The 70644-nt window shown below is 46.8% G+C and overlaps 2 protein-coding genes and 2 long non-coding RNA genes across 15 annotated transcripts in view; 3 read left to right on the top strand and 1 right to left on the bottom strand.

Annotated features, from left to right (window-relative positions):
* The window catches only part of BCAS3 (BCAS3 microtubule associated cell migration factor), a 489647-nt gene extending 467064 nt beyond the window's left edge, over positions 1-22583 (top strand). For 4 of the 9 annotated variants that reach the window (XM_074974373.1, XM_074974376.1, XM_074974372.1 and 1 more), the window contains one exon: positions 21674-22583. In XM_074974373.1, coding sequence (XP_074830474.1) covers positions 21674-21822 — 149 coding nt within the window. In that variant the 3' untranslated portion in view covers positions 21823-22583. The remainder of the gene's footprint in view (positions 1-21673) is intronic. The other 5 variants (XM_074974378.1, XM_074974377.1, XM_074974379.1 and 2 more) reach the window with 5 other exon arrangements.
* An 8567-nt stretch (positions 22584-31150) lies between these two features.
* Positions 31151-50326, bottom strand: LOC142000191 (uncharacterized). Of its 2 annotated transcripts, none has more exons than XR_012642187.1 (3): positions 50081-50326; positions 34737-34922; positions 31151-34205 (listed from the first exon to the last, which is right to left on the bottom strand). It is a non-coding gene; the product is annotated as an uncharacterized LOC142000191 (long non-coding RNA). The 2 variants fall into 2 exon arrangements; XR_012642188.1 differs by lacking the exon at positions 50081-50326 and adding an exon at positions 37628-37680.
* On the top strand, positions 45218-51514 carry LOC142000190 (uncharacterized). Of its 3 annotated transcripts, XR_012642186.1 has the most exons (4): positions 45218-46026; positions 47177-47273; positions 50893-50987; positions 51158-51514. It is a non-coding gene; the product is annotated as an uncharacterized LOC142000190 (long non-coding RNA). The 3 variants fall into 3 exon arrangements; XR_012642184.1 differs by lacking the exon at positions 50893-50987; XR_012642185.1 differs by lacking the exons at positions 50893-50987; positions 51158-51514 and adding an exon at positions 47360-47935.
* A 113-nt stretch (positions 51515-51627) lies between these two features.
* On the top strand, positions 51628-66665 carry TBX2 (T-box transcription factor 2). The gene is made up of 7 exons (XM_074974246.1): positions 51628-52102; positions 53530-53797; positions 57396-57542; positions 59464-59540; positions 59816-59985; positions 61883-62442; positions 65002-66665. Exons 1-7 carry the CDS (start codon positions 51738-51740, stop codon positions 65446-65448), a joined length of 2034 nt encoding a protein of 677 aa, XP_074830347.1. The 5' UTR covers positions 51628-51737; the 3' UTR covers positions 65449-66665.
* Positions 66666-70644: the final 3979 nt, after the last annotated feature.

Raw genomic sequence — 70644 nt, 5'->3', positions numbered from 1 at the left:
TGATTTTTTTTTTTTAAGTCAAATTTAGGATTCTGCTGTTCAGAGCGGAGAGGTCACAAGGCCCTAATGCGTTTAGCATTGACTGCCCTCTCTTGTAGTGCGTCTATTAGTCAGTAATTTGATTTGTACCTATTCATTTGCAGTCCCTGCAGGAGCTCTGAGCTGGCCCCAAGTATAATTGGTGCTGTCTCTATTTTTACATCATTAGATTAGCCCCGACTCCTGGCCACTTGTTGTCTGCGCTTGTCTGTCCATTTATACAACCTAATGTAACACAAAATTCATTACTGATCACATTACTTTCAACTCTGAAGCCAGCCTTGTGATAAACATTTTGTTAACCCTTTCTTGCCAGTGTGCTGGTTTAGAGGACAAATGCACTTTCTCTAGGCAGGAAAATCAATATAATAATAAAACAAAGTGGAATCACATTTCTAGATTTGTCATTCCTCTAGGAGAAAGAAATGGAAAAAATGTAAGAGGTGATTAAATGATTACTGTATCCATGCATCACCCGCTAGCATATGTGAAATAAGCCCAGTGGCATCCTTCCTGTCATAATATGAAGAAGTGGCACGCTATAGGGCCAGCACTTAATTTGAAACTTAATTTCTTACTCATTGTTCTCCAAGTGTTTTAGGTCTTCTGTGCAGACTATAATCAAGTTATGACATTATTGGAACTGGACATTTTCCTTCCATTGCTTTGTCTCAGAGCAGTTAGCAGGAAAACAATTGACTTTCTCCTTAGAGATTTGTTGTTGTTGTTCAAATGATTAAGTAGATTAATTCTCTTACCGCAATACATTGGTGTTCCATATGAAATTCTGAACAACCCTTCTTTCTAGTGTGGCTTCGTTCATGTTTGTCTGTCCTATACACTCTTATCCTTTTAAAGCAGTAGCCTTTTGGATCGCTGCGGCTTTTGCCATTGATTTCAATGGGAATGGAAGCAGGCCATTGGAGGGATTTGTTTGGGCCTAACCCTTCAAGGAGCTGAACATCCTTTTGGCTTCTATTCTTGGGGGCGCTCAGTACCTTGCAGTGTCAATCCCTCAAGATGGCATTTGCTACTTAATGAAATAAATGTCGGTACCCGCAAAATCGATTGATTTTAACAAGTTTCTAAAGTCATTTTGTAATTGCATTGCGTGGTTTGGAACACTGTCCGTTTGGCTTTTTTACATGTTTATTCCTTTATTAAATCTTCCTTTTAAAAGATAAAGACAAAGCTCTAGAGAGTCTACGACAGGGAACAGTCCTGCACTGGCCAGGGGGTAGAAGACTGGGTAGCCTAGTAGGACTCCTCCATCTCTAACGCCTGTAATTCTGAGGTTCTTTTTAGTGGCGCTTGCAGATATTTGTATGTAGGCTGCAGCTTGGGGTCTGAGTATTTCTGGGTAGGGGTAAATGGCTCCCACCATCCAGCATTTGAGACAGATTGATGTTTTACAGACGCTTGGTGAGCCAAATCCTGCTCTGACTGGTGGTATGGTAGCAGAGCGAGGATGAAGGCATGTGCACAGATCCGGCAGGCCAGGGCTGCATTCCATAAGATGGGTGCATGTGTACTTTGCAGGTTTCAACACCCTGTGCATCCACCATCTGGTGGCTAGCACTTGCTGCTGCTAGCATCACGGTCCAGTGCACCGGGTGTCAGAAGACCTGGGTTCCAATTTCAGATGTGCTACAGACTTGCTTTGTGACTTTGGGCAAACAGCTGTGCCTCAGTGTCCCCATCTGCAGAATGGGGATAATAATACCCACTTAGTAAAGTCCTTTGAGAGCAATGGATGAAATGTGGTACATAAGTACTACAGGACTAATTCACTACTCCAGTTTTACGCCAGTGTAAATACACAGAACTCATTACATCAGCATAAAACTGGAGTCCAGCAGTGAGGAATCAAGCTGAAAGTATTCCTTGGTATTAACAATAGCCCACTTGGGGACGGGAGGCACAGGCTAGTGTGCTATCTTAGCACAGGCCTGTGCTTTATGGAGGGATCCTGCCCTCTTGCTTGAACAGTGTAAAGAGGATCCCAGAGCCCTCTCACTACCTCCTTAGACACCAGCTCAAGGTCTTTGAGCCTAAAAGGGCAAATCACTTGCACGGATTCACAAAGTCCCCAGCGTAGCAGGACTGAATGTGGTTCTGCTGCATAGGGGGCAGGTCACAAAGAGGCCACACCAGGAGACTGTACATCCCCTCTATGCTGCAGAGCACTGCTGCAGACTTAAGGGAAGGGTGATATTAGCAAGTGAGTCCAGATCACGCCGATCCCCTGGCCAAAGCCCTTGCGTAGTGAGTGTGTAGCAGGCCACCATTGTTGTTACAGTCTGGCTGGTAGGAGAGGAAGGATGGTCCAGCAGTTAGGGTGGTACCTGCACCTCAGTTCCCTGCTCCACCTTGGGCAAGTCGTTTAGTCCCTCTGGGTATGTCTACCTTGCAATTAAACACCTGTGGCTGGCCCATGTCAGCTGACTCAGGCTTGCGGGTCTTGGGCTGAGGGGCCGTTAAATTGCAGTGTAGACTTTCAGGCTCAGGCTGGACCCCGAGCTCTGGAACCCTCCCCCTACTCGCGGGGTCCCAGAGCTTCACCTCCAGCCCAAGCCCCAAAGTCTCCACCACAGTTAAACAGCCCCTTAGCCAGAGTCCCGCAAGCCTGAGTCAACTGACATGGGCCACCTGCAGTTTTTAATTGCAGTGTAGACATACCCTCTGCGCCTCACCTCCCCATCTGTAAATTGGGTATAATAGCCCTGCTCTTCTTCACAGGGTGTTATGGGGATAAATATGTTAAAGATTGTGAGGCATGAATAGGGGGAGGTCCAATAAGTATTTTAGATAGATGGGTGGATGCTGAAGTAGTGATTGTAGAATGGGGTGCAGGGACTGGCCAGATTCCCGGTTAGTGAGGGGGAAAGGATTCCATCTTCAGGCATCTATCTTTCTATCCATCCATATACACCCTATCTATCTATCTATCTATCTATCTATCTATCTATCTATCTATCTATCTATCTATCTAATCATCTCAGTGTTTTATACTGTTGCCCATCACTATAGTATCTGAGCACCTTCCATTAATGTAGATTCCCAGCACACATTTTCTTCATGCTTTGAAAATCGGTCCCTTTGCTTAATTTGAAACAATGTGCTAGCGGTAGCTAAATCCCCATTCTGGCCTCTGTGTAGCATCTACGCCAGCCTCTGGTCATTAATGTACTGTTCTCTGTAACGTGAAAGGAAAAGACCCAAAGTTATTGAAAAACCCTCATAAAGTATGCATTGTGCTCATTAGGGGAAACAGGAGAGAAGGAAATAGAAGGGAAACCATTTAAGCAATGCATTGTTAAGCAGGAGAGCTTTTAAACGAACACTTCTTATTAGAAAGATACAATAAAGTATGAGTCACATTAAACAACAAAATACACATTAACATGGCAAAATCCCTGTCAATAAATGGAAGGTCAAAGACCAAAACAGTTAAAATGCACCAGTCTGGGCCAACCTCTTGGCCCTGTGGTTTTTGTTTCACACAGCCACAGAGGCTCGTATTCCGCTGCTGCATCCAGTCCCTTGCTCCTCAGACCGGCAGCTACCGGGACTGTTGTGGCAGCAGCTCAGTTCCTGAGATAACGGAAGTACTGCACATTTAGGAACAGCATTGATGGGCAACTCTAAAGTGCCATCTGAGCCTCCTGTGCCAAAGGAGGGCAGCATCAGTCTGTGGCATGGAGGGAAATAGCGGGACATTCCATAGAAGACCCCACTTTCCATTCATAGGTGCACAGACCCTTTTCTACTACGGTTTCATAGAGTTTGCTGCCTGACTATTAATTAGGACACCGGTCATTTCCCTAATATGTTTCTCGAAAAGGCTATCAGATAAATAATAACCTGAACTTTCTGAAGATCTGGACTTGCTATCCAAGCCTGGCATTTAATCATAGTGTCTAAGGAACCTCACGGCCTTGGGCCCACAGCCCCACTCTGATGACCCATATTTGTTCACTCCGTCCCGGCACACTGGCTCAGCAGGCATAGCTAGCAGCGATACCGTCGTTGTACCAGTTCGAGGGGAACTAATCAGGAGGAGAGTGGAAAGTGGCAAGGGAAGTAAGGAAGGATCAACCGCCAAATGAGGACAGAGACAACGGGGAGGAAAGAAGAAAGTGATTCATCTTAATGGAAGGCCTTATTGTAGATCAGCTGATTCAGCCCTTGCCTATTACTTCAGCTACTTCCTAACGCTTGGAATTGTCTTTTCTAGCGGCAACACTTCTGTCTGTAACCAGCAGGAGGTGATGTCTCTAAGTCAAATCCTGGGAGATGCTAAGCTCCCCTGGAAGTCAAAGAGTGTTGCAGTCATGGTATGGAAATATTATCCTTCCCTCCATTCCTACCCTCTGCCATGTATAATAAATAAAACAATAGACTTTTATTCATTAACATTTATGGGGAAATGTTAATATTAAACTGTAAGTGAAAAGCCATATCTTATTGAATTCTTCTGCTGTGTTATTGAGAGTCTAATTGCATTTTGCATTTAAATAAAAACCAGATGACTTTCAGGACACTCAGGCTGGCATTCTGTAAGTGAGAATTTATCTTGCGATCTAGGTAAACAATGTCTCATCATTTAACAGTTATTATAAATAATGGGGTTTTAAGCACTTTGCTGGGAGTTCATATTGGCTCCACACGGGTTGCAGTAAGAGAGAGAGAATTCAGTGACATCTTGCAGGCATCCGGTCAGAAGAGATTATATCCTGATCTCTCTTCTCATGTTGTAGCATTTTTCATCCTACTCTGTTTATAGTTGCTAAATGTTTTATGCTACTATCCTTAGACAAAAATAATGCAGATATAATTTTGCAGGCACTATTCTTTGCAAATGGAAAAATCTGCCAAGCCAAAGTGACACTCGGCCAAAAATAGAATTTGTTTAGGTCTATAGCATAATTCCATACAGGTGTTTTAGAGGGAATCATCAAACGAAATGTTCTTTTTAAAAGTTGGTTAGCTCAGAGATCTTCAAGTTTTTTGCCAAGGGTTAAAGGGGCACCAGGATAAAATAGATCTGTTTTTTAAAATAATCTTGACCTTTTTTGCTTGCACCTCCTTAAATTACACCAAATTCCATGATGATACAAGGAATAGATTAGAGAGAGATTAAAACCTTTTAACAAAATTTAAAACCTAAATGACTTCCCCCCCATTTCTGCTCTTTATTTCCTTTTTACACTTCATCTTAAACAATGAAAATAGACAAGTCTGTTTTTCTTTTGTGGCTAGCCAACTCTTAATGTTTCACTTTATGGTTCTCATACATTAGCAGGATTTTGATTCATCAACATTCAGTTACCAGTGGTACTTTTTCCTCGTAAATTGCAAAATCTTCCTCTTTACCATGTCACTTTTCATATTGTGTCCCCCAATAGAGAGGGAATTGGTTTTCCCCTGCTGATAGAACTAGGTAGGACAGTGGAGGGACACTTTAAAACAATCATTCACAGCTGTTAGATAAGGAGAGTAGGGGTGAAATCATGCCCCTTTGAAGTTAATGGGAGTTTTGCCATTTACCTCAGTGAGGACAAGATTTCATCCTGTGGGCCTGATCCAAAGCCCTTTGAATTTAATGAAAAGACTCCCATTGACTGCAGTGGGCTTTGTATGAGGCCTAGGTTTGTATCCATGCATCTCTACCAATATTAATCCTAATTGGTGCCTTCTTGTCAGTGCTGCTTTATAGGCTGACCAGCAAGGAGAGTAATACTACAGCAGTTTCAGTTCTGGGAAATTTAGAGAAGGCTCCCTCAGCATTCATAGTTCAGTGTGTGGGATGTCCCAAAACCTCTTAATCAAAGGCATATGATTTCCAGCAAATATAGTAGCCATGTGAATCTAACACAGCATCTAGAATTGGCTAGACTGGTTATTTTAGAACATCTACGGAAATTCTATTAATGCCATTGGCATAGGCAGCATTTGGAAACACATGCTTGTTAGAAATGTCTCTTTCCACCCAGGAAGTTGTTTGTAGTATTTTGCCTCAAAAGGCACGTGAGTCCTTCTCCCCGGAGCACTCCCATAGTAAATGGTTTATTGGCATTTCCATTGTTCAATAAGCGTTTTCAAGATCTGCCCAATAGTTGAACTTTGACTGTTACGTTGAAGACTATACTGTGGTCTTTAAAGGGCCTGCTGGGGTCGGACACTGCACCTACAGCCGTTCCTGTCGGTGTTTTGTCTGGAAAAACTCCAGGCAGGAAGAATGTGCCCAGGGGGCCACTAAAGGAGAGGACACAGAATTAGCAACTGCTTCCACCCATTGCAAAGACGTGTGCTCCCTCAGCTCGGCCCACATGCTCCAGCGTGGCATGTGGTGTGGGGACGGGTATGAAAAGACTTCAATGGGAGCTATAAAAGCTGAGCACATTACAGAACTCTTGTCCAGAGGAGACTAAAATGTGGGTGACTTCTTTAGAGAGAGAGATAAAGGCAGTCTGCTAGTCAGCGTGAGATAATGGAAAGCTGCTGAGCCCTCATGCCTACCTCAGAATCCAGATGTGGCCTTCTCCCATGTGCTGAATAGGAAGTCCCACAGAGTCTCTCCCTAAATGCTCCTCATTCCCCCAGTGCTGTCCCAAATCAGACCACAAAACACACCCCACAGCTTCCCCTTTCCACTGCCAGAACACCTTGTGCATGCCTTAGCCTGGTGAGGGAGATCTTCCCATAGAGTCCCTTGTTCACGGAGAAGAATTCCCTGGTCTTACATGAACTCTTCTAGACTTCACGCAAGAGCTACGTGCTTGTTCGTCTGTGGTACATTCACACATTTGGCAACGTTTTAAAATGTGGAACTTAAAAAAAAAAAAAAAAAAGCCTAATGTGTAAAAATCTATTATTTTTAAATGATTTAATGATTTTTAAAATAAGATTTTCTAATTAAAATGGATCCTTATTTTAAGCAGTTGATAGCTGCTGTCTGCTTTCATGAGAGCAAATACGAATATGCTACACAGATGCATCTGAGTTAACTGAGGGCCCAATTGTGCCTTCACCCATAGCTTCCATCAGAGCACCTGTGCACACATATTTCCAAGGTCAGTTTGGTACTGTACGGGTAAGACATTCTGCAACAAATAAGAAAAAGATAGGGCCTGATTCTGGTTTTAAAAGTGTCTTGAGCCCTCTTTTAGTTAGTGCCTAAAAATAACGGAATCCACAGGGTGTTTGTTTGTTTTGGCAGGCACAATCAAACAGTTAAACTAATTAAATAGTTTATTGTGGGTGCAATTATTTGTGGGTCAGCAAAAATTAAAGGGCATTTCTGAAAATCAGGCCAAGGTTGAAAAACTCAGCTGCTTAAAGCAACGTCATCAACTTTAATTTGTAAAAACTGACTAATTTGAAAAATGGTGAGATCCTGGTGGATCACAAGTGTTCACCCCTCTTCTGCCATTCCCCCCCTCCCAACCTCAATGACTCATCTTCGCTTTCTAGCAATGGGGAAACTTGTTTGGACAAAGTATTCATACACTCCACCTTTCCAGCCCTCTCTGCTTCTGGGCCCCTCTTTAGAACCAATCTCAAACAGAGTCCCATTTGAGGTGTTTGTGAAATATTTGGATACACATTTGGGGTTTTCTGACCCTCCAGTTCCTGGGTGGGACTGGAACTAGGATGGTGGACATACAATTAAAAAAAAAAAAAAAAAAAAAAAGCCTCCTCTCGTGAGATTTCTAGCTTCATTTTTTAGATACAAGAGGCTCAGATAGTTTAATAAGCATCTGGGACCAGATCCTCAGCTGGTGTGAATTGCTGTGACTCCATTGACTTCAAGAACTATTCTGAGTCTCGCCAGATTATCATCTGGCCTCCAAACTTTTATCTGCTTCTCCAAACCAAAGCCACACACTGAATAATTTGAGCTTTCACCATCAGGGCATCCTTCTCCCTCAGGAGAAGGGCACAGAGTCCTTCTGTAGCTCTCCTTACAAAAGGGTCACTGTGTCATAGGTTATTAGAATCTATACCAGGATGATTTTGGTCTGCAGTACTCCAAAATGAATTGCAGCGATGAGGGACTCAACAGTACTGTTTTTGGCAGAGGTACACACTTTTACGTACCCCTCCTCCCACACACACACAGAGAGAAAACAAAACTGTAACAGCACAAAATGTGTCCATTTCCTGAGTTATTCAGTACCTTCTTTTTCTAAATTAGGATAGTTAGGGGATCCAATCATAACGAGGGGTGAAGCAAGTTTTAGACATAAAAGAAATTGTGATGGTTTTGAGGTTTAGGCATGTCTGAAATCTCTCGTTCAGCGTATCAGTGAAATGATGCCCAGACTGTGAGGTAATCACCATATTTATTATGTTGACATTCAGGAAGCTTTTCCATGATCAGATTGTTTCCTAGGACTGTTGAGTTGGGGATGGAAAAGCAGACAATGCTCATCTTCTTGAGCTGCTGTGATCAGATGAAAATAAGATGTGCCGTAGTATTGCTGGGGGACGCAGGGTCCCAGTCCCACAAGGGGCTGAGTACTTTCAGCTCCTGTTGACGTTAGTGGGAATTGAGGGTGCCCTGCGCTTTTCAGGATCAGGATCATACTGAATAGACATGCTTTGGGCCTCAATGCTTTGACAAAGCCCTGGCTGGGATGATTTAGTGGGGGATTGGTCCTGCTTTGAGCAGGGGGATGGACTAGATGACCTCCTGAGGTCCATTCCAACCCTGATATTCTATGATTCAAGCCTGTATATTTCCTCCAAAACTTTTGGGCAGGACCAGGCAACCTGGAGCTCTGTTTCCAGCAAAGTGGCGGAACAAAATTTAACAGCATGGAGTTGTTAAGGGTTTGAACCATACAAAATAATATTTGAATTTGAATTTCCTTGGCAGAGGGGTCTCTAATGAGCAATCAGAGGCACTCCCACAACCCTAGGAACAAGAGACCAGAACTAGGGATTTTAATATAATGTTTTCTCTGTACATGCTTTTGGTCTCAAATACACAGATGGGCTGCTTGTGTAATTGAAGATAAAAGATAATTCTGCTTAAATACATGAAAAACATATATGCACACTGGCTTGCAGCAGGAAAACATATATTAAATATGAGAAGGTACATTGTAGATCTCAAGATTTGAAAGCAAATGAAACCAGTTGGGAGACTGAAGAGTAAACTTTTAGTAGCAACATATTGTGACTTTGAAGTTCAGGGTTGTTTTTTTCCCTCCTCTTAAATCAAAACAATTACATCTGCTTCTTCATTTACAGGGGGTGGGGGAAGAGCACACACTTTTGGAAATCTTGCATGAACAGTTAGTACATTTCACACTGTGTACTTTGGCTACAGAAATATGTTTTCTATAACTTTTAGATTGTTCTTTTAGCTTTTGAAACTTCACATACTAGCTAAAATGAGCAACTTGTCTTTTGAAAGTGCCATTTAAGTAGCAAAACGTCTTAAACCTCTTTATAAAAATATACAGCTGTATGAAATTTGAGATTATTTTTTAAAGCATTACAATCATCGTGAAAGTGCCTATCATGAAGAATATTGTCTCTCTAAATGCTTAGATCCTTTATCTGGTGCACTTTTAACCTTCCATAAAATGTTCAGAGTTGAGCCTGGCTGTATGCCAAAGATTTGGGTATCTTACTGTTTATGTACATAGTTGTTGGGAGTGTTTGGGGTTTTTCTTTTTAAAGAAAACACAGCAAGCTCAATAGTTTTTGAAGACAAAATGCTTTAAAGGTGCACACATGAAAATGTTTTATTCTAGTCTCAACCATCTCATCTTGCTTGAAGTCAGTCCAGACATTTATGTAAATTCAGATGCCCTCTTAATTTTTGTAAGTGTTATTCATTTGGCATTTTAGCATTGAAATAATGCACTACCGAGTAATTGCACAATCTCAGTTGACTTTTGATGTTCAAAAGACTCTGTCTTCAGCCCTTGGGGTACGTGTTGTCTTCGATATCTCCTCCTCCAAGTTGGTAGACCCTACCACCCTTTTTTCCTGACACGCCAGCTTTCATCTCCAATGCGTTACATTGTAGAGAATTCTATGTGGATTCAGCCTTAGAGTCGTTGTAAGATAATTTGACTGTCATGAATATTTTGCATAGGCCACTGATTTCCAATTTCATAGGCAGTGTTTGCATGTCTTTTCTACTCTGAAAATGTAATGTAGCCCCTTCTCTTGGGTCTCAGCATCTTTCCTGTTGGAATGGTGTGAAATAAATTCATACAGCGATTGATTTTCAATATTAAAATATCATATCTCTGCATTTCCTCTTTTCAAAGTTGTCTAAGGTCTGTTTACTCAAACGGCTGATAAAAAAAATTGCTACAATTCTTAGTGCTTCTGGGAACTTCAAATTTGTCACAACCCACTGGAGCTTCTTTGAATCAGAAATTAACAGTCAGACTATGGTTCTGCTGCTCCCAAAGCACAGCCCCTACAACTTGAGCTCACGGAGAATCTTCGTTAGCTTTGATCAGGCCTCTGACACACATCTAAGCAATTCTTATGTTGTCCAACAGAGGGCAGTTGTGCACCTATATGCTACCCAATTCATTGCGGTGAAGAAAAATTTTAACACCTGAGAAGGACACCAAGTTTAACTACGATCAAACTTTGTAATCTGATGGGAAACATCCTTCCATTTGCTTAATTGCTGATAAATTTAAGACAAAGTAGCTCTTTTTATGAATGGGTCTGAAAAAATGGTGTGCCCCCAACTGGCTGTGTAGCAGCTGTATGAACACGGAAATGAGACAAACCCTCTAATTTCCAGATAGAGGAGACATACATGCCATTAAAAACAGCAACGTAGAGCTGGCGATGTGAGCAGCTGGAGGAGCTCGCTTCCCAAGTGTGTACCTCGTGTCTTGGACAGGATCCTACTTGGGGCAGTGACATGTCTATTTTTAGCACACTAGCTCAGTCAGAGCTAGTGCCAGTATGTTTCATTGAGATGGAAATTGCACCTCCAGCTTGAGGTGTAGACATCCCCTTCAAGTATATATCCCTGTAAATGAGAGCAGACTTTGGTCTTTGGAGCTTCATGAAAGTTCTCATGTGTGAACATGTCCTGTTCAGTTGAGTAACTGTAGCAACATTACAATAAAAATGCTTTACTAATCCTTGTGTTAGGAAGAATCATGTAGTTCATAAACATCTGCAAAAGCAGATCCTCAAGACTTCCGCTGTGTTAATATACGTTGCCTTTTACCCTTCATTGCACATGGGACCCTTTTGGACACGAATCCAGATGGCAGAATCTTCATAATTACTATTTATTATTTGTAATAAAGAGTGCTTAGAATTCAGATATTGGAGACCGATTGTGGCAGACACTGTACAAACATGCATTAAAACAGTCCCTGCCCCAAAGATTTTACAATCTAGGTTAATAACAAGAAGATATAGAGCATCCCTACTGCCTAATACTTGGATATTCTAAGCAAGAAAATATATACAGTGCCCTGATTCTGAATAATGTAGCTGCAGGGGGGACTATTTGCTTTTCTTCAAAACAAAAGAAAGTTGCTTTGATTGTTAAATGAAGTTCTAATTTTTGCTTCTGAACTGTTCTTCCAAAAGTAGCTCGTGTCCCCAGTGAAGTGTCATCTAACCCGGCCTTTTTAAAGAGAGACATCTTATTTCTCTTGTCCTATGGTATGATCAAATACCAGTTTTGCATCCTAGTTTCACAAAAAGGCAGAGAGTAGATTCTAGTGCTTCTAAGCACTTCCAATTTAAATTTGGATTGTAAAGGACCCTGTGAAATAATCCCAGTGAATGACAGAAATGGAACTCAGAGCTTCAAACATTAGTTGCTAATATGCCATACCGCTTCCTTGATTCCTAGCTGTTCATGGAGGAATTCCTAATGAATCTTCAGAAGTCTGATAGACTTTCCAATGTGCACTAATTCTTGCACTTCCTTCCCTTCCCCCACAACTCAGACCCTTGCTGGAGACCTTGTTCCTTTAAAAATACCGTCTGTATAACTCAAAAATGTTCAGCCCAGAAAAAGAAAAAGGGAACTTGACATTAGTTGAGCTTGAAAGGTTTGGTGCTGTGAAAAGTGACTGACGTGTGAAAAGAAGCTACAATTAGTTCTTTCCCCAAGCACTCTTCCATTCAGTCCAGGGTCACTCCTTCAGCAAGCTGAGGGCTTGAGTGTAATGTGTTGTGACAGTTTGAGTTGATGAAGAATAATTCTAGTATTCAGAGTTGCTGCTGCTTCCCCACTACCCTGACACATCAGGCTGGCTGTCATTGTATCATTTATCCAGGCTGCATCTCTGCCATGCTGTACAGGGGTTTGTGCCATTCTCAGTAGGTAGAGTAAAGGGTCAGCTCTTCCAGCAAATGATTTTTAAGGATATTTTGAAACTGTGCTTAACAGCCTGCTGTAGGGGAAGTCAAACAGAGAGAAAGGAAAAACCATTAGAAGAAATAATGCACTAGAGATGAGATTTTTGAGTAGACATAAAGGAGATACCATGGCTTCAAGTGGACCACTACAGAGAGAGCACAAATAAGAAAGGCAGCATAATTTATGAGTGTTCCGGGCAAAAGAGGGCTATATAGATTTTCTTTAGGCATTGAATTAATGTGCCATATAAAATGGCTTCACATTTAGGCTTGGCAGGGCTTTATACCTTTCTAGATTTGCTGTAGTCCTTTGACAGTTCCTGAAGCTTTTTTGAATTGAATGTACAGCAACCTGGCTTGGACTGGTGCCTGGTGTAGCTTGTTCTGCTCCGACACATACCTGAGGATCACAAGCTTTGAGATAGCGCCATTCCTCCCGCCCCCATCGTTGGCACGAAGGTTAATAAAAGCAGAGGATTATTTTTGCAGTACGCTGGGACTGCAAGGTAGGATCAGGCTTGGTATTTGAAAACTGAAGGCAAATATTAACAGAAATAAGTATTTCCTACCAATTTCTGGCAGTTAGCTCACTAATGCAACAGAATACGGCATGTGCTGTGTGCACTGAAGGAAATATATCACTGATGCTGTTTTCAGCCTTTGGCAGGGATGAAAACAGGACAGCATGGGGAGGGAGTTATGGAACACAGAGAGCCATGCATTTGAGTTCCTATTGCTCTGTTAATCGGGTTTAGATTGCAGTAGTACCTGAAATGTGCTCCACACTTTCCAAGCACAGAGGAAGGCGTGCCTCCCGTCGAAACCTAGCTCGCCCCCTGCAGCTGTCATTCAGCCTCAGTGGGCTCAGTGGTCATCCTCTCCCTACACATTCCACAGCTCTTATTACAGGTCCCCAGTTCACCCCAGCTCTGTGAGTCAGCAGAGCAACAAAGTGACAACAGGAGTGGTAGGATGATGGTCTGATGAAAAAATCTGGGACCTAGAGAAGGCCACAAGAAAATCATTATTATTAGAGTTACGTGCCTCTCTGGGGCACCCATCACTGTGCTGTTACCTTTGTGTATATGTGTACATGCACAGAGACAGCTACTTGGTGAGTGCCTGCAGCCCCTGGCAGGGTGGGGCCTCAATCTAGGTGGCCTGTATAGAAATGAGGGTGGGGAGTTCATTTTGTTTACACGTGGGATAGAGGCCAAGATTTTCAAAAGTGACTTGTGCCCAATGTGAAACGCCTTAAAGGGGCCTGATTTCCAGGAAGTGCTGGACCCCCACCCTTGGGAAATCAGGCCTCCTTAAGGTGTCTTCCTAAACTATTTGTCACTTTTGAAAAGTGTGGCCAGAGTGAAAGCAGAAAGAAGCCTCTTCTATCAAAAAAAATAACCAGGCTTTGTACCATATACTCTGGGGATGGAGGAATAGATACACAGGATGGTGAGAGGCTGAGGGATGTATTCATCTGTGTGCAGTGCTTTATGAGTATCTGAGCACGAGTCTTTTCCTAGGAACTTATAATCTGTTCCAAACAACCACTGATAAAATGAGTACCTTCGCGGTGGGCATCCAGAGTTTACACATCATCCCACTGTATGAGTGAGTTGTTGCCAAATCTGGTAAAATATCTGCTATTTCAATGTGTCTCTTGTTCTTCAGGTCCAAATCTTGCTGTCAGCATTTTGGGTGAACCTCCTCTGCCAGGCTTAGAATGGGTGCAGTAGTATCTGTCTTAGGAGTGGTGTGTATTTTCTGATAGTGTTAACTGAGCATGAGGAAATATGATAGGGTTCTTCTCTGAAACCGTACAGTGAAATAAGTATTGCAAGCTAGTCACCTCCCTACTCTAGCCACTAGAAACACGGCTTCCTGCAGCATTTCCCCTCCTGCCTCTTCGGTCCTGGAGACTTTTTTCAGGAGAAACGAATTCTTTCACTCCTTCTGTACTGGGAGATATTGGTCCTTGTTCTGATCTGTTCTACACTAGCATGCCTCCATTGATTTAAGAGGAGCATAATCCTGGTTTGCATCAGCAATAGATGAGAATCAGTCCCCCAGCCTCCCAGGGCCACGGAGCCACATTGACACAAATCTGCACATTAGCAGGTAGAGAATAATTGTTGACAGTTTTGTCTTTCTTCCCTTATTTTTTGAGCCCCATGGAGCTTGTTTCCTCTGACATCTGGTAGATGTGCAGCATTGGAGATAAGTTTTTTGTTGTTTCTCTCCTCAACACAGTTCAACTCACATGTGCCCTGAAGCCCTCTATTATTCTGTGATTCCCATTTCCTCTGCTGGTGGCTGTTAGAGTGAGTGTCATAAGTGAGAAGAGGGCTTCTCTGAGCTCTCCTGAACTGGCTTCCTCCTCATCTCTTCAGCGGACGTTTCTGCCTTTTTTTTTTTTTTAAGGCCAATCAGAACTTTGTGAGTCATTTCCTCTAGGGATGCAGGCAGGTTTTAGTATTTATGTTTCCAGTATTAGTGTTTATTTGTATTTGTGTTTATCTTTCACAGGCTTTTTAATGCCTCAGGGAGCCATTTAAGGGGCCAAAGTAATGCAAGTGCTGGTCTTCTCACAGTATTTCATTTCCTTGATGGTGGAAATGCTATGAGAAGAGCAGGTCTTGTGTTATTTTGACCCCATAAATAACTCCTGGAGGCCCCCTTCTTCCTTCGCCTCTCCATTTTGCAGACCCTGAAGACTCAACCCTGGTTTTTCTTGCCTCAGCAGAAGCAAACTGAAGTTATTGCAAATAGCCAGCAAATCTATAAAATGGAATGTGTTTTATGCGAGACACGATTTGTTGGCTAGCGTACAGGCCCGTTAAAGTGCATCATAAGTTGTTTTACTGCTACGTGTAAGGAAGTTAATACATCTTGGCAGTGTGTACCTGTGGAAATGTAGATGAAGTAACCTGCAGACAACCTAGGGCCAAGTCCATTCCTGGCATAACACACGATTGAAGCCAACAGAATTACACCAGGGACAGATCTGTCTCCCAGTATTTGAGCAACGCTCGACTCCCACAGCCAACATAAGCAAGGACTTTCTAAGCTAAGGCTGCCATTCTGCCTTTCACTCACTTCCTTCTGCAGGTGGACTTTGGTTTTGGTTTTGAGTGAACTTAGCCCTCTGCTTGTCCACAGAACAGGTACAGCACGGGCAGCCGCTGTGCGAGCTTCCTTACAGCCGTGCCAATGACCTGGAGGGTTCACCTCTGGAGTTGAGAAGGCACTAAAATAATAATACGTTACACTTCCATAGCGCTGGGCAGTCAAGGACCTCGGAGTGGTTTTCAAAGTTGGGTTAGTAGAATTATCCCCTTTCTATAGACGAGGAAGCAGACATGGCAAGATTAAGGGCTTGTCTACACTTAAAACACTGCAGCACTTCAGTGGAGACATGACCTACACTGACTGGAGAAGCTCTCCCGTTGGCAAACGTGCTCCACCTCCCTGAGAGGCGCTAGCTAGGTCGACCCATTGACTAGAGCTGTGTGCACCGAGGGTTAGGTTGGCTTCGGGGTGTGGATGTTTCACACCTCTAAGTGATGTAGTTATACCAGCCTAACTTCCTAGTGCAGAGTAGGTCTGAGACTTGCCCAGGGTCACAGAGGAAGGCAGTGGCTGAGTAAGGAGTAGAACAGAGATCTCCTGACTCCCAGTCCACTAATAGTCCTCTTTCTTCAGCATTTAGGGTTACACCCATTCAGTCCTTCATCTGCCTGCTGAAATTGCCAGCTAGATCCACATGTGAAAGTGGGTGTTTCTATGTGAGCATCCGCAGTATGATTGTCCGATATACTTCACATGAGCCATACGATATTAAAGACTTTTGGGCACTGCCAATCCGGGCTAGATTTGAATTCGCAACCTAGCAAAAAGGCTCATTATCCCTTGAGCCATCCATGCCCCCGGCATGTCATCACTTTTGGGGTCCATGCATATTTTAGATGTGTGCTGCACCTCCTCCACCCCCACTGTATAAACGGAATAGTGAAGAACAGAACTTTTAAGAGGGAGATTTTCAAAGGTCCAAAAATATCCAGTTCCCATCTGTGCCTTTGGAAATCTCCCCCAAATTCACTGGCTTTGCTTGGTTTATGTCACAAACTTAACATTATTTAAAGGAGCTTTTTGTTTCAATTCCTTTATATTCTTTTAAAACAGTAGATTTTAAAAAGATGGAAAAGGGAAGAAGTAGGAAGTAAAATCTCCACCATTTAACATTTTCCCCTGTTTTGATCATGATCATATTATAATTTTTGAGAGAGTAAAACAGTATTGGACTAGGAATCTTTTATTTTCTGTAAATCTGTCTGTCCTTTGATAAATGAAGTCCCATGCGAATGCCTAGTTTCAAGGGTTTCAATTGGCAGAGATTTTTTTTCCCTCTGAACTGTACATACATGAAAGAAAGAAGTGGTTTAAACTGGAAATGCTGAAATGTGTTTAAATAGACACCTCTTAAGAATTGTTTGACAATCGTTTGAAGGTGGATTTTTGTGTTCTCATGAGGGTTGATAGTATTCTCCTGGGAAGCTTAGGTGGTTGTCTTACCAAATTTTAATTTTGTCTCTAGCACACATGCACGTTGCTTTGTTACTGCAGGGTTCTTAAGAAGTGCTGCTGGAATTGATTTGCCTTTAAGGAAAACAATATTGAAAAAGCTGCTCTGAGAAAGATAGACGTATTGAAAGGCTTGCAGGGACTGTGCAATGATATATAGGAGAAAGAAAGATGGCCAAATGTTGGGTGGAAGCTTGGCCCCATTCAGATCAATGGCAAAACTCCCATTGACTTCAGTGTAACCAGGATTTCACCCTTGGACATTTTCCTTTTAGCCATCAAGGGTACTGCTACTGTACAGGTTATTACTTCTGTACCCATACAATACAAATAAATGATTTGTCTATTAACTATAACGAAGCCTTTCTATGAGCCTGCATCTCTTGACATACACAAGCCCCAGAAGGTCATGGAAACTGGTTCTGTCGAGTCTTTTCAGAAAATAGATTGGCCATCTGGCCTCTTCCCCTTCCTGCAGTTGGGTGGTGTGAAACAGCTTGCTTACAGGGTATTAGCACTTTTTACTCCACTGCACCCTATCCTGAGCCTGTCCCCTGTTTTCTACCCCCAAAAGCTGGAGGGCAGTCTTCAAGACAGTGGGTCATTCTTTTGTCCCTGGCAGAGCTTCAGAATGGAGCTTACATTGACTTTGGACCACACATCCTTTTGCCTAGGGAGGTTCTGGAATCTCCACCACTGGAGGTTCTTAAGAACAGATTAGACCAATACCTGTCAGGAATGGTCTAGTTATTACATAGTCCTGCCCTGAGTGCAGGGACTGGACTAGATGACCTCCCAAGGTCCCTTCCATTCCTACACTTCTATGATTCTATCCCCTTTAAAATGCTTCCTTATCTGATTGACATTCAGGGACATAATGACCATGCTGACTTTGTCCATTGATGTAATAGCCATGAGCCTGACTGCCATATTTACAATGGGGTTGGTCTCTGGTGACCATGAAATGCCTAAGGCCACGTTGTGTAGCTGCTCTGAGGGGCAGAATAGGAAGCAGCCTCCCCAGGTGCATGCAGAGGTAGAGAGCCTGGGTTCCTCTTAGTGGTGCTTTATAATGTAGCACTTGGGATTTCAGCAATGGTACCTTACATATCAAAGTATGTCGCACCTCAGTCTTGCTGTGTAACTGGCTCCAGAACAAGCGTACACATAATGCTGAAACGTTTGAGTGAACTCAGATTAATCTGTAGGGCGGAATTTGCATCAGTGGGACTGGGGACATACACTCACAAAGATGCAGAGCATGTCCCCTGATCCCCAGACTGCTTCTCAGTGGAGCACAGAGCAGAATGTCCGTAGGCTTTAGGCCTCTTTGGTCCCTGTGTTCTGGATGAAACCAAAAAGACCTCCCCCTCTGCACAGGGAAGGGCCAGAAATACAAGGGGATCAGCTAAATCCAGGAGACAACAAATGAAAATACAGGAAGGTAGCGTAGGTCATAGGTTTAAAATCAGGGCTTCCAAGGGGGACACAGAGCAAAGAACCCCAGACAGTGCCCACTGCTCCTCAAACGAGTCCAGGGAGCCGCTCAGAGGAACTCTGCCAGGAGACACACATAGGCTTTAGGGTGAAAACTTCCACCCAAGGCCTGTTGGTTTTTTGATATGTGCCTACATGCAGCCAGAACTTGGGTCTTTGTTTCTACTTTAACCTTTAACTTAGGCACACAGTTCATTCTCATTTTTAACCTGATTTGTGCATGGTTGCATTACAGTAGCCTGTAGAGGCCTGAGCTAAGAGTGAGGCTCCATGTGATGGGCGTTGTACAAACACTGAGCAAGCCTGGCCCTGCCCCAAAGAGGGTACAGTCTAAATAGCTAAGACAAAGGGTGGGATGGGGAATGGAGACAGAGAGAGGTGAAGCAGCTTGCCCAAGGATCACACCAGGAGCTCAGTGTCTCCTGACTCCCAGTCCAGTGCCCCATCCACTAAATCTCAACTCCTCTCCAATTTTCTTGGGTTTTTCTCAGTGCTGTTTTACTCCTTGGCACTAGCCCCCACGGCTCCCCTAATGGTGGCGAGAAGTAATGCAGGCAGCCTCCCACGGAGAGCGCTCTTCTTCAGTGACTGTATCCTGGCTTGTAATGGAAAGGTTTTCCATTTCAGAGCAGCAGTAAAATACATGCAGATGAGTGGCCTAATTTTCAGAGGTGCTGAGCACTGTCACCTTGCACTGAGAAGAGCAGGATGGATCATTGCTTAGCACCCCTGAAAAGCCGTAAGGCTTTGATTCTCAGGGAAAAAAAAAATCCCACTTTAAGGTACTAAGTAAATCACTGAGGAATGGCTAATACAAAGGCACTGTTACTAAAAAAGGCTGGAGTTATGTAACACCTCAGCCAGAATCTCATGCATTCTCCCCCCCCCCCCCCCCACCTGTAAGCTGACATTTTGCTGCTCAGCGTTTGGGCTTTGGGAATCTACAGTACTGCTGCTTCCTCCTTTTTTTTAATGGAACTGAAAATGCAGCACTTGCCTGAAAATCAATTATGGTTTTAAAAAGAAAGAGAGAGAGAGAGAGGGAGGAAAGTAACCTCGTAAGGAGTTCAACAGCCCTAATGATGTTTGATTGGAGCCTACCCGTGTTCTATCTTATTGGTGATGGCTACACAGTGAGTGAAAGCTCTGACGTGAGACATTTAACCAAGCCAGCTGTGTGCAAGGGGAGATAAAAGCACAAAATCAGCCAGGAGCAGCATAGTATTCGTGTGGGATTCACCACTCATTTCTGATTCAAATGACTGTTTTTACTTCCTGAACTCCTGGGACAGTTAAGATATGAAGGAATATGAAGACATTTATACATTGTACATTCCTTAACAAAACACTGGCAAGAAAACCATGATTAGGGCATTGTAACTGCAGATTTGTTTTTTGGTGTAACCTATGCCAATTATCTCCATTGCGAACTACTTCCATGATCAAGTACTAAATTTGCCACGTCTTACTAGACCAGGTGTCAGTTCAAATGGATCTATGATCCCATCTATGCACATGTACCGCATATTAATGCTAAGAGGAACGGTGCACTGTTAGAAAGGTACTTGGGTGGGGTGTTTTTTGTTTTAGTGACGAAGCTTGTCGCTGGGGCAGTGCATTTTACTTATATGCTTGTCCTTGTCTCTGAGTCTCAGTGCAATAAAGGGACTGTCGTAGTGTTTATAAATGAGGTAGAATCCCATTGTAAGACTGAACTCCGTGAATGGCAGAGATACAGTAAAATTTGGCAGTGACAACATTTAAAATCATTCACCCAAATCCTGCAGTCCTTTACTCACTTCCTAGCCAGTCCTTGTTCAAGAAAAACTCCCATTGAAGTCAATAGGAAAAACTCTTTGTCTGTCAATCTGTGTGCTCCATGTGTTTATCCTGTACCCATCACCATAGTAGCACAAGTGCCTTTCAACATTATACCAATCCGGTCAATGGCCTACAGATAGACTGTGGGGTTTTTTTCCAATCCCCCCCTTTCCCATAGCAGAATTATTAGGGGCTTTACATCATAGGTCTTAACTCTTTTTATCCATCCATCTTGAGTAAAGGTTGAGTAGAAACAGAGTGCGGAGCGTGGGCTTTGGCTCTCACTTTGCAACTCACCAGAATATTTGTTATAATCTGTCACTGAGTGGCTGGGAGAGGATGCTTGTGCTGTACGTGTGGTCCTGCCTAATATCACCGCTGCGTGCCATCGCTGAGTGCTGGAGAGCGTGATACTGCCCAGTCGCATTGCCTGCACGCTGCCACTGAGTCAGTGTTTGGATTCAAGTGGCTCACGCAGAGTCAGAGTTAGAAATGATGTTCTGCCCACACAAAAATATGAGTGTTTCGAGAGTTAAGACCAGCATGGGAGGAATGATACGTGCATGATTGCAAGAGGGAAATAAATCCTGTCCAAATGGTAGTAACCTTAGGTCCCTGGGCCTGTTTACAGACTCTTCCAGCCCTCTGCAATCAGTACAGTTTCATCACCTTTTTGGTGATGTAAATTAAATAGACACTAACCATGATCATTTCTGCTTTCTTCTTTTGCTTTGAGACATTAGCCCTAGCAGACAAGCACCCAGGAAAGTTTGTTGTTTCTGTTTGCCTCAGAAACCACAAAGATGCTTCCCACTGTATGTACAGCACAAAGAAGTTGTGGAAAATCCTTTTTTAAATAGGCTGTTGAATTGCATTGGTTGAGTGCGGTTGTTGCAGGTCACAGTTAGCGAGTATCACAACTGAACTCCTTTTCTAGTCCAGTCATATCACCAGCTCTGCCTGTTTAGTGAAGTTATGCCATTGTTTGTCAATAGGACTTCTATAATTCTCCTTAGTTCAGTCTTGCAAATCTCTGATTTTGGATCTTAATATATTGCAAATCAATATACTCATCCCCAAGGACGAGATTAGACACCACATCTGAAACTGAAATACAAGGTTTAGATGTCTTAAACTCCATTTTTATTCAGACTGAAATATAAGCCTAGCGAAGAAGTAGATGTGATGCCTCGGGAGTGTTTCGTCAAATCACCCAGTAAAAGGTGGATGCTGAGTGAATGCAATGTTAGAACCGTGATACAATAAACAGATTTGTCAGTAAAATGGCCTTCTAATGGCAAACGTCCTTCTTTTATCTGAAACATTAACCAGGGCCTGTTTTCTCGTTCCATTTCAGAGCTTCAGCGAGAAGGAAGCATAGAGACTCTCAGTAACAGTTCTGGTTCCACCAGTGGAAGCATTCCACGCCATTTTGATGGTTACAGATCACCTCTCCCGACAAACGAAAACCAGCCTCTAAGTCTTTTCCCTACAGGATTCCCTTAAATTAGCCAAACGTACGAGGAGAGATTCAGACAGGCTAGCCCAATGTCGCTCCATCTAAACAGTTTTGATGTGTATTTCACCCACCAGTTAGCTGCAGTGTTGGATGGTTCTCGTTACACTAATAAATATTGACGACTCTTCTGCTTAAAGTCTTCTTAAAATATATTGGCAATTTATTGAGTTTGTTTTTCCTGTGCAATATTGATAAGAAGAGACACTTTCTTCAATCCTTACAGCTTGTTTTGGTGTGTCCAGGAAGAGACTGTTTAGAGGAGAAATACTTTTGAAACCATTTTTTGGCTGAGCCCATGATTTTACAACCATTACCTGCTTTTCCGTGCTTAAAAAAAGGGCATCTGCATAACTTGAGTGGTGAATTAGCCATCCAGCCAGTGAATTCTAGCTGTTTGCAAAATTGAGGAGCATTGAAGAACGAACTGATGGAAGTGAAAACTTGAGGACTGTCTACGAGACAGATGGTGAATAGGACTGATATGTTATTACTTGGTTTATGCATCTCTTTGCTGTCCTCCTTTGGTTCCCTGCTGATATTAATTGATGACAGGAGTATTACAAATGAAGAAGTTTCTTTTTGTTCTTGGGAAGAATTATCTTTATTGCTCCAGTTTGATTCTAGTCATGTATTTTAGAAATGTACTTACTTAACTAACAGAAGTCATAAATATCTCATAGTCAGTTATAAAAATTGTTCACTGGAACTCTACTAGCTCTCCGAATGTGCATGTGTCATTGAATAAATCTAAGTTTAAACCAACCTGCTTTAGTGTCAGTGTTCCTGTCATTTTGGTAGGATGTGTGTATGCTCCAGGTATATTCCTGTATCAAATAGTATGTGCTTATTTACCAAGAATTGAGATCTTCCAGGCCTTAATTAAACCCACCTAAGAGCACCACACTAGATCTGTTGCATCCTTAACTGTCAGCCATTGATGCCAGGCCAAACTTTTCAAAATGGATGGCTTAAATTAGGCACCTGGCATCAAAATAAATGGATGTCAGCACTTCCGAAAACCAGGCCAACTATATAAATGCCTCAATATGGGTTTAGGTGCCTAACTTTCGGCTCCCAAGTAAGAACATTTTGGCCATAGTTCTTTGCAAGTTCATTTTTCTGTTCTTTTTTTTCTATAAAGTAGTTATTTTTAAAAAATAGTCTCAGTGGACGCATGTTACAACCTGATAATCTGTTATTCATGGAGATAACATCCAACGCTGGCTACTAGTACCTCTTTCACACTTCAGTAAGATCCGAGACACACAGCCCAGGAACCTCCATAACGAGACCTTTGTGGAGTCTCCACTGAATTCGAAGAGGTCGCAGGGTGAATGATCCGGCCAATCTTCACAGACTGTAGTGACAAGAAGCTTCCACGAGATCATTGCAAGGAGCCTCTGTTCTCTCCAATGACTTTTATACCAGTTGAGGATCTGGCCCATTGACTTCAATGGAGCTAAGCTGATTTACATTAGCTGCGAGGGCCTGATCCTCTGGTTTTGGACCATTGACTGCACAGCCATTCGTTAACATCTATTGCATTAAATAAAGTGTTAACTATAAAATGAAAGAAGCTGCAAACCCATATAATATACAGATATTAGTAGGAAACCATTCTAGTGACTGCTCATCCCAGTAGCCACATAAACCTCAGTATTTCAGCTGCTTTTTTTTTTTAATTTTTTTTTTTTTAAGAAGTAGAAACCCAGAAGGGACTAACAGCTTATGAAATTTCCTTCTGACTTCTTTTTAATATAACCCATTTTGAGTCATGGAAATGAAAGGAAACTATCTAAACCCACAAATCTTTTTGCACTCTTATAGCTTAAAAACAACCACATTGACTGAGGCAAAATTGACCGTCGTCTTCCTTAGCCCCAGTCCCCAAATGCCAAAAATCAAATACACACTCAGGCTCAAATATTTTTTTTTCCCCGACTCTGCCAAACCTCTGATTCGCAGAAGTATTTTTTTCTGTCTGTCTTAGAAACCACTAAGCAATGGGAGTTTGCGGGAAAATTTCAGGTGTTTATTCAGTCTGTAATCAGTCCTTTTTCAAGCAAAAACTCTCTCTTGAAATCAATAGGCATTTGCCTGCGTCTTCGGGGAGGAAGTCCTTGCAGATCTGGCCCAGTGGCTAGAGCTGTGCTAACAGGCTCCGCTGTAATGCTGCATTTCTTTTATGTCTGTGAAATAATGGATTGAACTAAGCGAATTAGGCTAGGCCTGGCATTGTGAACAAACGGAACCACAAGGTCAAGTCAGTCCACACCAGTTAGGATTTTTAAAAGAGTTCAAGGCAAGGTCAGTTCCAGACGTTCAAACAAAATCCAGATTAACACATACAGAAGGGATTGTGTTGTCACCGTGATTCTTGTTTCCTTTCAGTCTTTCCAAAGAACGGCCAAAAGGGACAAGGTTCTTTTAAGGAAGGCAACTGCTATTCTTCATATTAGCGAAGCCTCACACAGCTTGGTTGCTAGCTCTGTCTGAACACACAAAGTAGGCGAGTGTATAATTCAGACTGGTGTCACTGGAAAAGTGTTTGTTGTTGGCAGGCACTAAATCCCTTTTTATAAATGCTGCAGTACAGCCATGTGGACATTCCCAGGCTGTAAGAAGCGCCTTTGAATCAGGATGTTTTGTTTAAAAGGGGAGGGGGTGGTTACAGATTGGGGCAGTGTCAAAATATTGTCCGTTTCGTTTATTGAAAAGATTGCCGGGAACGCCCCATAGCCGCTAGCCCCTTCCCCAAGCTGGGAAGAAGGGCTAGATCACCAGAATTACCAACACGCATCGCAGCTGAGGTGGCCTGTTTCCTCTAGTCATTTAGGATTAATTTGATCCATTCATAGATGACCTAGCAGAGTAGCCGCGAAGATCCAGCTCTCCAGATACGTGCCACAGAAACCGGAGTATTTTGTAAGGGGAACTTCTTAGGCCCTGACTCAATAAGGTACTTCCACATATGCCTAATTTTAAGCACATGAGTAGCTCCCATTGAGGTCACATGCTGAAGTACCTTGCTTAATGAGGGTTATAAAGAATATCCTCTTTGAACAAGGGGCCAAGTGTCTTAATGGAACAACACCTTTCCTCCCCTCTCCTCCCTCATTTACCCTTGGAGGGATATTCGTGTTCTAGCCAAGAAGGAAGCATACTGCTAGACGGCCGCATTGCATCCTATCTGCTTTGCTCTTTCATTCTCATTTGCACCGGTGTAGCCGCATTGACTTTGAGCGCATTGAGCCGGTGTAAATGAGAACGGAATTTGGCCCTTAAGGACAGTCCTTTCTGTGACGCGGCCTACTGACAACCCTATATGGTTGTGTCTACACTACCGTGACACAGAGCTGCAACTACACCACTGCAGTGTAGATGTTTCCTACATCGACAGAAGGGTGTTTTTTTCCATTGATATAGTTAATCCACCTCTCTGAGAGGCAGTTGCTAAGTGGATGGAAGAATTCTCGCATCGACCTAGCTGCAACTATACCAGGGCTTAGGTCAACCTCAGTGTGAAATTGCTCACAGCCCTTTGTGAGCCCTTAGCTTGGTCGATTAAATATTTAAATGTAGATCAGGCTCAAGAGTTTTCTGCATGGGCTCTTAGACTGTAAGCGCTTAAGGTCAGGGACTCTTATTGGCTGGCACATTTGATCCATTGGACGACTGAGCCTGTAAATTGAAATCCTGGCCCCATCAACGTCAATGGGAGCTTTGCCATTAACTTCAGTGGAGTCAGAATTTCACTTCTAGGGCCTGATCCAAAGTCCATTAAAGTAACGTGGAAAGACTCCTATTGACTTCAATGGGTTTTGGATCAGAGCCTTACAGTGCAAGTATAAATAATCTAAGGCATGTTTCAGAAGGGCTGTATTGTCAGACAGTGCAGCTTGCAGACTGTAACATGCAGAAATGCCGTGCCACAATATAAAATGCTGTTTCTAAAGGAGTCCCAAAGACCTGCTGGACTTGCAGGTTTTTAAACTGCTTCCAGTAGTAGTAACTAGTGGCCCTCCTGCTGAGTTCAAAAGGCAAAATGTCTCATTTAAAGCAGGGCTGACTGTATATCATCCTTAGTATAAAGTGAAGTCCTTCTATTAAAGTTGGGGTTGGATTTCATGAATTAACATGAAATATTGCTTTCTTATTCTACCCTAGTTTCTGTAATAAACGCGACCGTGTATTGCACATAAATCATATCGGGGGATCATTTCACTGCAGACGTAGTGGAAAGAAAAAGATCCTCCAAATGTGGCAGTTTGAAGTTCAAATTCACAATGATTAAGAGTCAGTGAGAGACTGAGGCCTGGGCATAATGAGCAGAGCCAGTGCTGCAAACTGTAGGATTTCAAAACACAGCCAATAGTTTCAGAAAATGGTTTCTTAGAATAGACAATAGTTTGGGCTAGATTCGCTGATTTGCTTTGGCTGTTTTACTCTGCTCTGGCACAGCGAAGCAGACATAAACCCAGCTTAATTGGGTGGTTAAACCATGTGTACGGCAGCTTGCGTTGCTGGAATGGCACAATGCTGCCAAAGAGAACCAGTAACTCTGGCCCTGAATATTCAGCTCTGAGAAATGGCGATCTCCAAATACATGGCTCCAAGCGCAATCAATGAAGCTGAGCTAAACACGAAGATCACTGGTACTGGAGCTTCAAGCAGCTCAGCCAACAAAATGAACTGACCCCGTACAAAAGATCTCAAAAAGGTGTACACCACAAGTTGTGACTAGCCCACCAAAAACCATCCTGAAGATGGATCTTTGCTATTAGGGGAGAAAAGCTGAGAAATAAATGAATACAAACCCCACGCCCATCAGCACCCTGATAAATGTGTGTGTTGATAACCATTTCATTAGGTTGTGATTGGTGTTTTTCGGAGTAGCAAAACTATCTATGTGACTGTTTTCCTGGATTTCTTATACCTCTGCTTTGGAAAGTAGAGAGACTGTGGCTTGTTATCGTGCAGGGCTTGCACTATTTCCTGTTGGCTTTCCCTTGTGCTCCTGAGCTATTGTGAAAGTGGTCAGTATCTTCTTCTAGGTTGTAAGCACGTCACCTTAATATTTCACAGCTGCTAAGGGTGACTTTAAACTGCACCATCTGAACACTTGCAATTAGCAAGCGAAATGGGGGTTTGGGACTACAGCTGTTTTGAGTGTTAAAACAACAACAGAAGTTGCTTTTAACTTTGTCCAAAAGTGGAATAAAGTTCTGGAGCTGAAATTCTTTTTTCTTTGTGAGGCCACTAAAATTGTGTGGAATATGAAACAAAACAAACAAAAATACCCAAGCAAAATCCACAGTTCGTTTATTTACGCAAATGAAAGAAAAAAGAAGAAAAAGACTTTGGGTTAAGTCTGTGTGTATCTAGCTGCAGATTCTCACCTTCATTAACCGTGCACTAAAATTATGCTTTCTGACCGATGTTGCTTTCAATCCACATCACTGTCACCAAGCGTAATTAAAAGCCTAGGAAACGACTTAGTCCCTGTTTTCAGTTGTACTTGTCACCTGCCCCTTCCTCAGAGTGTTTTTGATCCCATGATTAATAATACTGAGGGGCAGAGGCTGTGGGATTGCATTTTTCATGCCACTGTTACACCCGTTACGGGCTGGTACTGTGTGAGGCTGGTTTTTCTCTTGCCGCAGTACCAGACTACAGAAGTGTTGTTAAATCCTGTCCATAATGCATAAGAATAAGGAATTAGGAAATCAAGGTGCTACATTCCAATGGCACTGCCAGTTCTCTAGGGAAAGAGGGTAGAAGAAATGCTTGCATCACATTGCCAGAAAAAAGCTATTCACCAAGCAAAGTTGCACGTCTGATGAATCTGATTGCTGGGGCAAATGAGACAGACGGGGATCAAGTTTGGTTTGACACCTCCCAGGGCTGAGGGCTGGTTTAGTATGTGTACATTATCACCCTTTGAATAATCTATACAGTGTGCATGTAAAGCCTGAATCTTGCAGATTTACTCGTCAATCAGGTCATTGATCTGGAAAGTCGCCAAGTTGCTGCCGAGTTAAAATGAAGTAAAATGTGCACTGTCTGTCTGGCCTGTGTTTGGGGGACGGATTTTATGCAAAGCTGTTTGTAAATTCATCCTAACCCTTTTAGAAAACTGCACATGGTCAATACATTCAATGTTACTCCTTAAACATTAATTGAATAAAGGGGAAAGCTGTGGCCAGAAGTCCATCGATGATGCATCACTTCTCTGAATCAAGTAGCCCAGACTGTACTTTTCCAAACCTAAGGTTAAGAGATAAACTTCTGTAGTTAACTGATGCTAATTCTGTCTCTTCCTGCCCCCCAGGTTGGTCTTGTGGAGATGTTTAAGGGGAGCAGATTACAATAATATCAGCAAATAACATTACCCCACCAAACGCTAAGTGTACATGTTAAAAATGGGTCCAAACTGCAAACCCCTGAGCTGGATTGTGGCAGTGTCAGAGTGTGGGCGTGTTTTGGTTCGGGCACTCTACAAATGTATGGATCAGCCTCAGAATTCTGCTAGAGATGGAGGTTCAGACTGGGGAAATTCAGATCTGGGATATTAACTCATGTCCCTCTCTCATGGAAAGAGATGGCTCTATTAACTTTACACATTTACAGCACTTGTCATCTTAAAATCTCCCGGTTATTTTACAACTATCCATGCATAAAGCTTGAGCCATACCCTGATGAGGTAGATGAGTATTATTCCCATTTTACAAATGAGTAAACTGAGGCACAGTAAGGTTGTGACTTGCCCAAAGTCACACTGGAAGTCAGCAGCAGGATCAGAGTTAGAATCCAGGAGTCCTCACTCCCAGGCCTATTTTAGAAGAACTAGACCATTCAGTCACTAGTTACTGAGAGAGGTACAGGCATTGGAGGATTGTTTTGTGGTGTTGTCTGTGTTGATAGCATGTTGCCATGGTCATTTGGGACCTGAGCTTACATATCAGTCTCTGTTCATCATTGATCAGTTACTTTCACTGACATTTAATGCATCATTAAAAATCCCAGGTTATTTTTCTGCTTAGAGCGTTAGAGGCATCAAACTGCATAAATCACAATGACTGTGTTTGTGACAAAACCAACCAACCAAAAATCTCCTAGATTTAATGTTACGTTAATTCCTGGGTGCGCCTCTCTGTAGGTTACTGGGCAGATAATTTTCACTTGAATGATGTTGCCTGTAGAAAAAGTAGGGCCAGTAACCCTGGTAAATTGAAATTTGTGGTTTGTTCTGCTCTCTGTGTGAGAAACAGGGAGAGATTTAAACAAGGACCAGCAGAAAGTGGAAATGAATTGTTTTCTTTTCTTTTTGTTATAAAACATATTGTCAGACACGGCAGAGTTTCTAAGCAGCAGATTATTTATTACTGTTTCTTATTTAGTTAATATTTATCTTTCTGGATCCAAAGCTCATTGAAATCAGTGGGAGTCCTTCTATTGACTTAAACGGGCTTTGGATCAAGGCTTAGAAGCGGATCTATCTGGATTCAGTCATACACTCCACAGCTCAAGAGACTCAAGTCCTCCGGCCACAGAACAAGTGCAACACAGCAAGAACTGATGTAAAGTCTCTTGGTCTCTGTTTCCTTAACAATGTATCTCAGCCCTGTCCTGGAGAGACCACCTCTAGGGAGTTTAGTCTCTGAGGCACATTTAATCCCTAGCTCCTCTGCTGAGAATGCGAACAAAGGTGCCAGCTAATACCATTTGTAATAGTTGATTTTGAAATGTGAACACATGTCCACCAAGAAGTGCACTGAAGCCCCCTACCAGGGTTGGGCTGGGGTTAATTTTTCCAGGGCATTTGCTAATTAATAACCATGTAACACATGAGGATAACAGGCCAGCCTAAGCAAAGTCAAATCCATAAAACCTCTCTGCAGATTGGAGGGAGAGAGAGAAAGGAGGGATGTGGACAACACAGGAAGAACTTCTGCTCTAATCAGCCAAGAGCTAAGGCAAGCAAGTGTAGGACCAGATCCTCCAAGTCAATGGAGCATGGTCCACCAGCTGAGGATCTGGCCCAGTGTATTTAATCATCAGTGGACTTTCCAGCACAAGCAACACAGATGATTGCTTAGGCGCCCATGCTGACTTGTAACTCATTTGTCAGACCAGTCTCCTCATCCTCCTGGAAGAGAGGGTGGAAGTTATTGCAGTGGGATGAAAGGCGGTCACTCTCCTGGCAATGGGGCTGGATGGGAAGGAAACTCATGACCTGAATTCCTCTCTTCCATCCCACTTCTGGTAGCTGAAGGCCTCACCTTTGCTGGAAGCCATGTGAAGGATGAGGCCTGCCCTGCAACGTGCTATGCCAAACCTTGGGCCCAGGGTGCAGAGCGTCTCTGAAGTCACTGGACGCTATGAATGCTCGGCACTTTGTAGGAGGCACTCGGTACCTTGCAGAATCCAGCTCTTGATGTGAAAAAAAGGCTTCCATAGCCAGACAGTATAACAGATACAAGTCCTAAGGCCACCTACAATCTTGAGATAGAGCCACATGTCATCAGGGTATGGCAAGGCACCGGGGAACAAATCCAATCTCGGCCTAAGCAGCTAAAACACCCATTGAAGTTAATGGGAATTGTGCCCCTTTGACCAGGACCGTATTTGGCCCATCAGGAAGACAGTCGTTCATACCGAAAAAGACCATGCTGTCTTGTAATGGATCAGCTGTTTAACAGGCAGCCAACATAAAGCTTTCATCACAGGGGATACATACTGTGAAAATTTTGTCTGAGTGATAAACCTTGCTCCATGGAGAGCCTTCTGGAGTCTGGGTTATCTGAGTCCCGCAAGCACGGAATAGCTTAGAAGTGACAGCCCATGCCCTTGTAATCAGTGAAGTAACAGCAATCACAGCCAAGCGATGGGCCTCAAATAGTAAAGGGTGGAGTTATATTAACCATGGAAAGAAAGCTTGGGAAATGGGTAAGGCCACTGAACAATGTCTGCAAAATAACCATTTGTTCTCATCAAAGGAAACAAACGTAACTATCTCCACTGCATTTAACTCCCAAAGGTGCTGACCCACTGGTCAGCCTGGATACCTTGGCTGTTATTGCTACTAACAAAGCCGTGCGAATGACCAGGGGGGTTGGGGATCAGTGGTCAAACCAAAAAATAATATGGTTTTTTTAATTGTTTCAGGTCGAGCTGAAATAAAAAATTTGAAAAAGTTGAAAAAATTTTGTTTTGGGTTGAACAAAACATTTTGTTTCTATTTTGAAGGTCTTATAATGTTTTTAATCGGTTTTTAAATCAAATTGAGAACACTTCAAAATAATACATCTTTCTGAAATGAAAAGTTTCAACATTTCGTTTTGGAAATGCCCAAATGAACCAGTACCAAACTTTTCTTTTTTTCTTTTTCTTTTCTCAACTGAAACACTGCCAAAATCGACCAAAGTTCACAAATGGGTACAGTGAACCCAACTCTGCAATTTTTATTTTTGTTTTTTTGGGCAAAAAAAGGATTTGCATGAAAAATGTTGCCTAGCTCCAGTAAAGTTCAGCACGACGGATCAGGGAATCTGGCTATCACGTGTGCATGATTATTACTGCCCATGGTATAAACGATGGGCACACAATGACGATGCAACATCATTTACTTTCCTGGTACCTGGCACTGCCTGTCCCTCTCCCTCATTTGTTTTTTCTCACCCGCCTGTTACACTTTCTCATAACCTAAATGGTGGGCTCTTGGGGGCAGTCTTCTTCCTATATGTCTGTGCAGCACCTGACACAATGGGGTGCTCCTTGACTAGGGCCCCTGGCTGCTGGTGCCACGTAATAATAACTAATAAAGGCCCACATAAATCAGCGAGGAGATTTTGAATTGTCTGAGGCACTGCATGATAACAAAGTTGGTTTTAATGTTCCTAAGTACAAATACTAAGACTAGCCGCAGGTCAGTTATATGGTTAAGGGTAATTTGAAATTAATTTCTAATTAATACAATTTAACAAAAAACACTATCACATTAAAAGCCAATCTATAAACAGGAGAAGAATTTTTTTTTTTAATTCGGGCTCGTAAACCATGAACTGGTAATGGCTCACACACACTATTTTTTCTTTGTATAGTATCTAAGTGCTTTCCTTCAGGTAGTTACCATTGCTGGAAATATAATGACAACAATTTACCAACAGCACACCATCCCGTTTATAGTAGCTGATTCACTGCTTGGCCTGCATCTATAACCAATTTTAAAACAGACGTAGAATGCTAGAGTGATGGGTGGGCTGAGCACAGGTCTGAATGCCAGGAACTCCTGAGTTTGGATCCTGGCTCCTAGATCTCTGCCCTGGAGCAAGTCACTTAATCTCTCTCCTCCATCTCCTCATGGGTAACGTGTGAAAAATACTGGCTTGTGTCTACTTCCTCATTGTGTCATAAGATAACCAGAATACCATGTTAAAATGAGACCATGGTATTTTCGATTTTGATTCAGTCATTGTACAAAATCATTAAAATACCTGCTTCTCTTTTCTGTGAAAATTCCACGTAGATGTTTTAAAAGAGAAGGCATGTGTCCCTGAATTCCCCTCGCAAAGGCATTAATAACCCCAGGAAAAGACCCTGCATGGATAAAGGCCAATAGTTACATTACATTACATTAAGTCTCGGCATTTCCCATGATATTTGACGGTTTAAGCCAATATGCTAAAAAGAAAAAAAAAAGTAAGAGAGCTCATTAACTTTCAGACAATCTGGAAAATGCTTTGGCAAGACTTAGCTGCAGCCTGAAGGTTCTGAGCCAGATTCTGACGGGTGACTGCAGCACCTGCCATGCATAGCAGAAAACAAGTGGCCTTGATCCTGCTTCCTCCCCAAGTTGTGGAGGAAACTCCTCTGTGGGTAGTCTGTGGCTTCATCATGGAAGGAACTGGACCATGATGAAACTGAGCCTTTTCTGCTCCCTCACCTTTCTAAACAAACCGCCGCTGAACTTTGGTTTCCGTGGAACTCTCTTATGCTGAAAGTCCAGCAGCTTAACCAATGAAGGGGGAAAGTCATTTCCCCACATATACAATTGCTTGGAGCATGCAACTGCTCCTTAAATTATTCCTGCTCTTGGCATTACAGAGTTCAAGTGAGCTTTGTGTAAGGCTGGGCCATTAGTGCCAACCCCAAATATACACACATCATAAGTCACATGCCTTAAAATCATGAGAATGGCATAAAATTCATGCTTTTTTTTTAATGGGTTCTTTTTATTTGCCTGCTAGATTGTGAGCCTTTTAGATGCATTTGGGTCTTATTTTCAAGCTGTTCTGCACAAAACTGAGAGCTAGAAACTTGCTTTGATTTTTGTAATGAACGTTTAACCCCATGACTCTAGGAGCTGGAGCTTTGAGAGAAAGACCAACTATTGTGAGACGCATGTTAAAACCATGAGAGTTGGTGACATCGGAGCAGATGAGCACATGATGTTGTCACTTTTGCAACGTGTGTGCCAGGAACTCAGCTGCCTCCAGACTGGGCTAGGCCCAATAAACCTGCATTAAGTGACTGTGCTTCCTGGTTGGTCAGAAGAGCCAACAGATCACTATATAAACCCTGTAGCAACAACAACGCAGTGGCTACTTAATGTGCCCCATGCCTGCAGCAGCATCAGACCTGCTTCCTGTCTAGCCCATGCTCCCCCCTTTGCCTGCTCTGCTCCATCCTAGGCCCCACCTGCCTCCTGGCTCTGACCACTGGCTTGCCTCCTGACCACGACTCAGGCTATCCCGTTTGGTTCTGTTCTGACGTCTGGCTCCAGCCATTGGCTTGCCTGGCTCTGCCTGCTGATTCTGCTCTGACCACTAGGTTGCACTGCCTACACCTTAGTGTGTGCGCCTGGCAATTTGGGGGAGGTTAGCCAACATGAGCCAGAATTTATTATATTATCCCTCCATGTATGTCCAGGAGGGACCATTAGTATCATTGAATCGGACCTGCGTAATTCGGGCCATAAAGTTCCACCCAGGAACATGTGGCTGAACAAGAGCATGGCTTTTGGAAAGATGGCCACAGTCGCTCACGAAGAAGCTTGAACCTGCTAGCGTGAAACAGTTCTTCCAGAGAAGATGGGATGTATATTGCTTCCGAGAAAATAAACCCTGTTGTCCTTCTCGCCTCGTGGGATAGAAATGTCTTTGACCCCAGAGCTGGGCAGATTATTTCTTGCTGTGTCACACGGCTGCTGACTCTGCATGGTTCACGTGTGAGGAGCCCCAAGAAAAGCAGAGGAACTTCTGAGAGAATCTCAACAGGAAAGTCATGTTACTCCGGCCTTTTCTCAGCACTTTCATGAAGAAATCCCCTTCATCTCAAGAGGCATCCGGGATCCTTGCAGTATCAGGCCCTGTGTAAGACAAGACAGGGCTCAGACAAATGGAGGAGGGATTTCCTGAATAGGTAGTGTCCTAAGGTGAGATTTGAAGGATATGAGACAGATCGTGGTAACTAGAGAGGCCAACTGAACCAAGGGCAGGGTTTGTTTTCAACACAGGAAGAGAATAATAGGGAGGCCAATTACTGTTGGTTACAAAACTGGGGTTGTTACTACGTGCAATGTTTAGAGGTTTCCCTTAACCCCAGAGAGACTCAAGTCCATGTCAGAATCAACTGCAGACACTGGGGCCTTTTACAGCGTGTGGCTGTATTTTCTCTGTGGAGACGAATTGATCTCTATCTGGTGCTGAGTGTGTGCAGAGAAAGCAGCAAGGAGGGTTATGAACTGACTGACTGCCTTGCCATGGTGCTCACTGCCTTTTCTTCCCTTTCGGCTTTTCTTTCCTTGATACGGGGTTTAAAGCACCATGCGCCCAAGAGATTAGCGACCGATTGGGAAGGCAAGCCCTTGATTTGTGCATAGTGCATGGTATGGCATTACCTGGATTTTGGGGTCCAAAGGAAATGAACCCTGAGAGCCAACTTGCCATGCTGCTCAACACAGGAGGACAAAACATTCAGCGGCAAGATACTTTGAGCAAAGTTCTCCTTAGTGCGGAGGGAATGTTGATTCCAATATCCATAGGCGTGGATCTTCAACTGGGAGATCCATGTACATTCAAGGAAGCTGAGGGGGAAAAAACAGATAGGAAGAAAACATAGTGAAACACAATGCACCTGGTTCACTTACCCCTATCTGCCCTATCCTGCTTTCCATACTCTCGTGTGACTAATACTTGGGGTGTGCACCTAAGCCATGGAGGTGCTTTTGAAAATGCCACTGGTAGAAAACAGCCAGCAGCAGTAATAATGCTACCTAGCAATTGGATAGTGAAAGTTGCCCCCAGGCAGAGGGGCAGCAGAAGGCCTAGAGGCCATTTAAGTCCAACTTGAGCCCACAGCTAGGGCTCTGGCTGCACAGCTGTCCTAGTGCGGGGCTTTTAGGATGGAAATCGCTAGATAACAAAAGACATAAAATGAATTATTCTACAAAGGATAAGCCACTTCCTCTACATCTTCCCATCTCTCTGAAGGGCGTTTAGAATGTAAGCTCTTTCCGGCAGGGGCTGTCTTTATTTCTGTGTGCCCAGCCATATCACACATGGGGGGCTGCTTACAAAATCCAGATCAGGGATGGTTCAAAATCAGGTTTCATTTCTTTCAGATAAACAATGTTTGTTAACAGATAAGCGAGGCAGCGAGCCAGCCAATGACTAGGGCACTGGACTGGGAGTTAGGGGACCTGGGTTCTAGTTACTGACTTGGCTGCTGACCAGGTTTCTGATCTTGGTCCAGCCACTTCACCTCTCTGTGTTCCCCTGGCCACATCCTTCCTCTGTTTAGACGGTAGGCTGTTCAGAGCAGGGCCTGTCTCTCACCAGGCCTTTGGACAGTCCCTGGCACAATGGGTCCCTAATCTCAGTGGGAGTTTGTAGGCATTTTTAAAACACAAACAGCCACTACTAGGGTCTGGAAGGGGGCCTTATCCCAGCTGTAGACTAGTAGAATTTTGGATTTGAAATTGCCATAATGAAATGCCAGTCCAGGGAAGCCCTGACATTTGCAAGAAGTGGGCATAAAAATGCAAACCCTGGCACCAATTAAGTGCTGCCTTGCTCCCTCTGTTACCCTCACCCAGCTGAGCGGGAGGAGGGAGTCTGATCCAAAAAGAGGAAGGAAAGGAAACCTTGAGCTTGGGAGTGGTGGGGCAGGACAGCTGGCAAACCCCGGCTTCCCCTGCAGCCGGAGTAGCTTTTTAAACACACTCCTTTGTATGGGGGTGCAGGGAGCAGACCCCTGAAGGAGGCCAGGGAGCACTTACACCCCCTTGTCTAGCTGTGCTTGGAGCAGCCATTAGCATTCTGGAGCCGGAGTTTGTCGGTGAGCTGGGAGATAACTGGATCTGGGGAGAGGGATGGGCACATGGAGGGCACTCCTGTGGTCTCAGACCGACCCACTGGTATTGGATTGGCCTCAAGTCTCCATCCCCCCACAAACACTGCCCCAGCCCAGCGCATTGCTGACAGCGGGGTGCCCCTGTGTTCACACTGCTGCGCCCTGATGCGGAGCGTTTATCTCCCCTTTGCTTTTAGACCCGCCACGTTTGCCTTGCGCCCTCTCTTTGCCTTGGGAGCGCGGCTAGTCTGGAAGCCTGGTTTTGTACAAAGGGGGGGTTAATTTCCTTGAGCTCAGATCATTCACACTACATAATCGGTCCCATGAATTAAACCCCTTGTTCTGCTCACACAGTCTCTAGGAGCGGATCGTTATTCCCCCGGGTGTATTTGTGGTTTGAAATTCGGATTGTTATATGGCTTGATCGCGGGCGCTTCGCGCGCGTTTGATGCCGACGCGTGCGATCCGCGCGGCTTTGCTTGGCCAGAGATGCCATACGGCGTGACTTCTGTTCCCGGATTGGATGCGTGGTGCAAGCGTGCTCGGTGCAAATGTTTGTGGGAAGCGAAGGCACAAGGGGCTGGAGTGAAACCCATTCTAAAAACCCGGCACCGGGCACAGAGAAAGTTGCCCGGTATTTTCCTGACACTTTTAAAATTCCCATATTAACCATTATTAAAATTGGGCCACAAAATCTGATGTGTGCCCAGCTGGGGAATGATTTCAGCGCGGCAGGGTATGCGCACCTCCCTCCCGAGCATTCCCAGGATCTAGTATGCTGACACAATTATTGGTGGAAATCAAATTGAAAACGAATTTTAGGCGCTGATCCGGTCAGGGAACAGGGTGCTTTCTCTGACCTCTGCCAACAAAGCAACGCACCTGGCACGTAAAATGTTCCTGATCAATTCACAGAATTAGGAGATCCACTGAGAGACTCGGCTAATGAAATCGTTACAGAACTGAACCGAATTCATTGCTCAGCCCCGGAAATCAGAGTTTCGGATATATTCCCCTTACACTCCAGTGCTTGCCTCCTGTCTCCGCTAGAATCGGATTTAAACTCTGAAAGCAACGAAGGCAAAAGTGGCCCGCTGGGACTTCTCAGCCGAAACTTACATTTCAACCAGACAGGACCCATTTCCTCCACACTGTCCCCCCTGAGCTTTTTTATTTATTTTGCAACCTGTCCAGCCCTGTCTCGGGCTCCTGACAAGTCTCTTGCACAAAGCTGGCCGGGTGTCTGCTAAATCCGGCAGATGCAGGTGGGTGCTCGGTGCCCCGTTGCCGCACCGACTCGCCCGCTCTGAACGCAGTGTCGGGATCAGCTCGATTCCTTTAGTCCCCCTCCCCGGCTATTAAAACAAACAGACACAAACAGCTCGCTACCAGCTTTCCTGTGGGCTCCATATTTTCCCTTTCAGCAGTTTCGGTCACCTGTGGACTTTATCCCCCGTTTGTAGAGCTGGGGCGGCTTTTTTGGTTTAAACTGCTCCTTTCAGTCTGTTGGAGAAAAGAAAAAGGGGAAGACGGTGACTAAAGAGAGAGCCAGCCGGGCTGCAGACTGACCCTGGGAGTCACCCCGGAATCTAGTTTACCTGCTTATTTATTCTCCGTGGGAGCAGCCTGCCCATCTGGAACTGCTTCCACCCACCATCCGAATTAGAAAAGGGGGGGGGGGAAGAGAGTTCAAACGCACCAGGTTCATATTTCCCTGATCAGGAGGAGCAGGGAGAGAGGACCCGGCCCACAGGTACCTGGGGGAGCAGCCTTGGTCCTGGGGGGGAGATGAGCAGACGGTGAGACCCAGGGTCTTCGCACCCTGACCTCTGCTGGGGTTTGGTCTTGTCTTCAGGAGACAGGTGTTTAAACGGGGTGTGTGTGTGGGGGAGGGATCTGTATCTGTAGGCACCAATTTTCAGGGGTCTTTTTTAAAGTGAATAATAAAAAAAATATCGATCCTGGGCCGCCGGGCAGCCAGCGGCTGCTTCCCGGCCAGCGATCGCGGTTGTGTGTTGCAAACAATGCTGGGAACTGTTGTTTTTGTTTCTCGTTTCAATTCTCTCAAAACACGCCCCTCCTCCCCCCCCCTTCCCAGGTCATTCATGAATTTGATCGCATCCAAAAGATGCTTTCAAAAACTTCGCCGCTTGTTAAGTCTCCTCTCCTGATACTTCCCATTCGTTGTCTAGCGAGCTATTGGGTTTACACGATGGTGTATGAGTTGGGGGTGTCCCCTGCTGCTATTGTAACGAGCCAGGTCAGACTGTTTCACAGTCTCAAATCCTCACTTTTAATCCCGAAAAGGAGGGGCGGGGGAAGAGCCCAGCAGCGAGATTTGAGCAAATCGCGTCGTTTGTTAATCTCTTTTATTTACACGATGAACTACCGACAAACACAAACTCCGGCTCCCGCCGTTCCGGCGCTAGATCAACTCCCCAACGCAACCGGGGAGATTGTTCTGTGTCCCCGTTCCCTTGAGAGGGCTCCCCCCCCCTCAAAACTCAGTGGAACAAGTCTTGAGACAATAATCTGCAGTTTACTTCCCGAAAAGAAAGGAACGCTAAAAATCAAAGGGTTTTTTAGACCCAGACAAGCCACACTTGAGAAAATCCTCGGGGTCTATGTATCCAGGTCTCCCTAGCTCTCAAGAGCTGCCTATCCTGCAGTGGCCAGGTTTATGTATGGAGCTCGGTTGTTGAATACATATCTATCCACCTCTCTGTCTGATAACTCTGCACAGCGATGTTGGTACACCTGGCGCCCTCCGTGTGTGTGTGTGTGTGTGTGTGTGTGTGTGCAGGGGCTTACACACGCAGAAAAGACTGACAAAGGGTGACATGTGCACTGTTCGGCTGTGCGTAGGTGTAAAAGATTTGGGATCCGATGGTTCTTTTCTCACTACCGTCGGGGGGGAAGCAAGTGGGCGCGTTTGTTGTAACTTACACGCACAAGTAAGTTGCATGTTTGGCTTTGTGTGTGAGTGTGATGGATTTGTGTCGCAGACCGGTGCCGTTGCTAAGGAACCGACGTCGAAACATTTATCCACAACACACCATCGGACTCCCCAAATGGCTCCACGTTTTTTTCCCTGGCTCCAACAAAATCTTGGTAATCGTGAGCGTCCGCAAGATCATGTTTATGTCTGTGTGTAAATACATTGAGAGGAGCTGGTGTCCATGGAAGAAAAGAGGGTGACACTATGTTTCAAAACTGGCTGAGAAGGCTGGTTGGGTGCAGGTCTGGTGTCTCTATAAAATATACACAATACAAGCCGATATAGGTGTGTACAAAAGACACTGTGTACACCTATATTTGTGCGTAGGGTAGACGCAGATAGCTACACACACGTGTGGTTTAGGGCGAGGTTACTGCATGCGTTGTGCCCAGATCCCATTAGAATAATGAAGGGAGGGGTAATGCCATGATCCCCCGTCCGATTGTGCCGCATATCCCCGTGGATTGGGCTCTGACACACTTTTCCAAATGGAATTTTTAAACACTGGGGTTTAAACGATTTTTAAATGCCAGCGCCTGTTTCCCGCAAAGCTGGTCCCCCCAGCCCCGAGCCTTCAGAGCATTTCGAAAAAGCGGCCACAGCTCTGCCAGGGCAAATTCGTGTCTGTCCTTTTAAGGAAACGGAACATGAGCCAGATCGGGGTGTGTGGCTGAGGGCCGGGTTTTTGACCGAACGTGGGGAATAGATCGAGTTGGCTTTTATACGTCAGGCTAGTTTCTGAAGTGTGCGCGCAGCAAGGGTTAATGAAGTCCCGGAGCTGGAGTCCCACTGGGGGGGGGGGGGGGAAGAGGGGGACACACACTAAAAAGGGTCAATTTAGTCCCAACTCAGTGAAGACTTTTGTAATTGAAAATCAATCAACCTGCTGGACGGTTGAGAAGAAGGTCAGAGCTCAACGATCAAAGCGTTAGAAAATAGTGGAGGTAAAGGGGGGAGGGGGCTTTTGTACAGGGTGGGGAAAAAAATCTCTTCTCTGACCGTTACATCCAGTCTGTCTGTAGGGCTAGATCGGGATACACACCGCCTCACACGCGCGCTCCAGGCCAGAAAGAATCCAGAGGATGTGCGTGGCTGCAGTAAAGGCTGATCTGAGTTTTGTACGCACCGTGTGATTGGGGGAAATGGAGGGGGGGGGAGATCTTTCATTTGACTCCCACCCTCGTACCCACACCACCTTATGACACTCTAACGTAGCCTTGTTACAGGGTATATGCGGTGTTTCCTGGTGACATTTCTCCCTTCCAGGAATGGTAGAGACCTTCCCTCCAGGGGGTAAAACATTGGTGCCCATCTCGGATTGCTCCATTAGGCTTGTGTGGTGCTGTTGTCTCTCCCTCCCTCTCTTCTTCTGCACTTTTGCAAGCTCTCGCATCTCTCCTGGCAGGATTCAGAGCCCTGACATATGAGCACGTCAGGAGTCATTGTGACTTCAAGTCTATGGTAAGCCAGAAGTGATGTCTAAATCGCGCACCGCATTGCCCGACATTCGGGCTGACAATGCCGACAGTACTGCGCCCTATATGTGAGGTTCCGAGGCTTGGTTTTCCCGGGGGATAAGCGCCGAAGGAATAGGTTTACACGCAACTTTTCCCGACAAACAGCCTGGAAACTGTGTTTATACGTTGTTCAACGCTGAATAAATAAAGTTCAGTGGAGTTTGTGTCTCTGTCTCCCCGCGCGTTGTTATTTCCCAGAAATCTGGATTACTGCAAATATTTTCTTTAAAGGCGGAGGGAAATCTAAACAGTCTGAAAAATTTGGTGGGACATGATCGTGGAAGTCGGCAAAGGGGCTAGAGACGCCGGATTAAAAACACGAGGCACTTTAAAGGGATTCCTCGCAGTTCTTCCTGAAAAGATTAAACCAAATGCTAAGAAAAGATGCACCGGTCCATTTTACATGTGGCCCTAAAATAGATCTCTAGGTAGGTCAGTGTGAAATCTCCGGCTGCTGACAGGGAGTGGATACGATTATAAAAGCATGTGGATTCGCATCTCTTAAGGTGTGTGTCCACCATTGGTGTTTCTGCATGAAATTCAGGGCGTAACTGACATAAAATATTTAGTTAAGGGAAAGGGAAAAATCCAGAATCTAGGTTCATCGCTGTAAATGGGGGGGGGGGGGAGGAGATACGTACGTGTCAAAGTACATAGTTCACTATATTATGTGCATGCTCCTAAATTGCCTTTAAACCCCAGGTTGTTCAGTGCTGGAGCTGCAGAAATGCCCCTGGAAGCTGCCGAGAGCAGGAATCTCCTCCAGTCCACCTGCAAACGCTGCGGGGAGGAGAGAGGCTTCTGGTCGTCAGCAAATCGCCGGTGCTTCTGTGTAAATACCCGCCCCTTAGGGATGAGGAATCGCCCTTCCAGGATCTTGCCTTGGTGCTGGGGGATGGCACATTACGCGGTGTCCTGCCGGTCCAAGGCCCAGCGCCCCCGCCCGACAGGCGACAGGACGCAGAAGCGGCCGGGGCAGGAGCCGGGGAGCGCTCGGGAGGCCGGAGGGCTTCATTGAAACTGGAATAAGGGTGGTAATTGGATTTCCAACTCCGTCGCCTCTGCAGGGGTGGGAGGGGAGGGCGTTTGCCAGGCCAAGCGCTGCAGAGAAGGGAGGCGTCCCGGTGGGAAGGGGGCAGTTCTTGAAACACGTAAAGAGAGAAGAATAAGCGTGAGTCTAAACCCCGGTGCCTGGGAGTTTGCAGCCTGGCTATTCGCAGGGGGGAGGCTAAAGCGTGTGTGTGTGTGTGTGGATATGGATATATTGCAGGGGTGTTCGTTGCAAGGGTGTTTATCAAGGACACGTTCCACACTCATTCTTCCCTGGATTTGAATCTGATCCGAGTTACAACCGCTGTTGTCACCTCTTGAGGGAGAAAAAAAACCACCACCACAAAATCTATAGGCCACCCTGCCTAACTTCTCTGGTCCCCATTCAGTTTGCCTTGACAGCATCTTCTGTGGTGGTTTGTCTTCCCCTTTTGCCTTCCCCCTCTTTCCGATGCTGCTGTAACTCTGCTCCCCCGACCCCTTTCTTTTATTTGTGTGGGCGAGACACTGACTTCCAGACCACTCTGGGCCCAGGTGCCAGGGGTAGGGGGGTAACAACTTGTGCGAGGGAAAATCCTGGCCAGGGCCAAGCTAAAAGGCGTGCGGTAGAGGCCATCCACCTTACAACCAACCCCGGCAATTCTGGGGGGTGATCCTTGAGGAAATAGACTTTTCTCCTGCAGGGAGCGGATTGTCTGATTCCCGTCGAATAACGTGAGTGCTTTTCGCGGCGCCCGTGTGAAATATGAAATAACATATGTTGCAAAGCAGTGCCCAATCAAGTGGCAGAAAAGAGGGAGTCTGAGGCCGCTCAGGTAATTAATCCGACTTTTGAAAAGCAACCACACAGTGTTCAGCCCGAGCCAGAGACAAGGAATAAACTATTAGACATGTTTCCTAATGAATAATAAAAGTTCTCGCCAGCCCGAGTTGGAGGGCGAGGGAAATTCTGCTCAGCGCTGCCCTGCCTCCGAGCCGGGCAAAACGCTGGAGAACTTCCCTTGGGAGGAAGGGTTTGCACCAAGTGAATGTCCTTCCCCGGGGCGGAGAATGGCGCAACCGGTACGCGGGGGCGCTGGGACAAGGGTGGTTAATTGCGCGGCGGGTGTTGAATGGAGGGATCGGGCGGCCTTGCTAGCTGGATCCGCCTTCATTCATTCCTGAGACTCTCTGGGTCTGAGCTGTTGGGCTATAGGACAACATTGATCGAGTGACCCATTTTGGGTCCCTCTCCCCGACAGAGGCTGCAGAGAAAAGAGGTTTCTAAGCGGTCCGCTCTCTCGGGACACGCGTGTCTTCTCCACGGCAGCTCAGCAGGTGAATCTGTCCTCGCCTGCCACGGGTTCGCGGCTTGGCTTTTCGCGAAGCGAAGCCATAGGGCAAAACCTTGATGGTTACTTCTGTGGCATTATCGCCTCCACATAATATATACGTCTGGGGCTTGGGCCCTTCGGATATCCCCGGAGGGTATCTTGGGTAATAAACAGCCCTTGAACTGAGATGTATCGTTAATATAGATTACATTCTAATCTGTCTAGAAGTGGATCTCTCTCCCTTTGCATGTGTGTGGATATATATAAATCTCTCTAATTAGTGTGTGTGTGTGTATTCACACACACTAATTATACTCCTATATATCGAGATAAATTAGGAGAATAGGATCCATTTACAGTTCATTCCAAATGTGTTTCCAATGTACCTTTTCACAGACCGTTCGCCAAATGAAATATCTCGTATTGTTTTAGGAAGTAGCCCGGTGACCTTAAAATCCAACCGAAAAGAAAGCGCGAGGTGGAGAAACCGCACAAAGGGAGAGAGGGTGATTGCTGTGTTTATTTGACAGGACAATCTAACAGTATCTGATGAGCGGACAATGTCTCCCCCAGGCTGGCTCCAGGCCGTTGGTTTCTTTGGGAAGGGGGGCTGGAGACCCAGCCGGGCTGGGGGGGAGGACGGAGGGGGGACGGTATCTCTGCGCATCTGTTGGTCGTTGCCAACTCGTTCCCATTTTCTTCCCTGGTTCCTTTCGGGGGCCGCCCCGTAGGGTCAGTCCCGCGTTCCCCTCTTTTCTCACGGTCCCGCCGCAGGCTGCAGAGCCGAAAGCAGGAGTCCCGCCGGCAGGACGGAGCTCGGGACCCGGAAAGCCGCCCTTGCTTGCTCCTGGGCAGCTGCGGCTCCCCCCCCCCGCCCCCCCAGCCCCCTCGCCGTCAAACAGCCTGGCCGCCGCTTGCAAAGCAAACACACAAAGCCGCCCGCAGCTCTGTGCGGGTCACCCCCGCAGCGAACCCCGCTCACCGCGCTGGGATTGGCGCGACCCCGGAGACGCGGCGCCCACAGGTGAAGCGCAGGTGACCGAGTATCCCCGCCCGGCCGGGAGCCCCGTGTGCACGGGGTGGCGGGACCCCGGGCCCTTCCAGGCGTGGGACGGGGCCCAACCCGGCGCTCCTCGCTACAAAGCGGGACCGACGGACAGACACACAATAGTCCCACTGAAGCCAAAGGGCCTCGGAATCCGGCCCCGGCCGGGGTGCAATTAACCTGGATTCCCTGCGGCCCTGCTGCTCCGTGTTACTAACGCCACTTCGTGCTCCGGGGGTGCCGGCGAGCGGGGTGGCGGCAGGCGTGTGATTCAAGCCCACGCCCACCTGCCGCTTGCTCGCCCCCCCCCCCCCGCCCAAGCCATGCGGGGAAGAACTTGTCCCGACTCTGCCCGGCTCTCCCTCGTGACTTCTGCCCTAAAAATCACCCCACGCCCGAGCTCTGAGTTTCCCTCCTTGCGCTTCCCGCCCCTCCCCTTCTGCTTTTGGAGGATTTACATGGCCCTTCCCTTAGGGGTGAAGTGTCAGCAGAAGCTCGGTTTTCAGCCCAGGCTCTGATGGCACCCAGATTTGTCTTAAAATTAGCCATGGCAATCCCGCAGCTGTCTCCACTTTTATCTGTTTTCTCGCTGATCCTGCAAATAAATCAAATTTCTCCCAAATCCTGCAAAATCCAGGCAGAAAGGGCCGCTCCCTGGAGCCAATACAGGGAGGACACCACCATCGAGTCTGGTTTTTGGGGGGCTAAGGGATAGGAGACCCCCCCAGTGAAAGTTCAGATCGATTATTGCTGACATCTCAGGCTGTTCGAAATATTGGCTCCTTATATCCCATGCCTCCAGCTGAGGTCGGTACACGTTGGGTTTCTTTGTCCTGGAGAACAGATAGTACCCGTGATTTCTGTCTCCGGGGAGTTCCGGGGATATTTGGGGAATTTTGCCAATTTTCCTTTTCGAAAACCTTCCCTGAAAACGGATTTCTCTCTCCCTCAACAATAATGCAATGGCCGCCCGTGCCTCCCTCTCCTTTCCAGAGGCTGGTGAATGACAGGACCCACCTCTATCTACACTGTTTGTTTGTTTCAACCTGTGGCGTTCCTCTGTGTCGTGCCCGGAGCTCAGGGCGGCTGGTTTGCTACATGTGAGCTCTCCATTCATTTCCTGGCGAGGCCGGGCTGCGGCTGGGAGGAGGGCAGGGGCGAGGGGGACTTGCTGCTTGCGAGAATTGTTATTTTTCATCAATCACTCGCAATTTGTCTAAGTGCACAGGACAGGACACCAGCAGCCCTGCTGGCTGAGGTCACGGAGACAGCACAGCCGTGGAGAAGAGCAAATTGCGTTCGCTCCCGAACTCCCAGATCCAAACGACCGGCTTTGCATGACGAGGGGAGAGAGCGAAAGGTCCATGTGACATGAGGGAAATATGAAGGACTTTGACAGGTCTTAAACGGCCTGGCGCCAAGGCCTAAGTCTACAAGCTAAAAATAGAAAGGGGAGCGAGGAGTGGAGATGGGCAAAGATGAAAGAGGGGCAGAGGGAAAATGGAATGGGAAATTCGGTTGAGCGTTTAGATGTTTGCTTAAACTTCTGGGGGGCGGGCTTTGTCCGGGCTAACTGGGGGCACCGGCGAGGCATCTCCTTAAAAGACTGGCAGAGGTTTTGCAAGCACTGTATTTAAGCTCAACATATTGTTTTATATTGAACAGCCGTAATACACTGTAATGACCTATTCTTTCTCCTCTTCCTCCCCGGCTTCTCCTCTTTGAAATGAACCTGCAGCGGTTGGTGATCTAAGCGACGCCTCCCTTAATGCTGGGAATCTGTTTCATGTTTCCTCAAGTGTCAGGTTTTAGCTCCCCGATCTGCAATCCTGCTGGTAAAGCCCAAGGCTAAGAGGGAGAGGGGGGACTACAAACAGAAGACGTGCAAAGAAACCCATGTCTTGTAAACAACCGTAAGTGGCCCTGTTCCCCTCCTGATTCCCCCCATACACCACTGTTTCACCTCGAGGATAGGGGTTATTGTTAGGAAATCGTCTCTATTTATATAAGATAAGTCAGCATTAAAAAGATAGCGAGTCCCAGAAGGTTACAGGAGAAGGAAATGGCAGAGAAATTATTAGATCAAAACGCAGAGGCCAAAATGAAGCGTGTTCTTGCGTATTTGTGGAGCAGAGAGAATCCAAATCTTTCCCCTGGCTTCAGACTGAATTACGTCCAGCGTGATACAAGCCCAGCCCTACTTTTATACAGACCCCATTGAACCCCCATACAGTGCTCCATTAACCCCATTGCCCCAGTCCCCCTGAGTTGTCTTAGGTAAGATAAAGGACTCGTCCATTTACACTTTAACCACCCCGCCTCTCTAGTAGAAGGCCGTCAGTACTTGTAGAAGGCTGTAATTAATATAAAATCAAGTAGGCCAAAAATCTCACACAATCACAAGAGGGGGGAGATTTTTTTTTGTAATTACTTTGTAAAGGGGATCTCAAGTGCCTCACACCCACACACACACACACTAACACGGCTACCACTGACACACACACCTCAGTAATTCCACTGTCTTTGGGGTACGCATTTGCATTGCTCCGTCCTTTTTAGTCACGCTGATTTTTCACAAATTATTTTAGAAGAGTTTTTCACCCTCGGTTTACATTTAGCAAGATCAGCAATTCCTCCTGCTCTCTCCTCTGCATAGGTAGCCCTGCACTTTGTAGGAGATCCACCAAAGAAGGAATATAAAGCCCCCCTCTTGTGTGGGGGATTTTAGCAGCTAACAAAGTCAGTCATGCAATCGAATTTTTGTAGCAATAAAAAGAGAGTAAGTAACTCTGGGTCTTAAGGAGGAAGGGCGTGTTAACATATTTAATGAATATGGTGATTGTTAATTACGGCTGACTAGGTGAATAAGGAGAAAGGTATTTTTGATCAAATTTTGATCAAAAGATCTGAGTCTCTTTTGGCACAATCCATCTCTTGCTTTGCCTTGTTGCTAGTCTGTTATTATCTAACATAGCAGCTTAGATCTGGTGGTGGTTTTGGGGTGGGCGGAGGAGGAGATATTAATTCTTATTATTTATTCTTGATCCTGTTCAAACGAATTAGGAGACTGCAGCGAACCGGAGCAGCCTGCTCTCTGGAAAACTCAGTAGAAGTGTGGATGCAAACAGATTTTTGGAGCACTTTTTTGCCCCCATTAGAGGTAATTAAAACTATGGAGTAAATTGTTCTGGGTGCTATCAGGGGAGCTGCGATTTTTTTTCTCGAGCTGAGACTGACTTGTTGCAGGTTGCATGTGCGGTTATATCAGCCTAGGCTTCACCAGGCCAGGACACTCGGTATCCCGTGAAAAAGGATCCTGGATTTCCTCGAGTGAATGTCCTCGGTACACCCAGTCCGAAATATGATTGTCACGCCGAATTTCAGGGAGACGACTGGGCTTTCGTTTCTGTTTTAGGCGAAGCAGTTTTACAGTCACAGCGTCCTCTTAACTGCGGCATGCAACCCCCCTGGACTCTTTCAGGCAGCAGAGAAGAATACATATTTATGTCTCCCCCAAACAATCCTCTGTAGGATTTTTCAGATATGAAGTAAGAGGATGATTTAGATGATTTATTTATTGCACGGTAGCTGCTTTGTAAAGGGGTCGGCATTAATTCACAACAGCTGCCTTTATTATCAGCCAGATTTTAAGTTTGCATTTTTCCTCCTTCAGACAAGATCTGAAAGTCGCCAGGACTTTCAGCACCAGCGCTGCCCGTCCAGGGAGGGGGTGGTTGCAATTCCCCCGGATTAAAAGGCACCGATTTTGCTTTGCGGCAAAAGCCCCGTTTTGTTTGGATTCGACTGCCGCTGCCGTCAGCACATTGCCGCGGAGGCGAAAATCCAAAGTCCAAATTGTGTCTAAATTTCAACACATCCTGACCCCCTCCCCCCCATGCTACCACCTTCCCCTGCAGCTTTTAACAATCTCCTGTGCTTCGGTCCCCCGAATCCCCGTCCGCTCTGCGCACTCCCTTCTCCCTGCTCCAGCGCATTCTGGGCCCCAGCAGCTGGTCGCAAGATCCAGACTGTGGGTCTGGATTTTGCAAGGGGCTCCCGGGCTACCAGCCGGAAGACGCCAGTGTGGGCCAGGCTGGGTTCTTATCCTAGCCCATCAACCTTCCCGCAGGTTGTGAAGTGTCCTGGGTAACAAGTGTTAGGCTTTGATTCGGTTTCGCCAGTGGCGCCAGGGGCTGCCCTCAGCAACCCAGCGAATTGTACCAACAAACAGGGGGGAGCTGACCCTGGTCTGGCTTTAGGATCCTGCTGCTCCAAGTCGCCATCAGCCCCTCGCCTGTGTCCTCACCTGGCTGGCCTAAGGGAGAACAGACCATGGTCAAAACCCCAGCAACGAGCTCGCCCCCACCCCTGAAGGAAGGAGGGAAGGCGCACAAGCGTCCAGGGAAGTGACAGGATCAAAGCGCCACGCCGGGGGCAGACAGGGCAGCGAAACTGCCGACGAGCCGGGCCCAGGCTCGCCGCGGGCCAGAGGTTGCCGCCGGGGGTCTCTGAATGCTGCAGAGCGAGGCATGACCCGTGCGCACGGGCTGGTGCCCGGTACCCTGGGTGTTCATTACACGCACCGCGCCTTAAGGCCAGCGGGGCCAGCCCTTGCTCCGGAGGGCGAGATCTGTTTCCCGGCGCACAAGGCGAGTGAGACGGACCCATCCCTCCCCTCCAGTCTGCCGCGATCCCAGATGGCCGCGGCGGGAGGCAGCTCCCTCCAGCCGGCCTGCTCCTTGCTGCGCGCCGCGGAGGAGCGGCGTAAAAAGCTGGAGCCTGGAGCCGCCCCGGGCTCGGCGGCATCTCGCTCCCCCTCCGGGCTCTCCCCGCGCAGGGGCACTCACAGGCTGCCTTGGCGGCCATCTAGGGGTCACACGCTTCTATTCACCAGCCTGATGCGTGCAGGGGAGGGGAAGGGCATTGGCATCTCTCTGGAGGGGGAGGGAGGGGACCAGCGTTTGCACTGCGCCCTTCGGGATTATTGGGGGCTTGGGGCAGTTCCTTGGGGTGGGAGGAGGGCGCGCCCCCCTTCCCCAATCTCCCAGGGAAGCGTCTGGGCCGACGACCAGGCGGCTGGGACAGGAGCCTTGGGAGGATTTTGCAGGGCGCTGTTTGAAGATTTTTGGGTAAATATGAAGTGACAAGAGACGGGTCTTTATTGTGGAGTCTCAGCCGCCTGGCGCCAAGCCCCTCTTCAGCAAACGGAGCCCCCAGTTAATCAGAACAGATCTCCAAATGGACCTCTTAAAAGGGACAAGCACACCCCCTTCCCACCCCCAAACAATGGCTCCTGCGCCTTTAACCCCTCCGGGTGACACCCTCTAGCAGACCATCTATCAAGGGGAAGGGGGGGGGGTTGCCCGACCATAATCCCTTTGCAAACAGACCCAGGGTTTTCCTTCAAGATTATCTGCATCTAGGCTCCTAGTAAACAAACCCTGCGGACCAGTCTTCCCGGGGAGGGGAGAACCAGCCTTGAAGCATGCAGACCGGGGGGCTTTTTAACGTGCAAAGCTGATAAATAACTTGTCAGGGGGTTAGTTAAAATCATATGTAAACCTCAGCAGTCAGGAGGGTGCGGAATTTAAAAAAAAAGAGTATCATTGTCCCTCTGCAACACCCTAAATTCCCTCTCCTGCTGGGGGCTTTGCCATGTCCCCCACCCACCTCGCTAGGAGAAACAGCGGGTGGTGCTTTGAGATCGCCCCCCACTGAGAAAACGGAACCCCCCCTCCGCCGCCTGGCTGACTCCCCCAGAACAGAGAGGTGACTGCCTGGGTCCCCCTTCAAAGTTGGATCATCATCAGCCCCATCCCCGGGCACAAAGCGGCGCCTCCCTCTCTGCCGCCCGCTTTCCCCACCGTGTCACTTCCCCAGCGAACTCAGTGAGTTGCAAAACACCCACCCCGGCGCAATGGGGAAGCAATGAACGCGGTGCCGTGGTCCAGGCTGGCCATCACTCACCCCGGGGCTTTTGGCGTGTGGTTCTGGAGCTCCATTCCCGTCCAGCTCCGGCGTGCCAGGGACCACAGGGGGGGATTTAAAACGGCGATGCGCCGCGCGGGTCGCCCCCAAATAGTTCAAGCCTCCCCGCGCCCCGCAGCTGCCGGCTCTGACGCCCTTCGCGGTCTGCTAAGGTCCAGGCGCGCTTCGCAGTTGCATGGATTGGCAAGCAGCGCTGGCGGTGGTGGGCCCCACCTAGATTCAGTGGCCAGTAACTGGCGTAGGGCTGGAGTCATAGAGTTTCCCCCCCCCCCCCGGCCCGCCCGTCTCCCCTCCACGTCTTATAAAATTAGGGGGTTGCAAAGAAGAGTCCGGGCTTTGAAGTGAGCCTGTTACATAACAGATAGTCCAAAGCCACGTTAAAGTACTGAGCCCGCATGCCCTTTGCAAGGCAAGTTAAATCAACACAACTTGATCATAACCTTGTATTGGGGGCGGGGGGGCAGGGTTGCCTTCAGATTTCTCTATCGTTGTACACACGTCACGTACACACACAACTTGCTAGCACACACACGAACTAGCATGCACACACACGCGAACTATGCACGGATGTACGCGCACGCCGCCCTTTGTATGCACACAAAAAACCCACGGGCACACTCCGGCTTGCATATGCCTACGGCACATTTACACGTAATATCCCCCCTCGCCACATCTAGAACTTTTTAATCTGGGCGACTCCTTCCCTCCTCCCGCCCAGGGGAAGCCGGGTGTGTGTGTGTGTGTGTGTGTGTTGCTTTGCACTTCTGATGTGGGCTCGCTCCTCTCCCGAGGTTTCCACCCGACTCTCTGGGCTGCCCCGTGCTTCTGTCAGCAGTTCCCCGCCTGCGAAGCGCTCCCCGCCGGCAGCAAATTCAGCGCTGACCCGGTATGCGGAAAGGAGCTGGGGGTGGGATTTCGAGCACTTTTCTCTGTCATTGGTTAATATTTTATTCTGTTGACATGTTTTCTTACTGCCGGTGCTTCCGACACCTTCTTTTTTTTCTTCCTTCCCTCCCTCCCTCCCTTCCCTTCCCTCCCCCCCCCCCCTTACCCCAGATCTTGGCCGGAGCTGTCAAAACCACGCCTATGGAGATCCACAATTGGTCTGAAACGCGTAAAATCAGCAATCAAGGGGGCTTGGCTCATTAGCGAGGGGATCAGCGCAGGAAGGACATGTGAGAGAGTCACAGTTTTACAGAGATCAGGACAAGATCTAACCATTCCGCTCCGGGTCCTTTCGCCCAGCGCAGCCTGGCCGGAGGTGGAGCCGGATCGCCCGCCTGTCTGACTCTCCGGGGGTGCCGCGGTGGCCGTGGGCCCCCAGACTCGCTGCGGTGGGGAGCCCTTTGAACGCCCCGCGTGGACCCTGGGCACCGCCGCGGTTCGGCTTTTGTTTCTATTTCAGTCCGGCGAGGGGCTTCACTGCGCCCGGCGCCCGCTCGCCTCGCTGCAACGACAACAACAGAAAATACAAGGAGCTACCGCTGTCTCCAGCTGCGGCCGGGGAGCGTCTGCCGCCGGGAGCTGCTCGGACCCAGCTCTGCCTTTTCCTCTTGCAGAGACTTGGAAGCAGCTCGCTGGGCCAAAACCAGGGCACGGGACCCCCCTCTTTTCTCCTGGCTTTGTGGATGCACCGATGAGAGATCCAGCCTTCACAGGGACTGCCATGGCTTATCACCCGTTCCACGCTCCCAGACCGGCCGATTTCCCCATGTCCGCTTTCCTGGCGGCGGCTCAGCCGTCCTTTTTCCCGGCTCTGGCTCTGCCCCCGGCGGCGCTGGCTAAACCCATCCCGGACCCGACTTTGGCTGGAGCCGCGGAAGCTGGTCTGCACGTCTCGGCCCTGGGGCACCACCACCAGGCAGCCCATCTGCGCTCTCTCAAGAGCCTGGAACCGGAGGAGGAGGTCGAGGACGACCCCAAAGTGACTCTGGAAGCCAAGGAGCTTTGGGACCAGTTTCACAAGTTGGGGACAGAGATGGTGATCACCAAGTCAGGAAGGTATGAACAAGACCCCCCCCCCACACACACACACCGCTACACAAGGGCCACTAAAAGTGATCCCCCCCCCATTCTTCCACCCCCTCCTTGCACCTGTGACTTAGATCATTTTTAAAAGAACGCACATTCAGGACGAGTCGATTTCACTGATTAAGGGGCCCGCAAGCCGGAGTGGGGATTTTTCTTTCTTCGTTTCTTTTTATTTATTTACCAATTATTTTTCCCCGAGGGTGGGAGGAAGCTGCTGCTGAGAAAATCTGATGCGGTGAATTAAATACAAATAAGAAATAGAGGGCTAGTGGATGGTTTGGATTTTTTCCCCCACTTTCATTTTTTAAAAAGAAAGAAGCAAGATTCCACATCAAATGTGTGTGTAGTAACTGAGCACCTTGACCTCAGATTAAACCGGTGTACCTTTTACTCGTTCAATTTCGTAAAATGGAAACAATTCGGTATATGTAGATCTCCAATGCTTTCTTCACTGCATGACTGACCAATAGTGAGAGTTGACTTTTCCCCTTCCGTATACCTCTATTTAAATATTAACAGCCCTTTTGAAAAATAACCATCGTAATTTTTTTAAAAATAGGTTTACAATAGCCCACCCCCCCCCCCTGCAGGTATCTCTGGCTTTCATCTCTTTTCTTTGCATTAGCTCTCTTTTATTTTACATTGAGGATATTTATAAATTCAGCGTTGGTCTGGTTTTCGAAAATCAGTAGCAACTTGCACCGTGGAAATATCTGGGGTTTCGGGGGTTTTTTTAGGGGAAGGAAACGGCTTTAATCTGTACCCCGAATACATTTTTACCTCTATCCCCACTTTCCTGAGAAATCCAAGTCGGGATTTCGACCTCTTGGCTCATTTTCTGTCACGCGAATGAAGCGAAACTTTGACGGTGCAGAAGCGGCTGGTTAGATGAAAGCAAAAAAGACAAATCCAGGGTGTGCACTTTTGTCCAAAACGGCAACACACGAGAGAGCCCAGGAAGTAGATTTCTGACCTGTACATTCAAATGCCAGGCCCCTGAATCAGGATTTAATCTCTCCAACAAGAAGGGTCGGTTTTCGTGGTAGTTCTGAGACCACAGATCGGTTCCGGGTTGATAGTTCGGCGTGGGCTTATTTTAAAAACTCCCTTCTGCCGTTTAGACCCGTTTGGAAAGCGGAGGCCCAGGGTCTAGGCTTGACGGTGTAACAACATGGCTCTAATGCACGTTTCAGGTTTCCCTAGCAGTGGGCACACGATGGTGCAGCCCCAGAGAGAGACCCAGGGCTGGGGGTATGAAGGGCCCGCAGCCTGCGGATTAATGGGTCTCCGACGTTGCTTCTTTCCTTGACATATTTTGTAACAAAATCTCTCTCGTGCTTCGGATTCCTTTTAACACGAAAAGGTTCTCTTGCTATTATTGTCTTTTATTCCCTTAGGAGAATGTTCCCCCCGTTTAAAGTGCGTGTGAACGGCCTGGATAAGAAGGCCAAGTACATTTTATTGATGGATATAGTGGCTGCGGATGATTGCCGGTATAAATTCCACAATTCCCGCTGGATGGTAGCCGGGAAGGCGGATCCAGAGATGCCCAAACGTATGTACATCCACCCGGACAGCCCTGCCACGGGGGAGCAGTGGATGGCGAAGCCTGTTGCCTTCCACAAACTCAAGCTCACTAACAACATCTCGGACAAGCACGGATTTGTAAGTATCACCTCGACAGGGGGCTGGGGGGGGGGGTGTCATTTTTAGTGCGGGCTGTGATTGTGCAGGAAGGTTTTGGGTTTTTTTTTTGCATTCCCAGGAAAGTCTCGCGAGCTGCCTGTTAAGTGTTGTGTGTTTGTGGGTGTGAAGGACAGATGGAAAACTAGGCCGGCGTGAGACACAAACTGCATCTTCATACATGGACTGTCTAAAACAAACAGCTGCTGTCTTCACCCAGGAGCAAAGGGAAACAAACCTCGCTCCGGTGGGCACGTTTCACATATTGATCACTGGGGGTTGTTTGACGAAGCCAACCAGCCTCAAAACTCTGGGAACTTAGTCGTCAGATTTTGTCGTTTACAAGGTTCCTATTTACTCTCTCAAAATAGACCCAGAAGAACCCATGTGTTAACCAAAAACGGAGGAAAACCAGGGTCCTTGTGGCATGACTTTTAATTGCCCCTTTTAGAAATAGGCACCATATTTCCCCCAGCAAGACAGCGCCCTTTGAATGTGCGCTTATCATCTGTAAATAGTAAATCACCCAGCGCTTATCACGACATTTTAATTCGTAACACACATAGCGTGCCTTACAATGCATGGGCTCCATCACTCTTCATTAAGATTGATCGCTGTGTCGATTGTGTGTGTGTGTGTGTGTGTGTGTGTGTGTGTGCGCGCCCCCCCATGAGTCGGTCCGAATTGCGAATTTCAGCCACATGGTGTAAATGGGAAAGGAGTCGCGCCGTGTTAGGCACACGCTAACTCCGCCGCCGCAGCTGTCGGAGGTGGGGTGGAGGGTAAACGTATGTGGTTGCATGTTATAGATGTCATGGGTTTTGTAATTTGGAGGGGGCCCTGACATATTCCCTATTTAAATCCCAGGGTGAGTGATTGAAAACCGTGTAGTAAAATCCATTAAACAGTGGGGAGCAGGGGGAGAAAGGCTCTGCGCCATAACAAAAAGTGGGAAACTTTTTTTTTTGTAAATCAGCTTTGCAAGGAAGAACTCTTAAGAACATGGCATTGTGGGGTTAAATCCTTACGCCGTTTGCTTCGTGTGTGAGTCACGCCGGGGACTGCGAATGCACTTTCACTATTCCTTTTCCTCCCTTAAAATATGCCCGCTCGGTTTCCTTCCCGGGGCCTGATCCTGCCAGTCCTCACTCACTGTGAACTAGGAGGTGGCCTGCAGTGTCATAAGTATAAACTCAGGGAACTGCATAATTGCTCCAACTTTTGTAACTGCGGGACTACAGGGCAATTTCCTTGGCAGGCTAGTCACCAGAACCTGGGAGAGACTGGGACGGCGCGCCTGAGAAAGTGTGTGTGTGTGTGTGTGTGTGTGTTTACATCTGTAAAAATGATTTGGGATTAAATACAGTTGCCGAAATGAGGTCGGGGGAGACTGTGATCTCGGAGAGGATTTCAGTGTGAGTGGGCAAGTCCTGAATGACCTTTTTGGTCACTTGACTTTTTGGCGGAGCAATAAAGGAAAATAGAGGGTCATCTCATAAACCCTTAAGGTTTGTTGTTTGGTTTGGTTTTGGATGCAGAATCTCCTCCCTTTAAATGAAAGGTAAGAGGTGTCTGAGGGCAACAGGGTAGAGTGGGTGGCCAAATAAGAAGCCATGCTTTACAGGTGCAACTGAAGGAGATGCCAGCCGGCACATGGGCAAGGCTGGATGTCAGCTGCACAATTCAATATCTCAGGGATCTTAGTTAAAAGAGGTCTTGGTATATTTCAGCGGGTAGGTGGCTGAAGTAACCCACCTGTACTTAGTTTCACGGGGAACATGGAAAGCTTATTTTGTTGTTCCAGGAAGCAGCGTCTCCTTGCAGAGAAGGATTTTTAAAGTCTATCAGACGTCCCTATTTATTTTCTTATTGATCATCTTCCTCGCCTACTGAAAAAAAAATCGAAGTGTCTTAGCAATTTGCAAATATCCACAGCACAGAGCGGATCTGAAATAGGGAGAGAGATGTTTATTCTGCCATTAAGGCCCGGTGGAGGGGGGGGGGGGCGCGGAGGGAGGGAATCAGAGCTAACAAACAAGCTGTCTTTAGCCTTTGGACAAGCATTTGGGGCGATAAAGAGAAAGTTCATCGTCCTGTGTTTTTGATATGGTAATTAACTGGGATTTGGAGAGGTTGGTTTGTCAGTCAATCCATGCTGCAGGCAGCCAGCGCCCACTCAAGGGTGGGTGGGGGCTGCAAACAACGGCAATATGGGCAATATAAGGCAGGAAAAATCTCTCAGGTGAGGGGTGAATAAGGATTCAGATTACTTTGTCTAGGTAGGAAAAAACCCTGAGCTGTTAAATAATACATTGCGCTCTGTTTGTAGAATGCAGCGTGCAAATCAATAGCAAGAGGGTATAATCCCTAGCTTTTTATCATTCAAGGAAAGCTAGTGTGATATAACATTTTTAACGGTTCCTCTTCATCAATTAAATGTTTTTGGCGTGTGTTGTTCTCAAAAGGCCGGAGTGCATTAAATCGGAAAGATCAGGGTTTAGTCTGTGCCATCTGGTCATGGAAGGGATGATTTTTTTTAAAAAAAGGAATGCAGATTTGCACGCCTGATTGGGAATTTTTGCACCATTTCCTTTATAAATCCCGTCTAGATTACATCAATATAATGCTGATCTGACAGGTCACCAGCAGGTGACTATTTTGGGGTTAAAATTGGGATTTTTTAAACTGTCTTCTGCAGCAAGACGAAGTGACAATTATTTAGCCGCCTGGGCAATAGCATTTTACAATAATTAAGAATTCACCATTCATTAGCAATTTTGCTTCAGTAATAATTGTATTTAACCCTGAGCACATCAGGGTACTGAATGATTAATTCAAGAAGAGGCAAGAAAACACTTTAGGTGCCTGATTTGAAAGGGGGGGAAGGAATGTAGCATTTGCAACAATTTTGTTCTTTTTCAGAGCAATTTAAGCGAATTGAAATGTGTATTTGACCGTAAACTATGCTCTTCTTTCAAATTGTGGTTCTGGGACAGAACTCTTCCCAAATGCTCTACAATTAAAAAATAAGGAATACAGAATTGGACGGCTGGCGACAGTTTCAGACACCTGGTTTGGGGCACAAATGCTTGTTCATCTGTAATAGCTTCATCTGAGACAGAAAATTCACCTGGATCATGGCGTGAACATATTTTTCTGGCTGGTAACATGGTTTTCTGTGGCAGTCAACTGCAGCCAGATAACCCGCTTCTGCGTGGTGTGCAATAATTGTATATAGATACAGATTGCTAGGAAATTTGCAATGGCGCCTGGCCTCTCCCTTCATTCTCAGGATTGTAATAATCTGGGGAGAGATATTTTGCCTCCTTATCAGCCTGCGTTTTTAAAGAGCATTTACAAAGAGATTGCAACAAGCCTTCTTCTTCCGAGTGACCTGATCATTAGAGGCCAGAGTGTAAAACGTGATTTATGGAAGGGGGTGGGGGGGAACCCTCCTTTAGGTAGCAATGGGGGAGTCCCGCTTAATAGTCGATCCCGCTCCCTGCGGCTAGGAATTCCGCGGGGCAGCTTGGTTTGTATGGGCCGGATTTCAGCCATTCGCTCTTTCCCTGGCCCGCAGACCATACTGAACTCCATGCACAAGTACCAGCCCAGGTTCCATATCGTGCGAGCCAATGACATCCTGAAGCTTCCCTACAGCACCTTCCGGACCTATGTGTTCCCTGAAACAGACTTCATCGCAGTCACCGCATACCAGAACGACAAGGTAAGGGGTGGGGAGAGGGGCTGCTCTTCAGATGAACCTTTGAGCCGAGGTAGGGGCCCGATCCTGCTTCCCCTGAAACCCTGGACTGCGGGGTGGGATCAGGATCGGTCCCCCGAGGAGGAATCCGAGCAATGGGATTTGGACAAGGCCTCCGATGCCCTTATAAGTCTCCAGTTCGGCTGCCACCTACTAATATTAGCCTGTTTAGCTTGCGGTTGTTAGTTTTAAAGAGTCCAACTATTTGGAAATCGAGTTTGCTAACTCCGGGGAGATAAAAATCAAAGCAGGGAGTTAATTGTGAGTGGGTGTGTGAGTCAGACGGCTGAAGCACGCTGCCTGGGCTCAGACAAGTCCGGGGGGCAGTACCTGGGGGAGTGGGAGCGAAGGGAGAGATTTCACAGACAAGTGCCCCCCATGGGGAGGCAGTACCCCACTTTCCCCCACTCCAGGAGCCTGGTTTTTCTTTTTGGTTCTTTGGCACGGGGAAGGAACCTTTTTGCTCGGTAGCTCTCAGATACTCAGGAGATAGAAATGATGAAGCGTGAAGAGGGTTTGGAGGGAATTCCCTCGAAAGGCAGCTTTTGCTGAGGATCGGAGGGAAATACCAATATCTTTCCAGATTAACCAGGTTTAGCCTTTCACCTGGGGGGATGCCGGAGAGCAGCAAGCAAAGCTTTGGAGATGGGAGGGAAATCTTTGACTCTAGTACTGCTTTAGCTGGGTTTTGGTCTTCAGACTTGACCGTTTTTTAGCGCCCCCACTAACCCTCTCCCAAGAGGGTTTTCTTTTTCCCCCTGCCCAAAAGCTGACCGGCACCTCCACTCCTGGCTGCTGATGTTAATTGACAGGTCCGTCGGAGGGTCCTGGTGGGCTTGTTTCCATCGTAAAGTTTATGGCAAAGAGTCACAATCGATTAAAGAACACTTAGGCTGCAGCCTAGCCGCAAGCTACAGCCAGGCCACTCAGCACTTGTTCCAGCCTGGTTCTTTATGATGGGCTCCGTGCACGAGTGCAACGTCCTGCCACACACACACAGACACACACACACACACCCCCAGTGTAGCATCCTGGCAAGCTAGGAGGATGTATACCCAGCTGTCCCTGGCTACTCATCTCGACCCTGCTTTGGGGCGGTATTTCTGATCCGTGCAGGTTAAGGGAGATGGATGAGCAGAGCGAGGGGCACTTTGGGGCTGGAAAGGGACAGATCTATTAGCTCTGCCTTGCTAGCTATGCACTGCTTCTTCCCTGCTGTCCATATTGGCACAAAATAAAAACCTGCTTGGCCGGAAAGCTGGGAAGTAAAAGGGGGATTAAGCAATTTGTTTTTACAGAACTGATGTGGAGCAGATCAAACATGCGTTTTTAAAGCAACCATCGCGGGGACATATTTCAAAAGCATGAATTATTGAGGGCCCTCATGTCGCCAGCACCATAAGTTAGTCTCTGGGAGAGATAAGAATAGCTTTTAACCAACACAGCAATGTTTAGTCGCCATCTTCCCTCCAGGGGGCCGTGAAAAATAACTTCCGATCATTAAAACTCTATTAATAATTCAGGCCAAACCTCAGCATCATTTTTAATAACGCATGCGGTGTGTTAAACCGGGGGCTTGGTGTGTTTCAAACCGCCTGAAACAGACCCTCAATGGGACCCTGACATTCCGCACCGTTGAACTGTGGAGGTGAGCACAGGTCAACCGACCCAGCTACCAGGTTGCTCTTGATTTTTATTTCCCATCTCTTTTTAATGACCAATATTTGTCTCATCGTTGCCGTTTTAAAGGGCAATTGTACATGGATTTCCACACAGTTCAAAAGTGTGTGTGTGTGTGTGTGTGTGTGTATATAATATTTTAACCCTTTCTGCATAAAACCTTGTCTCTAGGATAATTTACGCAGTTTGTGGTTGTTGTTTTCAGATCACCCAGCTTAAAATCGATAATAACCCATTTGCAAAAGGATTCAGAGACACTGGGAATGGAAGGCGAGAGAAGAGGTAAAATTGTTCTCCAAGCTAGAATGTTTTAGTCTAGTGGTAACGTGGATATTTCCTCCTTCCGTTCGTTTGATTTTGATATGCAAAAGTTACCTGAGAGATTTCAGTGGGGATTTAGTTTAGCCCAAAGTCATATTAATTGAAGACCTCAGCCCATACACAGCTGTAAAGCGATCCCATCTTTCCCTATCCCCACTGACAAGGTGGAACCAGGAGTGTATCTGTTGGGATGCACCAGAGAGATAATGTTTAGTAATGACCTTTTCTTTTTGAAGGAAACAGCTCACTCTCCCCTCCCTGCGGATGTATGAGGAGCAGTGCAAACCTGACAGAGATGGGGGTGAATCGGATGCTTCCTCGTGTGATCCTGCGCCAGTGCGGGATACACTTCACTCCCCCTTGGGTACAGCCCCTAGTCCCTTGAGACTCAACCGCAGCGGCCGAGGTAAATAGTTCACTCCAGAACTCAGCCTGGACTCTTCGGACAGCTGTTAAAAAAGGAAAGCGGGGATTTTTCTCTCTTGCCTTCTCTGAACAAAAAGGTCCAGACTCTAATCTGATTTAGGAATGGCTTCGAATTTACCGAGGTGTAACTGAGACCCCAAGGTTGTTAACAGGAAAATTACTTTTTTCCACCCACTAGAACTTAGAGGTATTTGTAAGTCAAATCCAAACTGGAAGAGGAGGAAGAAAAGGATAGATTCAAAAATTGTAATTTAAGTAACTTTCCTGAGGTGTCAGATTTCAGGGATGTCTTGGTTCCTCATTCGGCAATTACAAAGGTGCCACTTTTAAATACAAATTAAAAACAGGCATGGAGTGAATTCTGTCCCACTTCGGACTGATTGCAAATTCGGGGTTCAGACCAGTGGGAAGAAGAATGTACACCACCAAAAAGAGAAGGAGGCAGAGAGGTTGACCAGTACAAAAGAACCAAATGTTACAACTGAAGAAATGTAGCTGGAAAGGGGGGAATGGGAATGCAAGCTTAGTTACAACTTCTAACATTTTCCTGTTGTAAATGTGTGTAAACAACAGGCTGCCTAAATGTAACCGTTATGTTACATAGCCTTACTGGCTTTCAGAACTCCTTCCTGGAGGGTTACTCTGGTTGCAATGGGTAAATTAACCCCCCCCCCCAAATTCCTAATTTTAAGAGGAGAGAACATCGGGATTGAACTTGGAGGCTCACATCTAGTAAATTAAAATAAAACTCGGCAGCTCTCTGCTACAATGGTTGGCACTGACACACTGTCCCTGGATTTGCTGCTTTTTAAAAAATCCGGTTCCTCTGTTTTAGGCCTGTCTCTTTGGCTTGCAAAAATTAATGAAATTGCAGAAATATGATTTACCTAATACCAGGGCTTATGACACACCTGGCCCTCTTAAGAGCTTTTCAGCTCAATCCATTAAATCGGCAATGACTATATACCTTAAACTAAGGAATTTAACGTAAGCTGCCTCAAACTTTTTGCTCTCTGAATCACATCGAGTCCGATATTATTTAAATCTGGATGCGTGAAGTTACCTGCCAAAATGGGATCTTTGCTACCTCAGACTACAGAGATGCTTGCTTGTATGCATCTATTCTGTTGTGAATTCGGTTCAATTCACTATTTTTTCTCTACACGAAGATGTGTATTTTTATCAGTGCTTTTTCAGAACATATCTTGATCATGGTGACTAGTGATTTAACCCGAACAACCCCCCCTCCCCTTTTAATGGGTCCATAAACATGACTGTGCAATTACACCGAATCTAGCTATGCAATAAATGAATCAATTAATTTCTAATTCTGCACATACTCCTTACTTTCTGAATGGCTTTTGCTTTGTTTTAACCCGCGGAGCCCGTCATGAGCTAGGCAGACCAGTGTGAGGATGAAGCTAATTGATAGGATGCTGTCTTATATTTTGGTGCCTTTAGCAAATACCTTCCTCCTGTTTGGCAAAGCGGTGCTAATCCCCCGTGCCCCACAATTACCAGTTTATAAAGGTATAATTCTCTCCCCCCCCCATAAAAATAGATTGAATTTCTTCAGTGAATGAGGAGTTTTTTTCCAAAACGGTGGAGATTTTAATAGGAAACCCCCCTGCCCCCAGTTTATTTCTGAGTTTAAATAGACCCACCCCGACAGGCCGGCTGGGGAAGGCAGGTTGCGAGGGGGTGTGTGATAAAGGGAGGTTGCAGGGGTTTGGGCAGCACCGCACCGGGGGTGTTTGTGGCGGCAGAAGGCCGGGGGCGGGGGGTGTTGATTCCCGTTGGCCCCCAGCTGTGCGAGCCCCCCCGGTGCACGGAATGGGCCCGAGTTTCACAGTCCCCCCCCGCCCCCTTCCTTGCAGAGGAGAAATCCTGCCCGGAGAGCGACCCGGAGCTGGAGAAGCTGCCCGAGGAGCGGCCGGCGCGCGGGGCCAGCCCCGGCCCGGAGGAGGCCAGCCCGCGGAGCAGCCCGCGGCTGCCGGAGGAGCGCAGCCGGGAGAGACCCAGCCCGGAGAAGCCCAAGGGGCCGGAGAAGGACAAGCCCGAGGGGCGGCGGAAAGAGCCGGACGCACCCAAGAAGGAGGCGGAGGGCGGCGGGCTGAGCAAAGAGCCCTTCGCCCCGCTGATGGTGCAGACGGACAGCCCCCCGCACCTGAGCCCCGGCCACCTGCAGAGCCTGGCGCTCTCCGGCCTGCACGGGCAGCAGTTCTTCAACCCGCTGGGCGCCGGCCAGCCCCTCTTCATCCACCCGGGGCAGTTCGCCATGGCCCCCGGGGCCTTCTCCGCCATGGGCATGGGACACTTGCTGGCCTCGGTGGCCGGCGGGGGCCTGGAGAACGGGGCCCTGGCTTCGACCCAGGGGGCAGCCGGGACCGCCACCCCCTTCCCCTTCCACCTCTCCCAGCACATGCTGGCCTCTCAGGTAAGCGGGGCTCCCTGGAAGGGGCTGGGACAAGCCGCGGTACCCCCCCCTTCCCTACCCCCCACTACTCAACCTGGAACCCGATTTACTCCCCTCCCAAGAATGTATCTCACCCCCCCCATTTCACCCCCCTTATCCCGCATCTGCCTCCGTGTTTAATTTTCCCCTTCATTGCACTAGTTAACCCCCCCTTCCTTCTCTTCTTACCCCTCCCCGCGCGATCTTTTGGGTCGCCTGCTTAGAAATGGGCGGCGGAGGGGTCTGGAGCTTGGCAGCCCCTTCTGCCGGCACGGCTTAATTTGCAGAGCCCCAGCACCTCTGGGCTGGCCGCATCAGCTCGCAATGGAAAACCAGGGCTGGAGCCGGGGCAGCTCTTTCATTGCAAGGTCAGCGCTGTCCCCAGGCTATCCCCTCACCCTCCTGGCTCCCCGGGCAGCGGTGGCTTGTTACCCGTCAGTATCCCACCCCCCCCTTTGCTGATTGAATCTGAAACCACGTTGCTTGCTTGCTCCCCTCCCACTTCAAATACCTCCGGGCTGTTTCGCTGTCCGGAGAAATGCGGCCGGTGGTCCCATGGAAGTAGGGTAATATTTCGGATCCTGCTATCCGGAGAGCGATTCTGTGCGGTTCCTGGCCAGAATGGGACTTTTGAAAACAAAATAAATCAATCCAGCCGGGAGACAGGGGAGACCGAGGGCCTGAGAGCGGCATTATCACTTGCTTTCTTCTGCAGGAGCAATGCTAGTCAGCGGTCCCCCCGAGGGTCCCTTTAGTTCTATCAGTGACATTTGTCTCCGGCCAATAATTGCTCCTATCATCCTCCCTTTGGTACTGGAACACTTTAATCCGTTTAGACGGAGCCAGATCTGAAGGGTAACAAATCAGCCAGCGGACAGGGACCCCATTTTGAAAACCCCCCCGTTACAGTGGAATTGAATTGATACAGAATAAAACGAGTCTAGCTCCAGTCTCTCCTCGAGTGTGAGTGTGTCAAAATCTCTCATGTGCAGGAGCCAGGACGGACCTTCCATTCAAGGGGCGCACTCGGGCTGAGCTTACCTACCCGGTGTAGTTATTACTTTCCAGCTGCTTGCTTGGTGCTGATGCAAACAGGAGATAAATGGGAATGGTGCACGTGCCCATCCACTTCTGTGCCTTTCCCAGGCTTTGAACAGGGGGAATCCTGAGTCAAACCCAGCAGGCTTGCACTGCTGAAGACTAACGATCAGGGCTAGAGGGTGTGTAGGTGGCAGCTGCCTTCAAGGCTCATTATGTCCCCCCCCCCAATCAGAGGGGGGCATAAGGAGCATGTCTGGAAAGTGGAAAGGGCCCGATTCTGCCCACTGACTTCAATGGGAGAAAGATCCAGCCTATTTCTATTGGCCAAAACTAGGGTTTCAAAATGGCTTCTTCTGTTGCATCCTGAGTTTGTGCGTGTGAGTTTTGCCCAACCCAAATACACCAAGGTGCCATTTAAACCATCTAATTTATCTATCCTACTTTACTATGTGGCTTAATGTGATTAAACTCGTGAGAAGATGCACAGACTGGGAGACGGCTAACGCAGAGAGGGAACATGCTGCTGGTGGAGACCTGGTAAAGGCAGAAGCTTATTGTGGGGTCCAGCTCTAGCTTTTTAACAGGCGTTTCTCTGGTAGAGCGTTCAGGCTGCGGAGCAGACGGGCTGGTGAACTTTATTTCTATTTATCAGGTCTGATCCTCCTCCTCTCCCCATTTATTACAAGATCCTTTAGGAATTCAACAGGTTCTCCTCATCACTACCTGTTCCTTGAGCATGTCCCAGCCTAGTTAAGAGGGCATTGTTTCGGTGTCCAGGTCTGTTTCAGCAGCTTGGTTCCTTTCACTGCTCCCTGATGTTTAAATCTCTTTTGCCCGGTACGGGGTGTATTGTTTCAGTGGGAAATTCAGAATGAAGCGGTGCAGGATCGGATAGGTGGCATGTATTTATTAGCAGAGAAGAGGCACAAATTGGTGGCATCTTTCCTGCCCCAGAGGGATGGAAAGTGCTGAGCTGGTTGGGTGAGAGTGTTGGAGGAAAATATTCCATTTGTTAATGAGTTTGACTTGATTTCGCGCTGCTGGTGGAAGGTCATTTGTGCTCCCAGAGGACAGAGAGGCTCAGCCAGCGCAGAGACAATTGACAGACAAGCAAGCCGCTGTCTCTTGGGCTCTGCGTTTGAAGAGATGCACAGGAGCTTGGCGAGGTCGACTTCCTCCTGGGTCCCGGGGATGAAATGCCCTGGTCCCAGGCCTGCTGTCCTTTCTGTGGGGCACTGGTTGGTTCCCCATCCCTGCTCCCCCCACTTCCTTCCAATGAACTGGACGCAGGTGACAACCCCTTTCACCTGGAGTCTGCTCTCCTGGCCTCTCACCTCAGCAGTAGATTCTCTCCTAATCCCTTGATTTCAAAGGTCTCAGGGGCCTCACCTGGATTTTCTGGCTGCCTGGGATTCTGCCCCCTGCCCCCCAGCTTGCGATGTTGCCAGTTCCCACCGCCAGGCACTCTTCAACCTCTCCTCCTTTGTCTCTCTCTTGCAGGGAATTCCGATGCCCACCTTTGGCGGACTCTTCCCTTATCCGTACACCTACATGGCCGCAGCTGCGGCCGCCGCCTCGGCCCTGCCAGCGACCAGTGCGGCTGCGGCCAGCTCCCTGTCCCGGAATCCCTTCCTGAGCAGCACCCGCCCTCGCCTGCGCTTCAGCCCATACCAGATCCCCGTCACCATCCCCCCCAGCACCAACCTCCTCACCACCGGTCTGCCCGCCAGCCTGAACCCAGGCTCGGAAGGCTCCAAACCCGGCAGCAGCAGGGAATCCAGCCCCCTCCCAGAGCTTCCTTTGCACAAATCCAGCAGCCAGAGGGGCTCCCTCTCTCCCAAAAGCTCCCTGAAAGATTCCATCAACGAACTGCAGAATATTCAGAGACTGGTCAGTTGCTTGGAGAGCCAAAGGGAGGTGTCACCCGGCAGAGAGTCCCCCAAGTGACTGGCTGAGCTGCCAACACGCCAGCCTGGAGGGCTGAGAAGCACTGGGATTTTGTACAGCACAGTATAAATATTTATTTAAATATAAAAAAAAAAACAAGGGAAAAAAAGGGGAGGGGGTCAGGCAGTTAAAGACAGGGATACAAGTCAGACACCCAGACAAAGCAGAGGCCAAGTGAACGATCCACAAGCAAAATATCCCGTAGCCAGGAGAAATTATGGGAGACTATTCCTCCCCCCCCCCCACTCTCCACTCAGACCCAGGAGAATATAATGGATAGGATCTCCCCTCCCTAATCCCAGTTCAGAAAATACGGAGAGTCTCCTTCCCTCCCTTCCTCAGTCCCGCTGGTTTGGACTCAAAATACATCTGGAAAAGCAAAAGGACTCCAATCGGCCGTGTAACTTTCTTGATCAATGGATTACCCAGAACACACACGATTTCCGGGATGGTGAAAGAATGTACCAGTCATTCCTTTAAAGAGACTGTGGGAAAGGTGACTGGTGCTTTCTATAGGGACTGATTTCTGAAGGGCGGAAGATGCTTTCAACCCCACCTCCTCACCTAAAACAGACAATTTTAAGAGGAAAATAATAACTCTGGGCGAGCCTAGTGACTATGAACATGTGTGTAACCGGATTTGTCAGGGGGGAAATGGAAATAAACTGTTGTCAGCTCTGTTGAATCCACCACTGATTTCAAAGGCCACCGACACTCAGAGCTGTGTGACATGGCAGGTTTGGAATCTACCTGTGTACCAGAAAAAAATATTTATGAAATAAATGAAAATTTGTGTAAATAAGCTGTAAGGATCCCAGAATATGCAAATTGGTATTAATTTATTCAGTTGTACATTGGTGTGTACATAATATTTAGAGTTTAACTCATCGCATTTAATTTTTTTTCATTTTACATGAGCATATATATTGTAAATGAAAAAAATATTTAGCTCTTTGTGATTGAAGGAGATATTGGTTTCTTTATCTGTGTTTTAAAATGTTGTTTATCCCGCCTGTTCTCTAGGACAATCATGTGCCATCAGTATATACTTTTCAGTCATTAAAACCAGAGTTCAATTCGTTAAGGAACTCTTTCAAGGAAAAAAAATCCAAAATGGTAATGAAAATATCTTTGCAGTGCGGGGTATAGGAAATGCAGGAATAAACCTCAGGTTTTTATTTTTCACTCCAGAACAAAAAAAAAAAAAAAAGAAGAAATATAATAAATTTAAATATCACATGGACTGTGCGCTATATTTGTTTTAAAATAAAAATATACAGGATTTGAAATGTGCTGGTTATTCGGGTATCTATCTGTTCATTTTTTGATGAATTCTCTCACATCTTTCAATAAAAAATATTCTAAGAAGCTTTGCCAGTTTGGCGTTTTTCATCTCCCCTTGCATTTCAGAATGATTCGATGGGGGTTATTTACTTTATTCTAACTTCTGGGAGTAGGGAATTCCAACCCCCCGCGAAACTTGAATAGCCCTGCATGCATATCGATTTTTGAGGGGAGCTTCTGATCACCCTAAGAAATTAAAACAATTTCTTTTTTTTTTTTTTTTTTTGGTTTTTATGTCAGGACTAAATACAACTGGGATGGCATCATTCTTACCAAGAGTAAGCGTGAGAGCCTTCAATTAACTACAGTAGTGCAGGTCCCTGCACTGAGCTGGCAGGTAGGCACGTGCTTAACTTTAGCACGTGAACCGTGCTGACAAGTCACCTGCTAAACACTAAGCACCTGCGTAACTGGTTGCAGGGCCAGGTGGCTTTATTTTGCTTTAATTAACCCAAAGGGTGTGTGTGTGTGTGGGCGGGGGGGTTGATTCTATATCACCCTCATTCTCTGCACCTTTGACTTCAGATGCGTTTGTGTGTGTTTTTAAGTAAATGATTAGCTCAGGAGAAGGAATCGAACCAATGGGGTAAAAGCGTGTGTTTTGTGTAGTCCTCGATTCTCTGCAGGTCTACGATGAAGCACCCATTGCATTTAAGTCCCGACATATGAAAACCCTGGCATGCCTATTAACTTACTGTACTTGTCCCAGATTCGTGGATCCAACAGCTCCTGGAGAAGACGTGAGGGAGTTCAATTACCGTCTGAAGACTTGGATTCTTAAACGTGGAGACTTTATTAGGTTCGGAGGATTTTTTTTTATATGTTCGTTATTATTTTCAATTAGAGGATGTGTAGAAAGTCTGTTCTAAATCCTGCGAGCCTGCGTTTAATTTCGACCAGGAAAGATTAAAATGCTGCAATGCATATAAACATCCGTTTTGTATTATTGGGATATAAACGAAAAGAAACAGAGTTTGATTTAAAGCGACAGCAGCCGATACAGTTTCCAGCGACAGGGTTGCAACATTTTGCTGCACGGGTTTTTTTTTTTTTTTTTAAAGCTTAAAACACACACATAACATACAATCGGATTCCCCCCTTATTGCCCATGTAAACGGTTGCTCTTTGAAAATCATCTTGGTTGAGAAAAGAAAGCCTTTTATTTTAAGTTGGCTTTATGACGTTGGATTTTTCTGTCTTATCTGTCAGTGGTTTGTTGGAATTCCCCTGCCGCCCCCAGAATAAGTCCCAAGGGCCAGATCTTATTATCTAAATGTTCCTGCTGCGAAATCTGTGGCTACCACGTTTTGAGAACAAGGTAAAAAATGGGGGTGGTTTTGTGCGAGTCTGCATCAAACCAAGGCTCCTAGGGGATAACCAAAGCCCCCTCCGCTACTCTTGCAGCCAGGACCCCCATAAAGCAGCAGGCTCTGCGCGCATTTAATCACACGAGTAGCGAAAGTCTGCTCACCTGAGCAAGGAGCGCCAGCGGACCTCCTCAGGTGCATCCAGGGAAGGATGGCAGAGTGGGGCCCCTGACGCGTTCCGGACGTGACTTCTCACCCCCCCCAGTTCCAGAACCCTTCCAACAGCTGCGAACAAGCTCCGTTCTAGTAATCGTCCAGCCAATTCCCCTTTTTCGGTCAAAAGATACCTCGTTAGAATTGTTTTAACTTGGGTTGTGACTTCTATTTTAGACAAGAAGAGCGACGGGTAGCGGCCCCCCCCCCCCTCCAGTAAATAAGACTTGTTCTTACACTTTGTCTGAATAGGCTAACTTTAGCTAGTTTGCTAACAGGTGTGAAGGACCAGGGGACTAGAGAGAGGCGGCTGGTGCAGCTTGGACACAGCTAGTGCTGTCCGGAGTTCTCCTTTGTTTGGCAAGAGGCTGAAAAAACCAGAGACGCTTCCAACTGCTACCCAGGTAAAGAGGCCCACGAGCGTTTTCGCTTTTCTGTTAATTTCTGAGGTTTTATGATCTAGGATCGTTGGAGATCTCACGATTGGCTTTCAAATAATTCCCCTCTCTCTTTCGGTCAAGGATCTAGTCTCCCTCGGGCATTAGGCACACGCCCCCCCTCCAGCTTCATCCTCCAGAAGCGTGGTCTCCCCCATGCAATCTGTTTAAATCGACCCCGGTCCTTACATCTCCAAAGAGGTCGGGAGGTCCTAATGTCTCTCTGGCTTGAGGAGAACGTCCCGGCTTTATGGTAAAGCAATCAAGGATGACATAAACAACCCTTTTCTCCACCAATTACCCTTTTCTCATTCTTTGGAAGATTTATTAGCCAAATTGTTTGTGCTCGGGGAAACTTCGGAGTTTACGGGGTCACTCGCAGAGCGGCGTCGGGTGTCGGGGGCCCTCTGCTGGCGAAATGAGTTAACAAACACGCATGAGGTCAGTCTTGCACGAGGGTGAACTTTCTGCCTGGAAACGGGACGTGTTTCTAGGTGATTGTTAGTTAAATTTGTTTCATTTATATAGTTGGTGCTTTTTCCTTAAAAGTAGCTATTCCCTCTCTCCCCCCCCCCAATTATTTCAATTTAACTTGTGCATTATGGTTAAAATATTCTCTCATTAACTGTCACAAACAGAACGTGCTGGCCATCGCTGGTGTATTGTCATGTTTGTTAACTGTTTAAATTTGGGATAATCTTAAGTTCTCATTTAAAACAAATATAAGTTGCTTAACTGATAAAATATTTAAAACGGTGAAGCTGGATGCGTGTGACTATTTAGGGTCTAAGATAATAGCTTGGTGAAGTTACTGGTGCAATGGTGTTAACATAAATCTAATGTGGATAATATCTAAAATTGAGTAATGGATCCCCCAGTTTGGAAACTACTTTCATATGGGGAGGGAAATGAAATTACTGAAACAGGCTCTCAGAATTATTTCTGAATATCTTGAGTCTGTTTTTTAGGAAGTGTAAGGAAAAACATTTCACAAATACCTAGCAAGAAAGCAATCTTCACATTGATGTTTAATTAGAGGAGGGCTGGCTTGAGGGAGAGAGGAGGAAGTTAGGTTTAAAATAAATATCTATAGGGAAATCTCTCCTATTCACATCCCCAGATTCAAGAATAGAGCCATCAGACCTATTCTGAGGCTATGGCTGGTAAATGTTTAAATGTTTGCTTCCTTCTTGCAGTGAGTTGTTGTTGAGATGTTGGGGTATGAAGCTCCAGGGCTAGGCACAGACTATTTCTAGACTGCCTGTGTATATCAGGAAGTTCCTCTATATCCTTCAGCTAGGAAAGGACTAGGGTGTCTTTTACACTTTCCTTGTAAGAAACCATTCGACTGGAGCCAAGCTAAAGGAAACCGTGCTCTTTCACTGCTTGACAGACATTACTGTTAAAGGCCTCAAGAAAAGCCGTGTAGGCAAAGCCCCACTGAAACCAATGGGCTCTGTATAGGCCCAGGTGTTTGTCTGCCCATGTCACTGCAGAATGGGGGCCAGATCTATGCTGGTGTAGGGTGGTGGCGTCAGCATCCAAAAGCCCAGTGTCTTCCTCCTGCTGAAATCCATGACCGGGCTCTCACTGACCACAATGAAAGGAGGATATGTCCTTTCACGCTGGTGTAGCGGAAGACAGACCCGGACCCCAGGTGTGTAAGAGCTCAGTAGTTCCGCAGTACTTGGCCAAAACTCCTGTGGAAGCCGAGCGTGCAGGGATTGAAAGCCGGACCTCCCAGAGCAGCCTGACGCTCCCTGCTTACCAAAGGGGGGTGTGGGTTTTTCATTTGTGGCAGTGCAAAGCGTGCCAGCAAGAACAATTCTGCCTCCCTCACAGCCAGACAGACATTGAAGCCATCGACAGATCCTATATTTAAGCAACTTAACTAA

Source organism: Natator depressus, chromosome 17, assembly GCF_965152275.1.
Source record: "Natator depressus isolate rNatDep1 chromosome 17, rNatDep2.hap1, whole genome shotgun sequence".
Lineage (NCBI taxonomy): Eukaryota > Metazoa > Chordata > Testudines > Cheloniidae > Natator > Natator depressus.
Note: the sequence above shows the minus strand (reverse complement) of the source record. Positions and strands in the feature narration are given on the sequence as shown.

Bases quoted from the DNA above. Each gene is read 5' to 3' on its own strand.
- TBX2 (XM_074974246.1), top strand. From the start codon at position 51,738: ATGAGAGATCCAGCCTTCACAGGGACTGCCATGGCTTATCACCCGTTC. The intron at 52,103-53,529 runs GTATGAACAAGA...TTATTCCCTTAG, and splicing joins GTGATCACCAAGTCAGGAAG to GAGAATGTTCCCCCCGTTTA. The intron at 57,543-59,463 runs GTAAGGGGTGGG...TGTTGTTTTCAG, and splicing joins CCGCATACCAGAACGACAAG to ATCACCCAGCTTAAAATCGA.